The sequence below is a fragment of the Lathyrus oleraceus genome, chromosome 6 (genome assembly GCF_024323335.1).
Source record: "Lathyrus oleraceus cultivar Zhongwan6 chromosome 6, CAAS_Psat_ZW6_1.0, whole genome shotgun sequence".
Classification (NCBI taxonomy): Eukaryota; Viridiplantae; Streptophyta; class Magnoliopsida; order Fabales; family Fabaceae; genus Lathyrus; species Lathyrus oleraceus.
This window is the reverse complement of record NC_066584.1, coordinates 14,264,715-14,336,803: the sequence shown is the minus strand read 5'-3', so window position 1 is coordinate 14,336,803 and position 72,089 is coordinate 14,264,715. Positions and strand designations below refer to the sequence as shown.

The following is a 72,089-nucleotide window of genomic DNA, read 5'->3' as shown; positions in this document are numbered from 1 at the left end:
AAATTGAAAAACCAATACATATGGATGAAGTTTTTAATCACTGGAAAAGGCTCCATTTTGATGATGATAATGTGATGAAGGATGATAAATCTGAAGGAGAAGAGCGATCCAAAACACAGCAGAATTTAAAATTTCTCCTTTAGTGATCCTTACGAATAGGCATGATCAGTGATAGAATCGTTACCTCTTGTGGCGATTGAAACCTTTGATGCAGATCTACGGAGCGATCACGAATGTTGAATGGTGACAACGCCTCTACTCAGTCCACACGAACGGATTCCTTCAATCTCAGTGCTAGCTGCTACGAATGAAGACTTTGAGTGAGTGTGAGAGAGAGAGAGAGAGAGAGAGAGAAACGAAATTGCAACTGCACAAATGCTTTTACACAAGGGTTTTATTTATAGAACCACTTGTGTGGGATGCAAGCTAAAAAAAGCCCACTCAAGTGTATATGGCCCATATCTTATAATATGCCAAAATCACTTAAGCGCGTGGTACCTTACCATATTTCGTATTCTACTTAAGTACATCGTACCTTACGATGTTCTACAATTCACTTAAGTGCACCGTACATTACAGTATTCCTTAGTTACTCTATCTCTCATCAATCCGTCCTTTTGTGTGTGACCCTGTAGGTTTTCGCGGCATTGACAATTATATTAAATCACATATTTAACATAATAAACAGTGAGCGGTATCTAGCAACACATCACTGCTATCCAAGACACGAAAATATCATGTGATCTGACAAATCCTTTTGTGATAATACTTATGTGTACAATTACCCTTTTGCCCTTATGTCTATATTGAACACAAGGCATACCCCGTTACGCAGGATGGGCAAATTCCATCTAGGTCACTCATGTCCCTTAGCATGCTTCGTGGAGTACCCGTCAACTGCCTTTATGGTCATCCAATTACGGACAATGTTTGATCAGCAATAAGGCACTCGACTCTACATCTAGGGTCCATAGTGGTTTCATGTCGAAGGATGGTATACACCATTATCACCATGAGAATAACTTATGACACTTTGCATAACATTCTATATAGTATTCTTATAGCGGGTCAATCCAGTATAAATATTACTCTTAATATTCATACCTATGTTTAGGACTTGGTAACTCCTTATCCATGATCCATGAGATGTGATCATCAGTCTATATACATAATAATCTTAATGCTTTAATATTATCCCACTTCACAATAAAGCTCGACTACAGATACTTTAAGAATAATGTCCTTATGTTTAATGTAATCTCATGATTAAGTCACACTTGATACATTAAACGGACTATCTATTCTAGGGACTTTATTAGACAAACATAATAAAGAAAAAGCCTTTTATTATTAATAAATAATTCGATACAAGTACCAAAAGTATTGGCCTCTAGGGCTTACACCAATAAAATCAAACATATCTATCATGACCGAGTGAGAAGTGATCTAAGAGAGATTCATGAAAGCTGATGAAATCATGAAATTACACATCAAAGAGAAACTGAGGAAGACCGCCTATCCAGAAGCAACAAATTTGAAACCACCTTAGAAATTAGTTAAAACAAAGGATTCACCTAAAAAGGTCAAACCAACACAAAGTGACAACTCCATAAAACGATATCTTTCATACTTTGAACATGTTGACTCACATTTTTCAGATTCTCCAACTCCAAAATCCCAAAATGTGTTTTCAAGGGTGCTAGCATTTGCAAACCATCTCCTCCACCGCCATTAAAAAAAACCCACATTGAAGAGATGTCGCTTTTTATGCATAAATACACTGAGCGGATTGTAGATGTTGAAGTGATGACAATTATGGTTTTTTAGTTGTTTCGGGTTTGTTGGGTAAAGGGGATGAGGACCACCAACTAGTCCGCCTTCAGCTTATACAAGATATCACAATGCATCGAGAATCATACACAAAGTTATATGGGAGAAAATAAATTTTTGATGCAATTCTTAATGCTCTTGTTCCTTGTCTTAGTGGTCCGACGTCGTTTGACAATTGGATGTGCTTCTGAGAAATAGGACATATTATAAAAAGTGCTTTTGATAAGATGTGTCTTAATTTAACACGATATAGTTTCTTGGAAACATTATTTCTACTTCAGAGTGGGCCTCCTCAAAATCCATTCGGACGCATCATGTGTATACATTGGTTCTGTATGAAAAGTGGTTTAGTTGATTCCGGGAATGCATCTCTAGATAGACCTTTTAAATATTAAAAAAATAAATAATAACCGATAATAGAGATGTGCATCTTCGTAAAGACCATTATTTTTTTTTAAAAATAGGGCATACTCGGAGATGCATTTATGAAATATGTTTTGATGAAAGAATATAATTTCTATGGTCCGACAATAGAGATGTGCATCTTTGTAAAGACCACTATTGAAGAACCCGAAGAGTTGTAGAAAATTTGGGAGATGTATCTCTAGAATTTCTCAATGTTTGGATTCACATTACCCGAAGATGCATCTCCGTAAATTATCAGTCTGCTTAAATTTTTCTTTTTTCTTTTTTCTTTTATTGATTGTATGGTTGCTTGTACCAATTGTTTGGTTTACTTACAGACATTTTGGCTGATAGAGACGATTGACTAAGGAACGAGAGGATTGTATAACATGCATCAATACGGAGGGAAAAGAGTCAGGTTTTAGAGGCTTTTGTTCACTCTAGCCGTGCAGAGGCATCTACTTATAAGTTTCATGCTTCTCCATCTTCTTCTTCCTATAGTGTCGCATCACGCGAAAAACCGGCGGGAAAGGAAGAAACAACAGAGCCGCCACCGTGCGTTATTTATCCCAAAAGGGGGAAAGGAAACGCTCAGAGTAAACCTGGGAAAGAACATGGTCTTGCGACCAAAGAGAATGGGTTCGGGAGTCGGTTATGCGAAGGGAAGGTATTAGCACCCCTACGCATCCGTAGTACTCTACGGGATCCACGCACAAAAGAAAGGAAAATTGGTTGCTAAACACTGCTCAAATACTCACACACACTGGCTGAAAGAAACGCAAGAAACTGACTGAAACTGACTCGGCAGGATATCGCATCCTGGGCCTACTTAGTCTATCAGGCATAGACATCAGAGTCGAAGTAGTTCGGACTGGGGAGACGACACATGCTCGCTAGGATATCGCATCCTATGCATACGTATCTTCTCGGACGAGAGAAGAATCAGAGCATTCGTAGCTCGGCTGACACGCACACAAACAAACAAGACACAGGCAAACGTGGAGCCCGACTGCCAATCACTGGACTTACATCAGCATCCGAACCTAAACACACACACACTGGAACCCAAATGCCACTCGATGGACTTACATCGGCTTCCAAGCACACAACAACACAACAGGTTAATAGGGAGTCGGGGACTCGAGCCTATAACTGTCAAACAACACACAAAAAGAAAAAGGGCGCCCGGAGAGATCAGCTCAATCTCCTGCCTACATACTTCATCTGGTATGAAGATCAGGGCGATGTAGTTCCCCTACGCAGGGATAAAGGACTAGCCTAACCAGATAACAGAGGGAGACACAACTAGGGAGACTACGACTCGAGCCTAGATGTTATCATGCAGATCATCCCTAAGTTAAGGTTTCTAGCTAACTGGCACAGGGAGCCAGACTATCCTAAACATGACTTGCACAGGAAGCAAGCCACACACACACTTAACTTGCACAGGAAGCAAGCCAAGCAAAACCTAACTTGCACAGGAAGCAAGCCTAAACTAACCCTAACTTGCACAGGAAGCAAGTCTAAACAAACATACAAGCACAGATAGCACACACTATACACAAGCAAGTGGCTCACACAAGGGTTAGGCACTGAGGCCAACTGGAATAGGGTCAAAGGTTGCTCTTAACCTTGCCATTGAGAGACTAAGGTGAAGCAGATGAAAGGTGAGTGAAGATAAGACTCCACAGCTCTTATCCCTGGCCTGGGAGAGCTCAAGACAAGAATGTGTGGGTTCAGAAAGTGGGAACCCTTCTACACATTTAAAACTGACTCAACTGTACAATTGTACAAGATCTTGGGTTTTTATCTGTAATGCATCAACACAGTGGTGTGAGCAAAACAGAAGACACACTGAATAGCAGGGGATAGGTTGCATATCCCTTGGGTTCTGCCAATTGCCTCTTCACTTAGGAGGTCTTTGACTCTATGCAAGGACAAAATTAAACATACACAAACATTGCCTCTTAAGGAGGACTTCAGACAGCTGCCTGGCCAAGTAACAGGCCAGGTCTTCCAGACTACATGAAGATTAGAAGCATACCTCAATGCAAATTGCTTATACAAGCAAAGCAAAGCAACAAGTTCACAAGGAACTAAGCAACTAAAAGCACCTGAAACAGTCAAGCAGATGTTAGTATGTAACTTCAAAACAAAGCAAATGAAACAGAGATCAACAGTTAATCAGGAGCAAATGGATGTGCAAGGCACAAAACTTAAGGCATGTGAGCCAAGCCACCTACAAAACAAACAAGTTAGACAATGATATTTGAGCAAGCTCAATCAAAAAGAATTGGTCTCATTGGTCATTTGTTGGTTAATCTGAAGACATGAGCTCAAAAGTGAGTAACAGGACCACTAGGACAAGCCTAGGGTCAAAAGAGAATGAGGAAGTCAAAACAGCAAATGACAAGTGTCCAAAATCATATTCAAACAATCAAGAAACACACCCAATTGGTTTCACATTCATATCAATCATCATCATCATTTCATGAACAAAAGAAGTCAAAGCAAGGCATTCAGAAGTTCATAGGAGTCAACAGCAAGACCTAACTCAAAAGCAATCTTAAACATTTCCAAAAATCACCAAATAAATCATGGTCAACCACAATCCATAGCATGGTGTGCATGTCAAATTTCATCTCATTTGGACAAATGGAAGGCAGTCAATGAAAATCAGAAAGTCAAAGCAATTTTGAACATGCTCAAAGAAATCAACCAAACATGCATCAACTTAGAAAATTCATAAATCAGAGATGGCATATGATAAATGAATGGGACTAAAACCAGGTCAAAGATTAGGATGTCTAGTTATCTCATGTAAAATTTCATGTCCATCCAATAAAGTATGAGAATTTCACAAATGAAATGGGAACATGTGTCACAAAAAGTCAACATTTGACTAAGCAGGGGAGAAAATCTCAAACAATTAGGAAATGCCACAAATAAATCCACAAAAAATCACATGTAAACTAGACATACAAGAGTAGGTTCATGAAAAAAATTCAATCCATTTTGAGGTCAAGAAGCATGGTATCAAAAATCATCAAGTTGGACATCAATGGTGTGACACAAGTTGTCACACCCTAATTCAAAAAATCATAACTCACAAACCAGCAATGATAAATTCACAAACTCTACACCAAAATCACCATGAGTGTGTCTAGTTTAAGCACAAAAAATTTGGGAGCCATTGGATAAAGTATCACCATTTCACAAATGTTTTGGCAAAAGGTACAGAAATATGAGCACATGTGCAAAACCTAATACCAAATAAAATTCGATCATGCAAAAAATCTGGAAAAAATATGACAAAATAATAGAGATCATGATGAAGACAGTGCAGAAAATCCCATTCAAATTGGATTAAAAACAAAGAAGTTATGAATTTTACAAAATGATGTATCAAATTGAAATAAACATTGAAAAAATAATATAAGTTAATGGGTCACATGCCACTGGTGTCTCTATGAAACGGTGCGTTTCGTCTGGAGACCTTCGCTAAGCGAGCCGGAAGCTTCGCTAGGCGAGCACTCATCTTCTTCGCCCTCGCTAGGCGAACAGATCATTCGCTAGGCGAATGCACGATTTCTTCACGAAGAAGACGACAGAACAGCAAACACAAAACACACTCACAAGCAAATTTTCACGAAATCATGCAAAACATATACCAATCGAAACGTCTCACCATGTAGATCATTAAAACAGCAAGCATTCATTCTAAATCGGGCTATCATGGATGAATCATGTGACAACATCAATGGACATCAAACTTTAAAACAGCATAACTCCACAAATACTCAACCATTTTTATGGATTCAAAGCTCAGAATGACCAGCAAAGCAAGCTCTATCATAAGCATAGCATAGTTTAAAGAAACAAGGAGGTCGAAATTTTACCAAGTTGGAAGAGTAGTGTCGAAACAGTTGTTATTTGGCCATGTTAAAGTGAAACAGATGCTCCTTAAGCTCCCTAAGGTTGAATGATGAAGTTAGCTTTGTTCGGAACAGCTTGGAATGGCTTCAACCTTGGACTGCCATTGATGATGCTTGAAAAACCAGTCCAGCAAAACGGCCTTACAGTTGGAGAATGATGGTTGAAACAGGTTCACAATGTTGTATGGATGTTGTTTTAGGCAAGGCAATGTCAAGCTCTTTGAGAGTTTTTGACAGATTTTGAAAAATGCAAAAAATGAAGTTTTAGAGAATGAGAGAACAAGAGCTTGTTTGCTGCAAAAGGGTGGCTGCTACTAGGGTTTGCCAATGACAGAAAATGATCAATATCTCTGCTATTTTGTGGTACAAAATCCAAGTTCATGAAAATATGGGATGGAGTGGTTGAAAATTGTACTTTTGGCCAATTTTCAAGCAAGTAGGGAATGGCTACATGTACTGCATAAAAATGGTCTTGCAACAAGTCATAAACCACATTTCTGAACTTTTTCAATTGGCCAAGTGGTTTAAAAATGAATATTTTGAAAAGTCAAAATTTCACTTCACTTGAAATTAATTAAGGCAAGTTCAAAAATGCCATTTTGATTGGTGAAGTTTTGGTACATGAAAGTTACATTTTTGGAAAGAGGGGATCAAATGTGACTTGTAGGAAAAAACCCCACCCAAATTGGCCAAATGGTTTGAGAGATATGCCCTTTTGAAGTTCAAGAATTTCTGAAAATGATTCGATCGTAACTTGCCAACCATACATGGGAATTGAGTGTTCTTGGACTTTTTGGAAATGGGAGAACAAGATCTTCAACTTTCATGTTGGGAAAAAATTCATTTGAAGCTTGTATCATGATGTAAGTTTGAGGATCAAGACTTTCCATTTTGGGCAGGTTCAATTACAGGTCCAGTTTCCATTTTTGGAAATTTCTGATCTGGCTTCAAATTCTTCCATGATGGTGTTTGACATGATATACGAGGCTTATATGGACATGAATGAGACCTCTCAAACCAATTTCCAACCATCAAAACCATAAAATCAACCACAGTTGACCAAGTTTGACTTTTTAGGGTTTCTGACTGACTGTGCATTGACTGATGACTTCTGAACATCCAATCCTTGACCCAAAACACTTCAAATGGATCCCCAAGTCATGTGAACATGTTGGACCAACCCTAGGGCCTTGGCTCCTTGAGAATTGTGCTTGCTTGCTTGGTTGACGGATCTCCTGATCAGTTTGACCTGATTTCGTGATTGGCTTGCACTTGAGGCAAATGGGACAATGCAATGCTATGCAGTGGACCATGTTATGCTATGACCTAATATGAGAATGTATGTACAATGATAGGTGCAAATTTGAGGTGCTACAGTTGCCCCTATTCAATCAGCTGGGAACCCGAACGGATGATAGCAGCGGCTGTCAGACTTTCAGGGTAAACAGGGATTGAATACCAAAGAACCGTAGAATTTGCACAATACAGGAATCCACCAATGGAAACGTCCACTGGGACTTATACTTATTACTGGGTATTTTTTGTTTTGTTTTCAAAGGGTACGGCCACATCCAGACATCTCAACGATGGTGAACGGGAACAAGAATCACAACTAGATGCCAACGGACAACTAGGAAAAACTCGACGTTTATCGGGACCAACGGAGAGGTAACCAGACATTAATGAAAGACTGGGAGGGATACAACCATACGTCAACGGACGAAAATGGGAAAAAACTCCACGTTTACCAAGACCAACGGAGAGGTAACCAAACATTAATGAATGACTGGACGAGATACAACCATACGTCAACGGACGTAATGGAAAAAACTCAACGTTTACCAAGACCAACGGAGAGGTAAATCCACGTGGGGACAGGTACAACTAGACGTCATAGGACGAAATAGGAAAAACTCGACGTTTATCGACACCAACGGAGAGGAGAATACTTCACTAGGGAAGAAGGACACAACCAAATCATCAACGGATGATCGGGAAAAACTCGACGTTTATCGACACCAACGGAGAGGAGAATACTTCTTCGATTCGAAAAAAATCGGAAATTGGCCTGAACGCCACCTCGGTCTGAATACCGGAAAATTGGCCTGAGTGCCATGAGTACATCGACCTGATCGTCGGAAACTCCTTCGGTCTGAATACCGGAAAATTGGCCTGAGTGCCATGAGTACATCGACCTGATCGTCGGAAACTCCTTCGGTCTGAATACCGGAAAATTGGCCTGAGCGCCATGAGTACATCGACCTGATCGTCGGAAACTCCTTCGGTCTGAATACCGGAAAAACATAAGTACATCGACCTGATCGTCGGAAACTTCTTCGGTCTGAATACCGGAAAATTGGCCTGAGCGCCATGAGTACATCGACCTGATCGTCGGAAACTCCTTCGGTCTGAATACCGGAAAAACATAAGTACATCGACCTGATCGTCGGAAACTTCTTCGGTCTGAATACCGGAAAATTGGCCTGAGCGCCATGAGTACATCGACCTGATCGTCGGAAACTCCTTCGGTCTGAATACCGGAAAAACATAAGACATATTATCTATAGCCGTCAAAACGTAGATAATACACTCGCGTGGAAGATTATCCATAACCGGGTTGTAGGTTGTTAAATGAACAAGCGACCGAAAAGAAAGGCATCTGGGTACCAGACTAAGTATGCAAAGGATGACCAATCAAAAGAGGATAAAGTTGCTTATTCGGAGCAAGTATCCAAAAAGAAGGGGAAGACCCAATGGGGACAATACTGCTTGATCAAGGCAAGTATCCAGAGGGGAAAGAATATCAATATCACAAACCGGATACTGATAACTGCAAAGAGGGGATTACATCTACCGGTTAGTAGGCAGAAAACCACGGAAAAGTAACCAGTCATGCATAGGATGAACACAAAGGGTTAACTCCAACAAGGGGATGAAAGTGGGATTTTACAACTACCAGCTAGTAGGCAGAAAACCACAAAGATAGGACTTACAGCTACCGGTTTGTAGGTAGAAGTCAACAAACGAATCTACTGAGAGACAGAGTGAGAAAAAAGGATTTACAACTACCAGGTAGTGGGTAGGAGACCGTAAAGAGAGGACTTACAGCTACCGGTTCGTAGGTAGAGGCCAACAAACAGAATGAACCACAAAGGTTACCTCTGCCAGGGGGTGAAAGTGGGATTTTACAACTACCGGCCTGTAGGTAGAAAACCACAAGGATAGGACTTACAACTACCGGTTTGTAGGTAGAGGCCAACAAATTCCGCTGAGGATGAAATGAATGAGTGCCGGTTAGCGAGCGACTATTCAGTTATGCCCCAGGGCAGCACAAGAGATAGTCAACAAGAAGCCAATTTAGGATCGATCCAAAAAGGCAGACTGAATCAAGACTCATCCTGATGAGGAAAGAACTCAATAGGGAAAACCCATCCCATTAGGGAGGGAACGGAAGCAACCGTCATCCACGAGGATGTATCTCAGTGGGGAAATGGCAGGAAAAGATTGACACTTTCTGCTTAAGGGGTAGACTCTACATGGAGAGATCAGACACACCCATATCTGCTTAAGGAAAAAAGACCCAAGCTGGCAAGACGCTAACAATTGGGGAGTAGCACTGCTGGGGATACCCACTCGACTGAGGAATCACTTGTTGGGAAAACACCAACCTCTCAACCATGCTGATGAACCCAATCCTGAAGCCGATCCAATGGCGCGATGCTAAACTCTTTCCAACAACCCGAGCTCGGCTGGTCACCACGGCCTAGGGCTAATGGATATGTTTGCAATGTTGATGCATGAGTTTTTTTTTGTTTTTGTTTTACACAATGCCCCATGATCATGGAAATGCTATGCACTAATGATGCGATATGCTATGCTTATCTAAATGACAAATGCGTAAACACACATCTCCTCCAGAGACAACACCGGGGAACTCCAGGAACTGTGCTGGGGATCCTATGACCATGTCAACTTCCATCCTGCTGGGGAAAGACAAACTTTTGCTGGGGAAAAACCATCAACACAACCTCTGCTGGGAAGACAACAGACTTGGAAAACAATTACAACTCCGCTGGGGATACGGCCACCTTTAGGCTTGCTGAGGAGACACTGATCTCGAATCTTGTTATGGAGGTAACACTCTCACACCTACTGGGGAAATATAGCTTATTAGACACGGAACACCTGTCGAGTCGCCGAACAGCGGCATCTATCGTCCACCCATAGTGTCGGCTTTCCTCTTTTACGAACTCCCAGACGCTTCTGGACTTTTCTGCTCCATCATCTTGTATTCCCAATCTCGTCCGTACTCCACGGGGATCGAACTCCTGATATTCATACAAACTTTCCAATCATCAGACTTTGAAGAGTCTTCTTGATTAACTTTCCAGGACCGTCGTCGTAATCCTTCACTGTCTTTTCACCGTTCAACTATCCCTTGCCCCTGATTTGGCTCTGCAGGGATCTCTTGTCATAAAGGCTCATATTACCACTGGCAAGTGAATGAAGATATCTAACAGCACCTGCACCAGAGATCGTCAGATAAAAACGTGCCCCAGGTATGCCCCAGGTGTTCTGATATTTCAACACTTAGGTCACTCAGACTTCCAAGTAAGATTTCCAGATTTCAATCTCACGAGCATGCATCAGAAGGGACCTCTATGTTTCAAAAATGCAAATATTCTTATCAAAATGAATAGATGTTTTCGTAATCAAAACAGTAATGACACAAAAACAAAATTTATTTGACCGAACACACGCTTTATTTGACTGGAATAAAAGATGGCTCACAATTGAGCAACACACAGGAAGCAAACCCTGGAAAGAGGTGATTGCACATAAAAGAAAAAATCTATCCTAATGGCAACGTGAAACTGTGATCTCATCGGGTTCCAACTCAGTTACACCTCGTATGTCCTCAGGACTTTCCGCACCTTCTGTCTTCTGAACAAGACGCTTCCGATCGGTCTCTGTCGGAGATTATCCAAGTCATCATGAGCACAAATGATCATGCTAGACGCAGTTGTTCGTTTCATTCCCTCTTTTGCCTGGACCGCCCTTTCGGGTTTCAGTCCACCGGGATACCCTTTTTTGCCCAAGTCGCCCTTGCGGGTTTTCAACTTGCCGGGTGTACAGTTCTTTTCTTTTATTTTTATCCCTAACTTTTGCCCGAACCTTTCTCTTTTTCTTGGTTCGCCGGGATGCCCCTTTTTGCCTGGACTCTTTATTCCCTTTTTTTTGTCCAGCGGGTTTCTTTCACGAAGTATTTTCTAACTGCGTCCGCATTCACAGGGAATGGAAAATCGTCGTCATCCGTGGTCATAAACAACAAGGTTCTGTCAGATGGGACCCTCTTGACCACGAATGGACATTCATAACTGTTTGTCCATTTGCCCCACAATCGTCTTGAGGAGGAAGGATCCTTTTCAACCAATTCTTCCACGTGGTACGCGCGAGGTCATACTTCTTGGTTAACAACATGCTTCGTTCACTGGGTACAAATGCCCCATGCCAGGTAACTGTCAGCCCTTTCCTTCAGCTGGGCTCAACGTGTCATTCCGAGTCTTTATCCATTCAGTTTTCTCTGATTTCTCATATTTCTGTGAGGAAGACACTGCCCCAGGTAGATACACATCCCTAGGTTCAATATCCAGGATACAGACTTTATGTTCAGCTACCATTGTTGGTGCAACCAACTGTGATCCGGGAAGCACTACCTTATTCACCTCATCTCTTTCCCCCTCAGACATCGGAATCCGTTCGGATTCGGGGTCAGACCCCTCCTCCGGGATCAGTCACTCTCAATCTTTCGATTTGAGTACCTCGAGATGTCCTCATCAGGGACCTCAAACTTCCTTGGTTGATAACCTTTCCATGGGTTGCTACTAGCTTCTCAAACACATATTTGATCAGATCCATTATGGACATCCACAAAGTGGTATGAATCAGCATATACTGTCTCAGTCGGCGAGCAGCCTATGCCAAAGTACATCAAGTTTTTCCGAACAGTGAGTGTATTGTTTCACAGTCGATAAACTTTTTGCTTAGGTAAATTGCATACTCTTTTCGACAAGACTAGTCATGCTGACTCAATACGCACCTCGTAGACCCCTCGAGGGTTATCAAGTACCGGATTAACAGTTATTTCTTTCATTGAGGTATCGGAATCAGAGGTACCTACAACTTACCCCCCCCTTTTTTTTTTTTTTTTTTTTTTAGCAGGATCGACCTCGATTCCTCTGATTCGCTCACAACAAGCCTTGGTAGCTTGATGGACAACACTCCATAAGTGCACTGATTCAGACTCAAAAGTATGAGTTATCTCAAACCGGTCAAACAACTTGCCCCAAGTCTACCGGATGCCCCTGTTCTGCTTGGGACTTTGCCATCATGTCATCAACATGGCATTTGCTTTCACGATGAATCATATCACGAAACAAAGCCACCGTAGACCTCTGATACGTGGCACCGGCCTCATGTGACGGAACGACATCAACTTAGAACAAGAAGGTGCCCCTTGTGTGATGGACTTGGTGTACTTCATACCATCTGGCAACAATTCAATCTGGTCTGGGCCAAGAAGCCATCCATGAAGATAAACACTGAGACCTGAGCCATATGATCAACCAATACCTCGTTGTGATGTACCGGGAATCCATCTTTTGGATTAGCTTTGCTCGCATTTGATAGTCTATTCACACCTTCTCTCTTTCTCATCCTTTGTCGGCCTCAGCTTTTGCTTTCTAACCTCGGCGGAGCTTGGAGTAACAATCTTGAATCGCTCCTCGTGCGGTTGAATCACCTTCTCCTCTTGTTTCAATGACCTGGCTAATTTCAACAAATCACAATCTTCTTTGCCTTTTTCTCTGGCATGATAGATCGAATTGTCGAAGTCATACAGAGGTGTAACCAAATCGTTATCGGTGAGATCAGGAGGGTAATCACTTTGGAACGAGACGAAATCAAAAGGAAAGAGAATGAAAAAACGTTGCCATTTTTATTTGTTTTTTTTTCCTTTTTTAAATTGCAAAATTAAATGAAAAACAGGGAACACCGCTTTTAACTACAAAAACATCCATTCATTACTGATGCAAAATGTTGCATAATGAAACACATGAGATGGCCCTTACAATGGACCATTACGTTTCGGGCAAAACGTATGGCTTTCATGCAAACAAAAATTTGAAAAACAGAAATACTACTCTTCAGAATGAGTGACAGTGATGCTTTTGGAGTCCTTCCAGTTTCCTGGTACACACGACTTTATCCATGACTCGAGTTCGCGGTCGCTGTCAAGATCTTCACCCACTGAACGGGCATGACCAGGATCCAACATTCCTGCACTGACGAAGGTGTACGGTGGACGACATCTTCTGTCCGGTCTAGACGACTCTAAATCCGGCTGATAACCGACTCCAAACATGTCTGCTTTTACCACGATGTCAATGATCCTCCCCCAGCCTTGGGCCTCTTTGTTCTTCACCACCTCCAGAGCTTGTTTATAAGAAGAAATGGACAACTTCTTCTCTTTCTCAGCAGCAAAGGCATTCTCTACCTGGATGGTTTCAACTGCCAGACTGGGTGCTTTGCATTTTACATTATCCATTTCTACCTTCTTCATCTTCTGGGTCGGGTCCTCCATCAATACATTTCCCTCTATGGTGACGATCGCACAAGAATTATCACTAACAGGGAAAACTCCATCCTGTTCCAGAGGTTTTGGGACCACAACCATTGGAACCTTTAGCTGATCCTCCTCAGTCATCTCCAATCCTTTCTTGGCCTTCTTCACCATCTTGACTTTTACAGGACCCCTTATGGGCGCAGGGTTGACATCCCCCTTCATAATCTGGGCCAAGTTAATGGTCTTGGAGTCCACCATGTCCTGGACGACATGCTTAAAAGCTCTACAGCCCTCAATGTTGTGTCCGGGTGCCCCAGAGTGAAACTCGCACTTGGCATTCTCATCATAGTTTGGTGGCCTCTTCTGCCGTTCTATGGGAATCAATATCCTTGGCCGTACTAAAGCAAGATCCATCAACCTTTGGAACAGATGGGCGTAAGTCACGGGTGGTTCCTCAAACTGACGATCCTCTTTCTTCTTCTTCACCTGGCTTTCAGCTCTCGGTGTCTTCTGTTGAGGTGGCAGTTGTTGCTGTTGAGCAGGTGGATTGCTGACAGGAGTGGTTACAGTGGCAGCATAAGGATGATAACGATCTTTACTACGTTCTTTCTTTGCAGGCACACCAACTGGCTCAACTTCCCTCTTGAATGGACCACTGTCGGAGGATTTCCTTGCTACAGTACCAGAAGGTTTGTTCACTTCGGAGGACGGAGCCTTCCCCTGGACTTTCTCCACTATCAGCCATTTCTCGATCCTTTCCAATCTTTCAGACATGGCTTTCTGTCCCAAGGCAAGTCCTTGCATAACACTGAACAACTCCCTCATCATTTCTTTCAGTTCAAGGATGTCGGCGTTGGGAAGATCCATCGGCTTGAATTTGTTGACCCCCAGCAGGTTATCTGAACAGACGAGCTATGCGCACCTGGTTGAATACTGAAACCTACAAAACAGCAAATGGGTTAGTATGACTCACACATGCAATGTTTGTCCGTACTAGGAATAATCAGTCCTGTTTTTTTTTTTTTGGGTTTCATTGAGACAGATAAAGTTTTATCAACAATATTTTGACATCTGGATGTCTCTCAACCGGGGTTTTAATTTAAAAATAATGGGCCCTGAGTACGGACAGACATGAGTTGAATGCAGATGAATGCGAGATGATATGATGCGAATGCATGAATGCAGGTCCTTGTGCCACCAAGTCATCTTAAAGCCCAATACTTCTCTGAACCAGTCATATCTGTGGGATCAAGTCACCAATAAATCCGACTTGGGGGAGTTCCGAAATAAACGGAACCGGAGATTATATCACTATCTTCACAAGAACAACCACTGAACGGGTGACAAACGGATCCTCTGAACAAGTACTCTCACCTCAGCCCGGGGATCCGAAATAAACGGAACCCGCTGATAAACCACGGACAGAACTCTGGCGTCCCAGAAATAAATGCCCCATAATTCACAGTCACCATTAGTACCAAGAGTCACCAACAAATCACCAACCAATCAGCAACTGTACCTGTAATGATCAAACCCTTCCCACTCACGGGTGTTATCTAGGCCAGGGTAAAGTCGAAGAGAAACGCAACATAAATAACCTTTCGCAGAATACCATCATATACACACCTGAAGTATGTAACGACAATATCCCACCAGGGTCTGAACTGCTCGTGATATCAATGTTCCGCTAAGTGGCGCAATACCACCCGCTTCCCATGAATCACTCTATTCCTAGGTTTCCTAGATTTCACTCATAGCCTGGGTATTGGGCCTTTTACCTCATGTAACTCCCACCCCAACAGAGAGAAACAGACAACCAGCCAGGTGAACAGATGAATATGAATGCAAACATAATTACAAACATAAATGCAAACAAATAGACAATGAATGCGAACAGTAAATAATGAATGCAATAAATAAACACAGCACAAAGCAACCAAACCCTAACCTAGAGAGCGCTAGGAGAGACTCACTTAGGGAAGACGGACCAGCACAGGTCAACTTCTCCGTATCCCCAGCAGAGTCGCCAGCTGTCGCATCACGCGAAAAACCGGCGGGAAAGGAAGAAACAACAGAGCCGCCACCGTGCATTATTTATCCCAAAAGGGGGAAAAGAAACGCTCAGAGTAAACCTGGGAAAGAACATGGTCTTGCGACCAAAGAGAATGGGTTCGGGAGTCGGTTATGCGAAGGGAAGGTATTAGCACCCCTACGCATCCGTAGTACTCTACGGGATCCACGCACAAAAGAAAGGAAAATTGGTTGCTAAACACTGCTCAAATACTCACACACACTGGCTGAAAGAAACGCAAGAAACTGACTGAAACTGACTCGGCAGGATATCGCATCCTGGGCCTACTTAGTCTATCAGGCATAGACATCAGAGTCGAAGTAGTTCGGACTGGGGAGACGACACATGCTCGCTAGGATATCGCATCCTATGCATACGTATCTTCTCGGACGAGAGAAGAATCAGAGCATTCGTAGCTCAGCTGACACGCACACAAACAAACAAGACACAGGCAAACGTGGAGCCCGACTGCCAATCACTAGACTTACATCAGCATCCGAACCTAAACACACACACACTGGAACCCAAATGCCACTCGATGGACTTACATCGGCTTCCAAGCACACAACAACACAACAGGTTAATAGGGAGTCGGGGACTCGAGCCTATAACTGTCAAACAACACACAAAAAGAAAAAGGGCGCCCGGAGAGATCAGCTCAATCTCCTGCCTACATACTTCATCTGGTATGAAGATCAGGGCGATGTAGTTCCCCTACGCAGGGATAAAGGACTAGCCTAACCAGATAACAGAGGGAGACACAACTAGGGAGACTACAACTCGAGCCTAGATGTTATCATGCAGATCATCCCTAAGTTAAGGTTTCTAGCTAACTGGCACAGGGAGCCAGACTATCCTAAACATGACTTGCACAGGAAGCAAGCCACACACACACTTAACTTGCACAGGAAGCAAGCCAAGCAAAACCTAACTTGCACAGGAAGCAAGCCTAAACTAACCCTAACTTGCACAGGAAGCAAGTCTAAACAAACATACAAGCACAGATAGCACACACTATACACAAGCAAGTGGCTCACACAAGGGTTAGGCACTGAGGCCAACTGGAATAGGGTCAAAGGTTGCTCTTAACCTTGCCATTGAGAGACTAAGGTGAAGCAGATGAAAGGTGAGTGAAGATAAGACTCCACAGCTCTTATCCCTGGCCTGGGAGAGCTCAAGACAAGAATGTGTGGGTTCAGAAAGTGGGAACCCTTCTACACATTTAAAACTGACTCAACTGTACAATTGTACAAGATCTTGGGTTTTTATCTGTAATGCATCAACACAGTGGTGTGAGCAAAACAGAAGACACACTGAATAGCAGGGGATAGGTTGCATATCCCTTGGGTTCTGCCAATTGCCTCTTCACTTAGGAGGTCTTTGACTCTATGCAAGGACAAAATTAAACATACACAAACATTGCCTCTTAAGGAGGACTTCAGACAGCTGCCTGGCCAAGTAACAGGCCAGGTCTTCCAGACTACATGAAGATTAGAAGCATACCTCAATGCAAATTGCTTATACAAGCAAAGCAAAGCAACAAGTTCACAAGGAACTAAGCAACTAAAAGCACCTGAAACAGTCAAGCAGATGTTAGTATGTAACTTCAAAACAAAGCAAATGAAACAGAGATCAACAGTTAATCAGGAGCAAATGGATGTGCAAGGCACAAAACTTAAGGCATGTGAGCCAAGCCACCTACAAAACAAACAAGTTAGACAATGATATTTGAGCAAGCTCAATCAAAAAGAATTGGTCTCATTGGTCATTTGTTGGTTAATCTGAAGACATGAGCTCAAAAGTGAGTAACAGGACCACTAGGACAAGCCTAGGGTCAAAAGAGAATGAGGAAGTCAAAACAGCAAATGACAAGTGTCCAAAATCATATTCAAACAATCAAGAAACACACCCAATTGGTTTCACATTCATATCAATCATCATCATCATTTCATGAACAAAAGAAGTCAAAGCAAGGCATTCAGAAGTTCATAGGAGTCAACAGCAAGACCTAACTCAAAAGCAATCTTAAACATTTCCAAAAATCACCAAATAAATCATGGTCAACCACAATCCATAGCATGGTGTGCATGTCAAATTTCATCTCATTTGGACAAATGGAAGGCAGTCAATGAAAATCAGAAAGTCAAAGCAATTTTGAACATGCTCAAAGAAATCAACCAAACATGCATCAACTTAGAAAATTCATAAATCAGAGATGGCATATGATAAATGAATGGGACTAAAACCAGGTCAAAGATTAGGATGTCTAGTTATCTCATGTAAAATTTCATGTCCATCCAATAAAGTATGAGAATTTCACAAATGAAATGGGAACATGTGTCACAAAAAGTCAACATTTGACTAAGCAGGGGAGAAAATCTCAAACAATTAGGAAATGCCACAAATAAATCCACAAAAAATCACATGTAAACTAGACATACAAGAGTAGGTTCATGAAAAAAATTCAATCCATTTTGAGGTCAAGAAGCATGGTATCAAAAATCATCAAGTTGGACATCAATGGTGTGACACAAGTTGTCACACCCTAATTCAAAAAATCATAACTCACAAACCAGCAATGATAAATTCACAAACTCTACACCAAAATCACCATGAGTGTGTCTAGTTTAAGCACAAAAAATTTGGGAGCCATTGGATAAAGTATCACCATTTCACAAATGTTTTGGCAAAAGGTACAGAAATATGAGCACATGTGCAAAACCTAATACCAAATAAAATTCGATCATGCAAAAAATCTGGAAAAAATATGACAAAATAATAGAGATCATGATGAAGACAGTGCAGAAAATCCCATTCAAATTGGATTAAAAACAAAGAAGTTATGAATTTTACAAAATGATGTATCAAATTGAAATAAACATTGAAAAAATAATATAAGTTAATGGGTCACATGCCACTGGTGTCTCTATGAAACGGTGCGTTTCGTCTGGAGACCTTCGCTAAGCGAGCCGGAAGCTTCGCTAGGCGAGCACTCATCTTCTTCGCCCTCGCTAGGCGAACAGATCATTCGCTAGGCGAATGCACGATTTCTTCACGAAGAAGACGACAGAACAGCAAACACAAAACACACTCACAAGCAAATTTTCACGAAATCATGCAAAACATATACCAATCGAAACGTCTCACCATGTAGATCATTAAAACAGCAAGCATTCATTCTAAATCGGGCTATCATGGATGAATCATGTGACAACATCAATGGACATCAAACTTTAAAACAGCATAACTCCACAAATACTCAACCATTTTTATGGATTCAAAGCTCAGAATGACCAGCAAAGCAAGCTCTATCATAAGCATAGCATAGTTTAAAGAAACAAGGAGGTCGAAATTTTACCAAGTTGGAAGAGTAGTGTCGAAACAGTTGTTATTTGGCCATGTTAAAGTGAAACAGATGCTCCTTAAGCTCCCTAAGGTTGAATGATGAAGTTAGCTTTGTTCGGAACAGCTTGGAATGGCTTCAACCTTGGACTGCCATTGATGATGCTTGAAAAACCAGTCCAGCAAAACGGCCTTACAGTTGGAGAATGATGGTTGAAACAGGTTCACAATGTTGTATGGATGTTGTTTTAGGCAAGGCAATGTCAAGCTCTTTGAGAGTTTTTGACAGATTTTGAAAAATGCAAAAAATGAAGTTTTAGAGAATGAGAGAACAAGAGCTTGTTTGCTGCAAAAGGGTGGCTGCTACTAGGGTTTGCCAATGACAGAAAATGATCAATATCTCTGCTGTTTTGTGGTACAAAATCCAAGTTCATGAAAATATGGGATGGAGTGGTTGAAAATTGTACTTTTGGCCAATTTTCAAGCAAGTAGGGAATGGCTACATGTACTGCATAAAAATGGTCTTGCAACAAGTCATAAACCACATTTCTGAACTTTTTCAATTGGCCAAGTGGTTTAAAAATGAATATTTTGAAAAGTCAAAATTTCACTTCACTTGAAATTAATTAAGGCAAGTTCAAAAATGCCATTTTGATTGGTGAAGTTTTGGTACATGAAAGTTACATTTTTGGAAAGAGGGGATCAAATGTGACTTGTAGGAAAAAACCCCACCCAAATTGGCCAAATGGTTTGAGAGATATGCCCTTTTGAAGTTCAAGAATTTCTGAAAATGATTCGATCGTAACTTGCCAACCATACATGGGAATTGAGTGTTCTTGGACTTTTTGGAAATGGGAGAACAAGATCTTCAACTTTCATGTTGGGAAAAAATTCATTTGAAGCTTGTATCATGATGTAAGTTTGAGGATCAAGACTTTCCATTTTGGGCAGGTTCAATTACAGGTCCAGTTTCCATTTTTGGAAATTTCTGATCTGGCTTCAAATTCTTCCATGATGGTGTTTGACATGATATACGAGGCTTATATGGACATGAACGAGACCTCTCAAACCAATTTCCAACCATCAAAACCATAAAATCAACCACAGTTGACCAAGTTTGACTTTTTAGGGTTTCTGACTGACTGTGCATTGACTGATGACTTCTGAACATCCAATCCTTGACCCAAAACACTTCAAATGGATCCCCAAGTCATGTGAACATGTTGGACCAACCCTAGGGCCTTGGCTCCTTGAGAATTGTGCTTGCTTGCTTGGTTGACGGATCTCCTGATCAGTTTGACCTGATTTCGTGATTGGCTTGCACTTGAGGCAAATGGGACAATGCAATGCTATGCAGTGGACCATGTTATGCTATGACCTAATATGAGAATGTATGTACAATGATAGGTGCAAATTTGAGGTGCTACATATAGGAGACTATTTTTACCTACCGACGTATCATTGCCCCCATCCTCCCGCAGGCGACAGGTTTCACCTATTCAGGCGCCAGAGGTACCTGAGTCACTGGTGGTACTTAAGCCATCAATCCCACCTCCGATTGATGAGGCTTCTGAGACAGTGCCACCTTCGACTAATGAGATTGTTGAGTCAGTTCCACCTCCAACTGATGAGGTTGTTGAGGATGATGAGCCACCTCAGGCATTTGGAGGAGGCCCTATAGAGTTGTCATTACTACTTCTGTACTTAAACCATAATGCCAAACATATATGGAAGGAGACATAACAGTAGTTATATTCATTCTTTTTAAATTATGTTTATTATATTACAAGTTTCTGACATTGATTTATTTTTCTACAGGGCCGTGATCAGTTGGAGTTTATTAACCATGGGCGAAAGATTGTTGGCTTGCCACATGCAAATGAGGAGTGGTTTCAGGCTGTTTTGTCCTTATTTGGGATGAAGGACTTGTGCATGATCGATTATGTTACGGTCAACCACAAGATGCTTAATGCATTCATGGAGAGATAACACACCTAGACCTCGTTATTTCATCTCTCACTTGGTGAGATGTCTATCAGACTCGACAATGTGTCGTGTTTGCTGCTTCTTTCAATTTGGGGGAAAATTTTAAATCATAAGAGGATTACCAGAGACAAGACACTCAAGATGATGGTAGACTATATGAGAGTTGACCTAGAGGATGTCATTAGTGAGTTTGAAAAAATAAGAGGATGCCATGCTAGGTTTGAATTCTTGAAAAAATGTATATACAAATGAGATCCTTAGAGCTCAAGAGGCTAGAGGCGATGACGAGCAGGTGGGGCTTCATAAAGCGTATGTTATGAGAGCATACCTGCTATATTTGGTTGACACTGCAATTTTTGTAGACAAGAGTGTCACTTATACAAATATCGTCTATCTATAGTGCTTCGAGGACTTTGAGCGGATCCACGAGTACAACTGGAGAGCCGCTTGTTTGATCTACTTGTACTCGAAGTTATCGCATAGTTGTAGTTGGAAGCCGAAGTAGGTCACAAGCAATATCACACTACTTACGGTATTATTTATTGGTCTTTTAATATTTATGTGTCATTTTCATTGATTTTTGCAACACCATTACTGATGATTCGTGTGTTCCAACACTTTTCAGGCTTGGATCCTCTAACATTTCCCGCACATCTCCAGTTTGGTATGTGTACAGACTTACACTGAGGATATACTGTGTGCTTCTGCATTTGCCCCGATCATAGAGAACTGGACGATAGAGTCGTTCAGGGTGTATCTTGGCTGCTTGGTTGCCGAGGATATGCACTTCAACAGTTATGCCGATCACCGTGAGACACGACCATTTGAAGAAATAATGTTATATTCATGATGGTTGGCTTAGGGCTCACGTCTCACATTTTCTCATTTGTTTGAGTGCATCATGCGGCAGTTCGATTACACTCAGACTATTTTGAAGATGTATCTCCGAATTAGTTAACGTTTTGATTTAAGACAAGATACGTCTGAAGATGCATCTCTGAAATTTAAGACATTTTTAATTTTTCATATGATGGGATAAAAAATTCATTTTTCTAAATCTTTAGGTAAACGGGTCTAGCTCGCATTTTTGGACCAAATCAAAGGAGCAGCCAATGGGCCTCACCTGTATTCATCGTTTACAGTTTACACCTTACACGATTCAACAACAACATCGAAACGCAAGCAGGTTCAATGAAACATCCCGCGTTTTGCATTCACTGTGTTGTTTCAATGCAACTCTCATTTCAGTGAATTTCCGAAAGAGAATGATTCCATAGCATCGAAGAATCTTCCAAATCCACTCATCGAATCAAATCTATCTATTAATCCCAATTTTCAATCATTCAATTCAATTCAATGGCGAACAATCTCAATGAATCATCTTCTTCATCTTCAATTTCATTCAGCGATTTTCCCGAAGATGTTCAGCTCTGCATCCTCTCGTTTCTCGGCCCCACCGAGATTGCTTCGTTCGCATGCACCTCAAAACAATTCGGTTCACTCTGTTCCAACGATGGTAAGCTATGGTTCACGCTTTGCGATCGAAGATGGGGTTCGAAAACCCTAATCACGAAATGGGGAGAAGGGAAAATTCCGTATAAAGTTCTTTACAATACTCTTCATGAATGGGAAAATCTCATTGGTTTCTGGCGTCGAAGCGGTCCAGGAAGCGCTGTGATTTCGTCGCCTTCGTTGGTTTTCTTCGAGTGGGGGACGTCGTTCATTTCGGCTTTTAGGGTTTCGCCTGTTCAATCGCAATCCGAAATTTGTGATTATCAGGTTAAAAAGGTACCTTTTTTAAAAATGGGTATTTCTGAAGAGGGACAAATTGTGAATCTTTTGGATCCTGATGGTAGAGCTGATTTGAATTTGGATTTGAATTTTGGTGATGGTAATCAATTGAATGATTTGATTCCTGTGAATGTTTGTTTTATGGGCAAAACTCATTTTGTTTTGGAGGAGAATGTGTTTGGGAGAAATTCGAGTCCGGTACATGTTAGTGGTGAGGATTGTGGTTTTGGCGGAGAGGATGGGATTGGTATTGGAGTTGGGAGTGGATCTCCGCCGGATCTGTTGATGTTGGAGATTTATCAGCATTTGGCGAACCGGACTAGTCCGGGAAGCGACAGATCGAGGAGGCAGAGGAGGAAGGAAAAGGGAAGGATGGCAAGGAGGAGATGGGAGCCTCAGCATTTTGTCAAGATTGTGAATTGCTCGCCGACGGAGTTGCGACCTTTGCAAGGTCTTTGGAAGGTGTTTCTTAACTGTTCCTTGCTGTTATTTATGCTCAATTATGTTTTGAGTGTTGATGATAATTATAGCATCGTAACTTGGGGCTTTGGTATCTGCCTTTGAATGATTGGTTTGATATTATTATCTAGTTGAGCTGCTATTGCATTTTTTTGTTTGATTCATAGTAATCAAACTGCAAAATACAAAAAAGCCAAAGAATCATGATCATTGATTTCCATTTTATGGTCTCATAATTAGATGATGTTGGGTTTTGTGGTGATGCTGATGCGCACCCTTTGATAGAAGTCATGTTGATATAGATCATTGGTATAGTGTAAATTTCTATATATTTTTTTAATCTTCATGATTTTGAAGGTGAATGATAGTGGAGCTTTGGCTTATTGAAATTGTCAATGATGCAGGGAATTTGTGCAGACATGAGTTTAGCATTTTACCTCGTGGCTTATGATGACATTGGTGGCATTGCTTGCCGCCGCCTTGGAGATCCTCCCGAACGTTTCTCGAGCTATGCCCCGGTTTTCTGGACGTCCAATGCTACATTTATGGAATCTCCCTTTCCTCTAGAAGAAGAATCTCTGTATGGCAGCCGCATTCATCTACAACCGGTTCAACCACACAATGAAAATCATGAGCAGTTCCCTATGTCGGACATTGAAGGGGCAAATCACATTCAGCAGTTCCATTTGTCAGAGAATGAAGTGGTAAATCGAATTCTTCTCATAAACGCAAGTTATGATTTAGTTATTCCTGACCTTGCTGCTGCACCAATAAATCCAAGGAGTGCTGAGGGAAGGATTTGGCAGTACCGAGATGGTACTTTTGGATTTGGATTCGTTCGGGACAATTTTGTCATAGACATGAAAAATATTGTCTGTGATGGTTGTATCATTGATGCAGTAAACCTTTCTGTTGATTAATTTCCTTAATTTGATTGTGTAGCTGGATGTCACCTGTACATTGTGACATACTGTATCTTTAGCTGTGAAATTATGACAGTTTCCCTTAGATGGTATCTTAGACAATCGGTTTCAAGGAACATGCACATTCCTCACCTGTGAGTCACCTTTTATATGTGACTTCCTTTGGTTTGGAATTTGGACTTCCTTTTTTCATAATTTATGTAAGCGAAATAATGGGAATTGACATCTTGTCAGTCCATTCTTTTACATTTCATCCATTGTAAATTGTAATGATCCAGTCATTAGTCCCTTAATGTTATAAAATAACTTTTATTGGCTTAGATTATTCACTTCTGTTACTGCTTACAGGACTGGTGCAATAACTGAAATTTGATTGAATTGATGCAGATTGAAGTTAGTTGATAAAAATTATTTGATGTTTTAGATGAAGTTTATTGCAGGTTTATTGATGCGTAATTGCCATTAGTGCTGCCTACTTCCATGATAGAAGCTTCAATCTTTATCACCAAAGTTTACTAAGTAAAGTGGCCATTGAAGCCTTCAGCTGCCCAAACCTTTTGATACTGTCCTTGAGTTGTTATGTGAGTGGTCGGAACCAGTTGTCAAATCTTTTGATACATTCTTCTATAATCTAGACACTTGATTTGCTTATATCATTCAACAAGAGCTTGGCAATGTGATCTGTAAGGTCGAAAACGACACTTGCAGATGCATAGCCGTATTTGTTTGAGTTTGACATGAGTATTTTTTAATTAGGTTAAGTTAAACGCATTGATCACTGTATTGTTTTGTAATACATATCTGGTTGAAACTACAAGCCAACTCTACAGTGAAAGGTTTTAAACATAAGGGTGAAAGTGATGGGTTAGAAAGATGTTCCTAGAGTTCAATGAGAAGCGGATTCCATGACTTATTTGTGCGTTCTACACTCTGTCGCTCACGTTATGCCACATCGCAACTTTGGTTATTTTGAAAGAGAAAAAGAGCAAAATGAGTATGCCAGTAAGCGATCATGATGCTCAATGATTGTTGATTGTGATTGTCAACAGGTGGTGACGACGGTGGCAAGCAGTGGAAGATGTTGGAACGAGCACAACAAAGGTCGGAGATAAGGGGCATTGTGGTGAGACGGCCAGATGGGTATGTTGGAACGAGCACAACAAAGGTCGGAGATAAGGGGCATTGTGGTGAGACGGCCAGATGGGTAACACAAAAATGGGTTCTGGTTCGGTTCTTTTACTAATGACGTGTTTCAGAGTAGTCACGAAAGTCAGAGTGCAGTTGGCGCACAAAAGTTAGAGAATCTGGATCCATTTCAATGGCTTATAGCTAATGGTGATTGTTTGATTTTGGCCTTCAAAAAAAGTATATGGTTATGATTTGTGTGATAAAATTGGTTGGATATTGAAAGAAATATCATAAACAGGTGGAAACCAAAGTCTTCCAATTTCTTACAACAACACTCTTCTGCCGTGAGAAGTTCTCCATTAAGTTGCTATCATTTTGACGATGGAAACAAGAATTTGCAGGATGAACAACATTTTCTGTTGCCATGAGGATCATGGCTTCAATTAAGCAGAAATTGTTGCATGACTTTATTTCAAGTTCTGATGACACTGGTCAATGTAAGACAGAGGAAAGGATTAAAAATAGCATAGAATCTACAATGCGCCTTTATTCCAAAAAGATGTATCAGACTCCAAAAAAACCAAACTCCATAAACCAGGTTGGAGTTACATTCAGTTTCCTTCAAAATCAAATTAAAACACAGAAAACAAAACAAAAAAACTAACAAGCAGAGCAATTATGTCTCATAGATCCACACACTTGCAAACAGATATCGAATACCGTGGTAATATCAAAAGCATGAGAGATAGCAGAAACATGTAGTTCATAAAATGAAACATGAGAACTGGAAAATTTCTGAGACTTAAAAGACTCTTTCATCATGTTTCAGCCGCAACTTATTCGCCGTTGATTTTTGCATTTCTGTCATGATCACCTTCAAGCTGGCTTAAATTCCCCTTTTCCTTGATCAGTTGAACATGGTGATGTTTGCAGTAAAGTTTTCCCTCATGTGCTATGTAATTGGAAGGACTAATAACACACCCTCCATGGCAGCATTTGAAACAACTCTTATGGTAAGGAGTTCCATTCACTGTAACCTACATAAATCCAAAATATCAATTCCATTAACACAAAAATAAGTTCTGTACTCATCATAGATATAGCTTTTGCCAAAATCACCGCCGTGCACTGAGATTCTGTCAAATTCATCGCCAATTCAAACACAACAATGTTCGGATTTGTGGTGAACTTAGCAAAATATCAGTGTATCGTGATTCCAAACATGCACTATTTACCTTCTCAGTTGGATAAACTGTTTTCTGACAACCAGAACATTTGTCTCTTGTTCCACCAAACATACTTGAGGCTTTAACCGCCGCAGGTTTCTGATAAAAACAACTCAAAAATCATATAAACACTAAAAAAACAAAATTTCACTATTGTTCATTACAAGCACCTAGATTCACAACTCATTACCTCATTATCACTACTTCTTTCTGGTTTTGCAATTTTTGGTGTCCCTAATTAGCCAAAAAACAAAAGAACATTTGAGACACTAACAAGAAAAAGTACAATAACAAATTCAATTATTGATAATCCTTTTTGTTATACCTTCAAAGCTTTTTTCAAGACTTCCAGTTCTCTTGAACAGTTGATCAAAGTGTGGCTTACAGTAAAGAACTCCCTCAAAAGAATTATAGTTGCTCAACTGTATATACATTAATTCATCAGCAAAAATCAACAATTTTACATGCTTTTTCTTGAAATAAGAAATTGCAAACCTCAGATCCAATAGTAAAAGTGTACTATAAACCAAAAGAGAATTGTAAGAGACATAAGATAACAAAACCTTGAGGGTTCCTTTGCAGTGATGACATCTGAAACAAGCTTTGTGAAAGATTCTATTATCAGCAGTCAATTTATCAACAAGATAAACAGTTTTGGTACAAGCCATACATTTCTGAGTTGTTCCTGCAAATGCCATTCTTTTTTCTTCTTACCTCACCAACTTGGAACAAGTCTAAGAAGATGAGAGAATGAAAAAAGTGAAGGAGAAATTGTATTCAATAAAGCAATTATATTGTAAGTTACAATCATTTTTTTGATGAAATGTTAAGCACCTAACTAAAGTTTTTTTATTTAATTATAATAAAGTGTAATTTATTAGGTCATTAAAGAATTGGATATTCTGGTTGAATAAATAGGATGTTTATTAGAAAGCTACTTTGTTAAATGTGGGGTAGAATGGATTGAAAATCACAACTGCCAACCAGACAGCAGCTTATCATTCAACATCCAGCTGGCTAGCTTTCATTCTTGGATCTCATTTTTCAAACACAAATGAAATGAATACATTCTCTCACTCTTTTCTTGAATTACAAGTATTGGTATGCATGTTACTGACCGACCAAACTAAAACATCTTTTGTAAGACTAACAACTTTGTGAAGTTGTGATGTCCTTTTTCTTATTTCATCACATGATATCTCTTTTAGTACTCTTTCTTGTCCATGTTATAATTTTTTTAAAATTTATTATTTATTTAATCAAACTAATAAAAAAAATATGATAAGAATCGAGAGTATTAATTTATATTGAATTATGTTGAAATGCGAATTTGATTCAGTTTTTTTTATAATTATTTTTATAATTTTATGTATTTTTTATAAAAACATAATTATGTAGCTACTAAAAGTACAATAGTGAAAGAAGGAGAATTTGCTTAAGTGATGGTTGTGAGAAATTATGTATATTTCTCTCTCAAATTTGTAGATGTCTGGCTTCTCTGAAATGAATGAATTTATAGAGAATCCATGGGTCTAACTAGGAAGCGGATCCCAAGTTTCCTCAAGAGGAACATGGGAGCGGGGAATACTATCTCTTCTTTGAATCGTGGAAAAAATGGTTTCCCTCGTTGACTGACATCCATCGACTGTTATTGCTCCAACATCTTATAAACCATGTGTGACGAGTGAGGCAGATCATGAATGTCGAATACAAGCCCTACCGGGAGAATCTCCTTGCCCTTTGAGCAACGATATCACTTCAGGTGCATTGACCCATTTCAGGCGACTAGCTCAGCCTTCTTGCACTTAGTTCGCTTATGACATGTGTTATTTTATCACTGACCATCCCTTTTTCAGGCCCAAATAAATTATCTTAATCTAGAGTCCCTCAAACACAAGGATTTGGAAAGGGGGAAATGATTTATTCAAGCATATTACGCTTTTCCAGAGTTTCTTACTCTAGCAGGTCAAGTCGCTTTGAAACCTTCTCTAGTTTAAATTTACATTCACCCTTCGCAAACAAGTACGACCTCTCCCTTTGTTACTTCAACCTTCTTTTTTTCTAGAAATGACGATTATTAAGGAGTTAGACGAGAAAGGTAATGTGATTCAACCTTTCAACAATAAGAACTTATGAAACTGTATGAACGATGCACGAACAACGCCAAGAGAGTCGATGGAACAATCGACTATAGGATCCATGAAACATGAATGTTTGGGATTTACGTGAGCATCCCTGATTCTAGTAGTGATAATGACTCTCTTTCTTTTTTCTTAAAAAATCTAGAGTTGCCAATAACAATGAAGTCATCCAAGCATTTAGAGTGGAGCATTTTGAGACACATTACACCTTTGAGAAGAGAGTGGTCTCCTTCAGGAAACATCTAAACCTATCTAGAATGGGTGATGATAGGGAAGTGATCCTCGAGCCTTGCGACTTAGCAGAGCATACTAACATGGGAACTCCAAGGTTGTGAATGACTGTAAGGTACATAGGCAGGACCCAAAAATAGTTTGGTGACTATAGACTCTCTATTTGGAAAAATCTTGTTCACCCCCACTCTAACCATTATAAAAACTAGAAACCTTAGTTTGTGAGAGTGAGGGGTGAGATGCGGCATCCATGGTCACCACTATGGAATACGGTGCCTGTCACTTTCCCCTATATTGGACAAAGAATCCCTTGGCCATAAATGGCTTTGATTTTGAGTTCTTAACCACCACAAAGAGAGAGGTGGTCAATATCTTGGACGAGTTTAATATCATGAACTCTAGAGAGATTATAGAGCTTGATCGAGGCGGGGATTACAAAATTGATGAGTACTTGTGTAGGTTTAATTTCCCTGTGTTTTATCAATTAGAGTTTCTTATTGTTTAATAATGATTTTTTCTCTTCTTTTTCTAGAAAGAATGTCCCCCATGAATGTCGCTGAGAGAAAAGCACGCTCGGCGAAGAAGAAAGCCTCTCGGAACAAGCAATGAACTAACATCCCTAAAAGCCATTCGGGAGGAATCATGATTAAGGGATGCAAAAGAGGTGCTAAAGATGTCATTGTGAGTATGAGATATCTTGAGATCATCAAACCTAAGGGGCTTAAATGGAGTTCCTCTTCTTCCCTAGATCAGAAGAACAATAGTTAAATGGCTACGAATATTGTCGTCTTAGAGGACAAGGCTACGAGCGATAACCATAATGTGTCAACCATTAAGAAAGAGACCTATAAGAACAATCCTAAAAGTGGTATAGTGTCTTCCTTGTGGAACAATCACTATGATGTTAAGAGCTATGATAACACTCGTCTCCCCTTTGCTAAGGACTTTCCTAAGAACTTCAAAGTGGTAAGTTGGATGTGGATCAAATGTTTGTCCAACATGGTAGAGAGCATAATGAATCAAAGCATCTGAGATAAAGTTGAAAAACATCCTAGACAATACGGAGAGAGCTGCCAAGGAAGTCAGTGAGAAACTTTCCCAAACATATAATAAAGCTGAAGAAGGCCAACCTTTCTCTCAAATGAAAAGTTGGAAGGAAAATTGTTAGAGTGTAAAGACTAATTAGTTGAGACCTATGACAAATATTTTTGAATATGCTAAAGAGCAGGTGGCCTTTTTCCATCCTAGTATAGATTAAAGCCAACTTGATTTATACAAGGTGATTATGATGGTCGGCTATTAGATGAGGAAGACAAAGCTCCAATATCTCCAATAGTTCCTGCTTAGGAAGTGAAGGATTCCTCTAAGAATAAGAATAAGGGTTCCTCTGCTTTGGAAGAGGGGCACGCTGATGAGAAAGAGGGTCATTAGGTTCATTGTAATGCTTTGTTCTAATTTTGTTTATGTTTTGCAATTTTCCCCTTTGTGGGCTTCTTACAATCATACCGGTCAAGGGGTTTTTATAAACACGCCCTTAGAGGCTTTATTATTAATGCACTCCATTTTGATCCTTTAATAAGCTCCTTCAGTTTCTTTTACTACTTGTATGGCATGAAATTTGAGCACACTATTGGGCGAGTGAATCCCTAAATGAAGGTCCAACTTTTATGCTCTCTCATGTGCAAAAAGGATACTTCGTTGAAGGATCAGAGTGAAATTTCCTCTTAGGGCAGCAAGGATCCTTCAATAATGTCCAATGTAATATTGTCTCGCTGGGTAGCGATGATCCTTCAATGAAGGTACAACATATAATTATCTCTTAGGGAGGCAAAGATTCTTTAATAAAGGTCCAACATAAAGTTGCCTCTTGGGGCGACAAGGAATATTCATTATGGGTCCAACATGAAATTGGTTTTTAGGGCGGCAGAGGATCCTTCAATGAATTTCCAACATAGTATTGCCTTATAGGGTGACAAGGATCCTTCAATGAAGATCTAACATAGAATTGCCTCTTAGGGTAGCAAGGATCCTTCAATGAAGGTCTAGCATAGAGTTACCTCTTAGGGTAGAAAAGATCCTTCATTGAAGGTCAAACAAAAAATTTCCTCTTAGGGAGGCAAGGATCCTTCAATTAAGATCCAACGTGGTATTGTCTTCTAGGACAACAAGGATCCTTCAATAAATATCCAACATAGAATTTTCATACACAACCTGTAAAGGTCAAATAGTTAAAAAAAATATGGAGCCTCATTAAAAACCTTGCCTCTGTAGGGAAACGAGCACTACCCTCATTAACTTAAAACTCATTTTGGGAAAAGTTTCATACAAATTACACGCTCGAGAGCCTCACCTTATTCAACAAAAACATCAAAATAACTAGTTAACATAATACATCAGATTATTAAGCTCTCAGGTCTTTAGATTTCGTTCGACGTTATTACTTGATAAATCCATGTTCCTCATAAATAGGGCGACCATATCCTCTCCCGTTAGGGAGGTATCTTGCTTGATAGCACAGAGCTCTTAGGGTGTAGCCTGGACATCCTCAATCAATTTAGTAGTGGGTTTCCTTTCCATCGCGGTTACATTATGAGGCTCATGTCCGTATAGTTTACTCCCTATATCCTGTGGCAGAGTGTTGAATATAGGCATTGTTGTAACACCCAAGGCCAAATAGGGCGGAGAGTGGATGTAATACTCGAGGTAGAAAATGGCAGAGGATGGTCTTTAAATTCACATTAAAATGAAGGGATCCTGAGAATGTGTAGGGATGAAACTACATGGTTGAAGGAAGGCTTATAAGGATTTATTGGTACTACATATACCAACAATGTGAATCTTCTTTTTGGTAGCCTAACAAATAAGAACTCCATAGTTAAGGAGGTTTGACTTGGAGTAGTATTTGGATGGGTAACCTTCTAGGAAGTTTTCCAGAAAGCGCGTGACGGAGGATAAAGCATGCTGAAAAGACCTGTGTTGGTTTGTGGGGTCAGTCGGTAAACCTAAAAGAAGTCTGAGGCATTACAAATGATATCATAGTCAGACCTTTCCCAATACGATGTGGTTCGGGGACGAACCAAGCGGAAGCTAGTGGGCATGTAACACCTAAGGACAAAGAGGGAAGACAATGGATGTAACAATCGAGGCCAAAGAATGGTCGCCGAATTCGCATCAGAATTAGAGGGATCATGAGGGTTATAAGAATTTATTGATACTACCTATATCAATATGATGCATCTTTTTTTTGGTAGACTAATAAATAAGAACTCCATAGTTAAGGAGGTTTGACTTGGAGTAGTATTTTGATGGATGACATTTTAGGAAGTTTCCCAAAAAACGTGTGAGTGAGGATAAAGTATGCTGAAAAGACTCGTATTAGTATGTTGGGTCAGTCAGTAATCCTGAAAGTAGTCTAGGGCGTTACAATTGTTGCCTTTCTTACTCTTAAATTATCTTGATAACACCTTTGGGCGGTCTCCTGGTCTCTTTAATCATCCAAACGCACCCATTTAGTAGAGGATATCTAATGTATAGGTACATGGTCAATAGTGAGACACCCAAAAAATTGAAATCAGACTTTCTTATAATTCTACTATACGAGGAAGGGGTCTCTATCACAAGGTACCTAGATTTGATCATTTTTTGCATTTTCCTTTAGCCCAAGCATTGTCTTAAGGGTGATGCAACCCTTCATTTATAGGTTCTTTCTCAAGAAGATGACTAGCGAACCCTTGAATGCAAGAATATCATATGAATTCAACTCAAGCCTTTCGGATGCATCCTAGTAGAGAATATTTGCAAAAGTCTCATGATCAATAAACATTTGCTTTATCTCATAGTAATCACACCGTACCATTATGACCATAAGATCATTGTCGCAAGGACAAATCCCGGTGGTGTCCTTGTCGGAGAAGGTGGTCTCAAGTTTTGGAGAACTTTTTAGGCCCGATTTAGAACTTGTGTAAGAAACTTCTACGGTCATAACATGTTAGGCGTATCTTCTTAGAGAGGAGGTGGATTCACCACGATGACGAACCCTCAAGATATGGTGGCGAACGTGTGGAGGAATGGCAATTTTCCTTTCTTCCCCCATGTTCCTTCCCCTTTCAGGATTTGGGTCTCTCTGGTGGATCTCACCCTAAGGTTTAGATCTGCCTCCTGACTGGTGGGACCCCCCCCCCCATACTTAGTTCTTCATAGGACCCTATTGAATAAGCCACTCAATCTCCTTCTTCGGCTAATATCAATCCTCTATGTGGTGACCCTTCACCTTATGATATTTCTACCATACAGTAGGATTAAACCCTATTGTGTTATACTTGGGGGCTAGTGGATGTGGGGTGTTATGAGTATGGAATACTTCACACGATATTAGTTCTCAACAATTTTTCAATGGTGTAAAGTTCTCAGTGGGTCTCCCACAACGTTTGAAGGTCATCCAATCTCTTACTAGCGAGGTGTGGTGACCCATGCATTATTCTTGCGTTGCATCAAATGTGCCAGATGTTTGTGCCTTGGCATCCTCACCTTTTCATCTGTGTTACTCTCCTCTCCCTTAATATAGTATTTGCTCGCACAATGATTTCTTCCATGGAAGTCGTCGGCCTCTGTGCGAGGGACTCATTAAAGTCTTCGACCCTTAAACCATTTGGAACGCCCCAACGAACAATTCTTGTTTTTGATGTATGAATTTGATGGTTACTTTGCTAAAATGGACGAGAGACTCCCGCAAAGACTTAGAGGACCCCTGGTGGATGTTGAAGAGGTTTGTGCTTGATATTTTCCGGTGCTTGCTTGCATAGAACTGTTTGCTTAATTTCTCCACCTGGTCTTTATAATTAGCAATTGGAAGGTGTTGTAAGTTCATGTACCATCTCAGCACGAAGTCCTTGAAAGCGATAGAGAATAGCTTCCAATATAACAATTTGTTGGTGCCGATGATAACCATCTGGGTGTTGATTTAGGCAACATGCTCTTAAGGGTAGCTCATTCGGTCAAACTATGTCAGTGAGAGTGGTTTGAAATTATTTGGCACAAGGCCCCCAATTTTTCATCAAAAAGAGGCGGGGGGTCCAGGTCTCTATTTCCTCAAACGGATCGACCTCTTGGTGGAGATGTTGGTGGTTGAAGATGTTGTTTTCCAAAGCTTGATTGTGGCAGTGCAAATATTTCATAGCAACTTGCACTTTTATTATGGCCTAGTGCTCACTATCAGAACAATTATCGACTAATGTGTCACCTCGTGTTTGTACCATCTAAAGGGTGACAATCGAGGTTGGGCACCAAAAATACTTACTAAAAGTACAATAGTGAGAGAAGGGGAATTTTCTCATGTGATGGTTGTGAGAGACTCTTTGTTTATCTCCCTTGAATTTGTAGATGCTAGAGTTTTTCTAAAATGATTGGATTCATAGAGATTCCATGGACCTGGCTAGGAAGTGGTTTCCCAATTTTCCTCAACAAAAATGTGGGAGTTAGGAATATTGGCTCTTACTTGAATCATGGAGAAAATGGTTTCCCTCATTGATTGACCTCGTTCAACCATTATTCTTCAAATACCTCATAAACTACATGTGATAAGTGAGGCAAATCATGGATGTCAGATCCAAGCCCTTTCAGGTGGATTGCCTTATCCTTCGAGCACGTCGGCCCACTTCGGACGACTAGCTCAGCAACTCACCCTTCTTGCACTTAGTTCGCTTCTTCCATGGGTTATTTTATCACAGATCATCTCTTTTCCAGCCCTAAATAAATTATTCTAGTCTAAATTATAAAAAATTCCTTAAAAATACTTTAAATAAAAAATTAATTTAAATGATTTTTTATAAATTATTACTTTACATTTTTATCATTTTATTATACCTTTTTTAAGTATTAATTTTTAAAAAATTATTTGATTTTAAATTTATTTTTAATATTTTTTATAAAAAATATTTTTAAATATATTTTTAAAAAATTATGTGATTATAAATATGTTTTAATTTTTCAAATATAAAAATTAAGTCTAAAATATTTTTTACTATTTTAATTATTTTTCATAAAAATGTTATTTAAAAAATATAAAATGAGTTGAACCAATTAAGTTACCATACATACCCATGATTTTTATACACTTAATTTATTAAAATATTGCTCATAGAACACACATTATAATTTGAAACAAAATACTATATTAAGAGAAAGATAAAAGTATTAAAAAGAAGCAAAACATTAGGTGTGTGAAAGAAGTTATGGGGCCTTCGGAAGGGAAGCCTTCAAGGCCAAACAAGAGAGTGTTAGGCTTAGTTGATCCAATGGTCTCAACTTCAAAGCTTGATAGGATTGAATCTCTTTCTATACGTTCTTTCCTTGATATCTTGAAGAAGCATAAACCTATTCCTTTTTCTTCCTCTTTCGTGCTTATTACCCCTAAACCTGACATTTAGGAGGGTGCAGGTAGTTACTCTACAGGGACCATTTTATGTTGTGAACCAACTTCGAATTCTGATGTCTTCCACCGTAACTTCAGATTTTGGGAAATTTTGGAATCGAATGTCAAAGACAAGGTGTAGAAGGCGATATCTAATCTTGGTGTTGTAGCAAAGGATAATAAGAAGGACTATTTGAAGAAAATCGCGGATATAAAGGCAAAACATAAGGAAATAAAAAAGGGCAATAAGGAGTTTAACAATTATGCATCATGATAATCAGATCATTGAACATTAGAGGAGGAGGAAACATGTTTATGAGAAAGAGAATTACTCATATTATTTCTTCAGGTAATGTAGAGATCTTCTTTACCTAGGAATCTAAACTCAAAATTATGGACTCAATTACAATCGGTAGCTTATGGAGAAACCAAGAGGTTTGGTGGTTTAGTAACAATGTTAATGGTCAATCGGGAGGTATAATCACTTTATGGGAAAATGGCTCTATTAATCCTATTTATTCTTTCAAAGAGGATTGTTTTTTAGAATTGAAGATGAGATGGAAGAAAAATATGTATTATGTGATAAATGTATATTCTGCTTGTAGTATTAGATTGAAAAGGAAAATATGGAATGAGCTTTTGGATATGAAGAAGAAGATGGTAGATGGAGTATGGATTCTTGTTGGTGATTTCAACTTAATATCTAACTCTTTTGAAAGAAAGGGGAGCCTTTTTGTGAATAAAAAATCTGAGCATATGGAATTTAAATCTTTCATTAAGGAATGGAATCTCGTGGACTTGCCTTGTTATGGAAATTCCTTTAGCTGGTTTAGTGGGGACGGGAAATCTATGAGCAGAATTGACAAATTCTTTCTATTTGATTCACTTATTGAGAGGTGGGAAGTGGTGGATCAATTTATAAGGAAAATAGGTATTTCTTATCATTGTCCTGTTTGGTTGAAGATCAATATTGTTGACTAGGGTCCCAAACTGTTCAAAACCAATCATAGCTAGTTTGATAACAAGGATTTCTTGAAATTTATAGAAAATGAGTGGAATGAGATCAAAGTGGAAGGAATGAGTGACTACATCATCAAAGAAAAACTCAAAATCCTGAAAGTTAGCTTAAGGAGATGGAATAAAGAGGTGTTTGGGTGGTATGATTTGAAAGTAGAAGAGGGAGTGAGAGAGATCAATAATATGGATAAGGTATTGCTTAGTTTTGATGAAAATGAAGTGGAGGAGTTGGTCGACAGACGAAGCAAAGCTATTTACTCTATATGGAGGGATCATCTATTAAAGACAACATGTTGATTTAAAAATCTAGGGTGAAGTGGAACCAAGTTGGTGACTCAAATACTAAATATTTTAATAACTTGGTTAAGGGGAGGGTTTTTGGGAAAATTCATTGGGGTTGTCAACATGAAAAGAGGGAGTGTTGAATCGGTCGATGATGTCAAGGAATCTATTAGGGATTTTTTCAATAAGAAGTACACCAAACCCGAATGAGTTATACCTTTACTAGAAGGTTTATCCTTTAGAACTCTTAATCAGGTGGATGTCATTTACTTGGAGGCCCCTTTTTCAGTAGATGAGATCAAAGATGCGGTTTGGAATCGTGATGGATCTAAGAGCCTGAGTCCATACGGTTACAAGTTTTTTTTATAAAGAAGTGTTGGAATATTTTGAAGGAGGATATCATTAATTTTGTGAAGGGCTTTCATAGTAAGGCAATTTTATCAAAGGTTATCACTTCATCTTTTCCTACTCTCATTCCTAAGATTCCTCATCCAATTAATCTTGAATACTATAGACCTATATGTCTTGTTGGTTGCATATACATGATTGTAGCTAAACTTCTTGCTGCTAGGTTGAAGAATGTCTTATGTGGTTTGATTTCTCAGTATCAATCGGCTTTTGTTCCTGCCAGGCAACATCTGGATGGCATTTTAGTTACTAATGAGATAGTGGATAAAGCAATTAGAGATAAGAATAATTTCATGCTTTTCAAAGTGGATTTTGAAAAGTCCTATGAATGCGTTAATTAGGATTTTTAAGATTTATGATGCAGAGTATGAGGTTAGGTAGTATTTTAATGGGTTGGATGGAGGCTTGCATTTTCAATAGTAATTTGTCTATTATGGTTAATGGTAGTCCGACTCAGGATTTCAAGGTGGGCAAAGGATTAGGGAAGGGAGACCCTTTATCTCCCTTCCTTTTTGTGATTAGGTCTTGTCAGAAAAGCTTCTGAGAAAGGTGATTTCAAAGGGTTTAATATGAAGGAGGGAATTTTGGTTGACATTATTCAATTTGTGGACGATACCCTTATCATTGAAGGAGATGGTTGGAAGAACTCGTGGGGCATTAAAGCTATCTTAAAAGGTTTTGAACTTGTCTAAGGATTGGGAGTCAATTATCACAAGAGTAGGTTGATAGATATTAACATGAGCAATCACTTTCTTCTAGCAGCTTTAAATTTCTTGGATTGCAAGTTGCAGGATTCAAATTTCACTTTTCTTGGGATCCCTATTGGATCCAACTCAAGGAGGATTAAGATGTGGTCTCCTATCATTGAGAAGTTAAATCAAAGTTGGCTTTGTGGAGAGGGAAATTTCTTTCGTTTGGAGGTAGAATAACTCTCATCATTTTGGTCTTGAGTAACCTTCTCATCTTCATCTTTTTATTTCTATAAAGCTCTTGTAAAAGTGTGGAGAGAAATTGATAAAATTCAGCAGAGATTTCTTTGGGGTGGCTCGGATGAGAAATCAAAGATTCATTGGGTTAGATGGAATCTAGTGTGAATACCTAAAGAATCAGGTGGTCTTGGAATTAAGATCATTGAAGAATTTAATTGAGCTCTTTTAACTAAATAAAAATGGAGATTTTTAGTTGAAAATGAGGTCATTTATAACAAGTTCTCGAGGCTAGATACGAGGAATGTGAACATCAAATCCTTACGGATCAAAGCTATAGCAGCAGAATTTCGACATCAACATGGTGGAAGGATTTGGCTAAAATTTGAGCCTTTTCTACTAACTTGGGTTTTGATTTTGCAGGTTTGATTTTTTTACAAACTTGGAGAGGGATCACACATTCCTTTTTGGTCAGCTAAATGGTGTGGCGATAATCCTCTTTCGAATAACTTCCCAGATTTGTATTGTCTTGGCAAGGCAAAAGAAAATTTTGTTGATAAAATGGGTTGTTGGCACAATGGTGTTTGGAGTTGGGGTGACCTTGCCATTCATCATCAGCAACAAGCTACTTTTATTCAAAGATTGCATAAGTTGCAGATTTTTCGATTTATTATAAATTCTGTGGCCGGAGCAGTGGACAAAGGTTTTTGGAGCAATGTCGAGAATTCTCTTTATTCTGCAAAACAAGGTTATGAATGCATCATGGACGCCAAGGTTTAAGATCATTTGGATGAGGATCAGTGTCGAGCTTTCCGTTACATTTGGAAGATATCGATTCCGACTAGGATAAAAACTTTTGGTTTGAGGGCTTTCTTGAACAGGTTAGCCACAAAAGATCAATTGAAAAAAGAGTTTTGTGTCTTTCGATTCATGGAGGGGTTTGTGTTTTCTATTTTCAATCGGATGAAGATTTAAACCATTTTTTTGTTTGATTGTTCTTTGTCTAAGAAAGTTTGGGATCTTGTGGGAAGTTGGATTGCTTTTTCTGAGTATTTCGTAGGGCCACGTTAGAAGCGATTTTTATCTTGGTGCAAGTTTTTAAAAAAAAAATAAAAAAAAAGTTAGAATAATTTGATTGGTGGTTGTTTGGTGTATGTGAAAAACTAAAAATAATATTTTCTGTAAGTGTATTGTTGTGTTGTTAGCAATCTGAATGATATCTTTTAATTTATCAAATTGTTAATTTAAAAATGGTCAATAATAAAATAAATTTCGTTTAAAAATTTTCCTTGTTTTCAACTAGCTTGTATATGGTAAGAGTGGTTAAAGGATCAAAATATGAAAGTATTATTTCAGAAATTGTATATTTATAATTATTTTTTTAATAACCTTAGTATATAGTCCTACATTGTAAGTGTAAGTATGAACGCAACAACAAGTATGAGATTGAGATGATTAAATAAAGTTGAGAGGAAAGTAAAGGTGAGAGAAACATGATGCAATGATGAGTTGGGTGGGGTGTAATTTTTACGTATGCTATGGTTTATTGTCGGATCTAGATTGTTCAGCATAAAATAGAAGAAATTGTATTTTGATTTTACTACAAATTTGAATTAAGTCTTAAAAGATGAGCCATGTTGCCTAGCCTTAGCCCAACCATTCCATTATGATGACAGCTCGTATTAATCAATTATCATTACTGTACCACTACAACAACCTTTAATTCATGCCTTCTATTAGTTGATTGTTTTGTTATGTAAACTTAGTAGGAAGATTTAAAATCAAACAGGGCATTTGGTCTAGTGGTATGATTCTCGCTTTGGGTGCGAGAGGTCCGGAGTTCGATTCTCCGAATGCCCCTTTTTACATTTCCAACTTCTTTTTAACTTTTCTCCAAAATGCCAATTTGATGAATGCTTTCATTTTGACCTCTTCATTCTTTATAACTTGCTTTCACGTTCAGCTACTTCTTTTGACAAAACCCTCGTGTAATTTCTTTTTGGGCACAACGCTCGTGTAATTATTAATTATTCACAAGTTAAATGAAGTTCAGCTAATATATTCACCATTGACTTCTGAAAATTTTCCTTTTCTTTATTTGTTGGGCTGATTCTTTTTGTTTTGGCCAATTTATATGGCCCAATAATCTATTGACTATTTTTTCTTTTACAAAATTATGATGCATCTATATATAAATGAATGTCGTTCACATATCATACGAAATCTATATATAAATGAATGTCGTTCACATATCATACGAAAATTCTAAAATTATATTCCTATACTCTAAATTTTAAAATACAGACACACTCATTATATAATAAAATCACTTTATGAATGAAGCATCTATTTTTTTGTCAAAAGTTAGTTTGGATTCCAATCTTCATATCATTGGTGTGAACTATGATTTTCGGATTAACCTTGTGACAGTATTATACACATTTTGTCAATAAATTAGAAAAAATAATTGACTTTTTTTTAATAAAGAGTTATTCATAATTTCATCCCACAATAAATCTTATATATTTGTCATTCAATAGTTAAATCAAAATAAAAGAATTATGGTGTATATTTGAATGTCAAGATCTTAAAATGTCAAATAAAAAATGTTAAAATGTCATAATCAATCCCACAACAAACCATAATACAAAATCGTCAAAATATACAAAGTAAAAGACAACTATAGTGTATATTTGACATTGATGTTTCTTCCATGCCTTTGGTACTGCAACGTATATCGTGTCTCTGCTAAGATGACATGTAAAGTGATCATCTGAGGAGTGCCTTCCTAAAACTCATCCATAGTTATGGTGTCTCTCTGAATAGTCACAATGCAGTGACATATCGGTAACACATCAACGACATGGTCCACCTTTTCTCGCTCATCCTCTAAGATTTCCTTTTGTATCATGTGTCATGTAAGGATGTGACGCTCTATAAAACCATTGGATGTAGATGATCATAATACCCATTAACATCCATGTGAAGGATAGTTGTAGGAACAACAATAATGGAATCTCTTGGTATACCATGGATATACAAAACAACTACAAGACTCGATCAGGTAGATCATACATCAGTTAAGACCCACAAGCTAACCATGCAGAGTACAAGTTATAAGTCAAGACCTCCAAGGGTTGTGTCTCACGCTGATCGGTGTACGACATCCAACAAATATCATCCTGCACGGTGCGATAAAGAGCAACTCTGAACGATTCAGTTACATGATTTTCTCTAAGCGGGATGATCAAGCACGCACGTGGAAAATATTCATAATAGTTTTGTCATGGTTTTAAATTATGTTTGCGGTCGCGGATGTGATTGCGGTTGAAGATATTGCAATTGTGGTCATAGTAGTTGTTCGGATGCGTATTGCGATCATTGGGGCATTAATTTTTATTTAGTGATGCTTCAAATTCAACTTTTGAAAACACTTAATGTTAAGATTTTTCATTACATTCGAAGTAAATTGAGTTTTAGAATTCTAAAATAACAAGATTTAATAAAAATATTGAAAAAAACAAGGGTGAAATTATGTGATGTGGTTTTTAATGCGTAGGGCACATGATGTTAAATCACATAGCAATTGGGGTCTGATGTGGTTGTTGAGGCTACCACTTCCACAATATTGTGACCACTGTGATTACTGTGATTTTTCGACACGCTTAGAAGGCAAAAGGGCTTATGTGACCAGGGTTGGCAGTTTTGAGAAGATTTTTAACGAAGAGATATTGCAAGGCTGTAAAATTATTGCTAAGAATTTCTCTAATATGAGTAGATAAGTTACTTTTGATTAAGTCTTATAAGATGAACATGTATTAATCTTTTGAGACATATGATTGGTATTTTTATTGTTTGCGTGAATTGATATTTCAGTTTTTTATTAACCATAGGTTTGTAAGGATTATTGACCTTAACCCTGTAAACCTGAACTAGGTTAATTTTTCAACTTATTAATTTATTTATGGATAAATAATTATAAGATGTGATTAGGGATTAACGAACCAAATTTCCCTATTTTAGTTTTGAATTGGCCTAAGGGATTATGGAGTTGTAGTGTAAAATAGTGAATTATACACTAAGAAATTGATTATTATGGCTTTGTTAATTTGTCGTAATTATGAGAAATCAATTTTGAGCAAATAGACACATTCATCAATAGTGATATAAAGGGGATTCAAAATAAGTCCTAATTATCTTTGTCATCTGATAATTTTCAATATTTTATTTATTTTTCTATTCAACCTAAATCTTGTGAAACCCACAAATTTTACTAATTTCTTACACTTTACAATTTCTTTGTTAAAATAAAACGATTCTCGTGTAGACAAATGTTTTATTACTTGAGACATTTTTAGTTCACTTGCTAAAAGTCTAAAAGTCGGCTATGTTCGCCTCCCCGACACACATATTAAGGGTTATGACGGAGGTTATAGAATTATTTAGTATCACTTCTTGTACTATAAGAGCTTTGTAGATGTCTACTTTGATCACAACGGGTTTTCTAGACTCGTCGTGGTAATTCAACTTCAAAATGGGAGAAGCTTTGATATCTAAGGTTCTTAAGAACTAACAGTCGAGGATGGAATTCTATAGTCTTTCGCCTGGAATCACGAAAAAGCGAATGTTCGTCGTCCATCTCCTACTCCTTTCTCCGGGTGTGACCGATAGGTGTATTTATCTGCATGGACTTTTAGATGAATTGTTAAAAGCAAATAGATTTTGGTCTTTGTGAGGCTTTAGTTCTTATCCCTTAAAACCAAGTTTAGAATTATTTTTTTGAAATAAAACAAATTGCAGGAACTTCCTTCATCCATCTGAACTCTAGAGACGAAACCATTAGCAATGATGGCAGTGATGACCAGTGGAAGGGCAGAATTGGAAATTCCATCCATTTTTCTTGATCAAAAAACCCTATGATTGGTCTATCTTTTTCTCATTCCTTGCACGTGGATGTACATCTACCAAATGTTGGAGGAAGATATTTGGTTTGTATAAGCGGATCTTCTCCAATTGTATTGATGGTAAAAGTTAAAGAACAACTCGATCTAGAAAACTTTGGGATTACGTCCATATGATCATGATCATCGAATTGGTAGAGATTTGGAATGTGAAGATATAATTGAGTTAATGAAAGTACTACCAAATCAAATTGATGATTAGATCGAAGATCTAATCATGGAAATTCGTAGGAATCAATATTTTATTCCCACAAATAGCATTATTGTTTAATGCGGAACCATAATTGTTGTTGTAGTTCCATGATAAGATAATGCATGTTGCTTTAGTGCAGTGGTGCGGGTTGACTTGTAAGGTTATCACTCCAACGCCCAAGTCAATTCCTTGAATAGTAAAGTGAGTTATGAGTTAGAATACTCGTACATATTTATGTGCCAATAGTGCTATTTATGAGATGGTTTGAACTATGCCTTCCTTAACTTTGGGCTTAGGTGCGACCCGAAACAATTTTACTTATATTTTTATTAGTTTGATATTTAATTAGAAAAGTCATTTTGAATAAATTTTTTGTTTTACGGTTCTTGAATTAATTAGTTGTCAATATTTTTAATTTCTTCCCTAATCGAATATTTTATTTTATTTTTGTTTTAGTTTACTTATCCAGATAAGCAGACTAATCATTTGAGAAGAACACTACCATCGAAATTGTGAAATTATTAATGTATTGGTTGATCAACAAAATAATATAAATAATATATTTGTAAAAGTTGTCGATTTATAAATATCATTGATTTGTTTACATTAATACATAAACATAAGTAAATATTATTGTCAAAGATTTGTCTCTATACCGTTAGTTTACACACATTTAACTCAACCGACACATATCAATTAAATTATCCTACCCACCCAAATAATGTTATTTTTACCTTTTAAATTGATTTATGAGGAATAAGTCTCAAGCCTCGTCGAGTTTACTAACTACATCTCATATATTAGAGGAATGAGTCATCCACCACGTTTCTTAGTGGGTCAGAGTCAAGTTGCACGCGACTAAAATTATAAGAAAATAGCACAACATCCTTTGGGAGGGACAGAGTTTGGGTGACTTTGCCATTTGGTGACGTTGTCTCTATCTCTCTCTAAACCAAACATTATCTTTTATCAAAATAATTTGTTTAATCATTCACATACTTTCTATTTATACTAAAGTCACCAAAGTCATAAAATAATAAAGTCATTCAATCTATTCCCCCTTCGGGAGAGGGTTGAAGTTATAAATATATATTTAGAGGTTTAGGTCAAGGTATCACTAGTTCACATATTAGAAACCTAAATACGCATTGTTTGACCTATCGATGATGAGGCCACCTTTAGTATAGTTGACGCCAAACGTGAGGTCCAATAAAACAAACATGTATCATACATCTTTTTGAAAAAATTCTCAATAAACCCAACATTTGTTCCACAATGATGTCCACAAGGGTTACATCCAGTATTGGCGACCAAAAGACCTTAGCGAAAATCTAGGTCGCCATATAAGAGATGTGTCGCCCGAACCAAACCTTGCAAATTAATGTTCACAACATTCAATAACAACAAGATGAAAATGAATAGGAATGCATAAAGGTGTTTGATCCCCAACCCTTTCTTTAGAGATTTGAGACGCCTTAGTTCTAGATAATTTCAAACTTCCCTCTTTAGTGATGTTTGACAACAACAACAAAAATGATCCCAGTGAGCATATTACCACCATCATGATCACACAAATGGTGATAATAGGTGTGACAGGTTCTCTCAAATGAAAACTCCTTTCTAAAAGAATGAAGTAGACGACATGTGTAACACCCTTCTACCCCAAACGACATAATTAAATAGATTATCAGAGTACAACATGTAGAAGAGTTTACATTTCTTACAACATAACACTTTTATCATATCACAACATAAAACATATTATTTATTAAAATAAAAACTTCGCAGCGGACAACAACACAATTATAATCTTTCAACATATAACAATTCATAATAATGTTTCATTATCGTCTCGACAAACATCTCAACATAATAGTCATCATAAACAACGTAATAATAATCAATTCTCTATCGAATCCCATAACCCCGGTGTCACATGACCAGAGCATTTGACTCGACTCTGTAGAATAACTCTACACTTATTCTTCAAACCTCAACAATAGCTACTCCTCTTTATCTGCACATTGCTCATCATAGATGAACATAAACACATGCAGAAGGGGTGAGAATTACATTATTAAATAATAATATAACGACAGAAATATAAACATAATATATTCCCCTTATGCCAACACAGCTCATCATAATCATCATAATCAACATACTCATGAACATCAGCAAAACAACATATCAAATGCAATGCACACACCCATGCATGACTCAACACGACTCGGTATACCCATTTTGTGACCACTACAGGATCACCACTCCCAGATTCACCACCATAGAATCTGAGTTCCCCGCAAGGAACCAAGCCTCTCAACAAGCCCGGAGTCAACATCATCATTGGAACTCAGTCCGTTCATCACTAGGCATCGGCCTTTTATGAATGCATGCACACCAAACATGCATCATCATCAACATAGCAACAACAGCATCATATAGTCAGGTTATCATCATCATTAATAGCATGACATACAACTCAACAAAACAACAACAACATTACAACAATATCATATCGTTACATAACATATTTATAACTAAACACGTAAATTCAACATCTCATCATCATAAACACCTCATACACAATCATATAATCACTATTAATTGTTTATAATACAAATACAGCGACTTACTAAGAGTCTCGCAACTCAACGTACCCAAAACTCGCCAACATCAACTTCTGCACAGCACAGTTCGCGCCGCGCAGCAGGGTTCGCGCCGCGAACGGTGCGTTACAGAACTCCTCTGGATTCTGCCCAGTTCGCGCCGCGAACTGGGCTTCGCGCCGCGAATCGCGCGCGACAGAAGCCCTCTGCTACAGAACCCAACGCAGCTCTGCTTCTCTACTCGCTATAATTCATACCCCACGGCTAACAACCCAATATCAACATTTAACAGTCATATATACACAACATACTTCGATTATAATGCCTATAACTCAACCAGACTCACAGATCGGAGAATTTCCATCAAAACCCCAACTTTCCCAATCTCCCTAAAATCCCCAAATTCATCAACAATTCAACATATATCATGAATTTGCTCGCATATTATCATTTAATAAGGTTCAGACCCCTTACCTCTTTGGATTGAAGGAAGCTCTGAGCAATCTTTGGCCTTTTCCTCTTCCTTCTCTTTCTCTTCAGCGGTTCCTCTCTTTTTCTGACTCTGAGGCAAAATACGTGACAAAACTTCTGAGTTCTCACTTTGGCCTCTTATATCCAATTCCACTTTTACCCTTCCACTCTTCATATTCCATTTATTTTATTTATTTAATTAATATTAAAATAAATAACATCAATAATAATATTTCCCAATATTATTTAATAATTCCTTTTTCCTTCCAATAATCTTATTAAAATAATATTTAAATTAATCCAAAATATTCGGGGTGTTACAACTCTCCCCCACTTTAGAAGTTTTCGTCCTCGAAAACATACCTCAAGCAAATAGAGCCGGATACGACTCCTTCATCTGATCTTCACGCTCCCAAGTCAAGCTCTCACCAGCTGGACCTTCCCAAACAACTTTCACTAGAGCAATCTTCTTACCTCTCAGGGTCTTCTCTTCTCGGTCATCTATCCGAATTGGCAACACCTCAACGGTCAAATTATCTCTCACCTGGATATCATCCAACTGAACAACATGCGAAGGATCCGCAATATATTTTCTCAACTGAGATACATGAAACACATCATGCAGATTAGAAAGCGACGGCGGTAAAGCTATCCGATACGCCACTTCCCCAACCCTCTTCAAAATCTGATACGGACCCACGAACCTCGGAGTAAGCTTTCTAGACTTTAAAGCTCTACCCACACCTGTCGTCGGAGTAACTCTCAAGAACACATGATCTCCCTCTTGGAACTCAAGTGCCTTTCTCCTCTTATCATGATAACTCTTCTGACGACTCTGAGAAATCTTCATCTTCTCCTGAATCATCTTAACCCTTTCAGTCGTCTGCTGCACAATCTCAGGTCCGAGTACAACACTCTCACCTGACTCATACCAACACAATGGAGTTCTACACCTCCTACCATACAATGCTTCATATGGAGCCATACCGATACTAGCATGAAAACTATTATTATAAGTAAACTCCACCAACGGCAAATAACTATCCCAAGAACCACTCTGCTCCAACACACAAGCTCTCAACAAATCCTCCAAGGATTGGATAGTTCTTTCAGTCTGACCATCAGTCTGAGGATGATAAGCTGAACTCAACCTCAACTTAGTCCCCAACGCTTTCTGCAAACTTTCCCAAAATCTAGAAGTAAATCTGGGATCTCTATCAGACACAATACTGGATGGAATACCATGCAGCCTCACTATCTCCTCAATATACAACTCTGCCAACTTCTCTAAAGAGTGATTAATCTTCATCGGCAAGAAATGCGCCGACTTAGTCAATCGATCCACAATCACCCAAATAGAATCATTACCTTTCACCGTCCTCGGCAGTCCCGTCACAAAATCCATGGAAATGCTATCCCACTTCCATTCAGGAATCTTCAAAGGTTGCATCATACCTGTCGGTTTCTGATGTTCAATCTTTGACTTCTGACAAGTCAAACAGGCATACACAAACTTAGCAACATCTCTTTTCATACCAGCCCACCAAAATAATTTCTTCAAATCTTGATACATTTTAGTTGCACCTGGATGGATACTCAATCCACTCCTATGGCCCTCTTCAAGAATACTCTTTTTCAATTCCGACACCTCAGGAACACAAACTCTACCTTTAAATCGCAGGATGCCATTCTCATCGATCTCAAAATTACCACCGTTACCCTGGTTAACCATAGTAATATGATCAACTAGAGCGACATCAACTTGCTGACCATCCCGAATATCTTCCAGAATTCCACTAGTCAACTTCAGCATACCCAACTTTACGCTATCAGCGGAAACTTCACAACCCAAACTCATATCACGGAACTGTTCAATTAACTCAAGCTCCCGAACCATCATCATAGACATATGTAGAGACTTTCTACTCAGTGCATCTGCAACTACATTAGCCTTACCGGGATGATAACTCAATTCAAAGTCAAAATCCTTCAGTAATTCTAACCACCTTCTCTGCCTCATATTCAACTCTTTCTGATCAAACAGATACTTCAGACTCTTGTGATCACTGAACACTTCGAATCTGGAACCATACAAATAATGCCTCCACATTTTCAACACAAATACAACAGCTGCAAGTTCTAGGTCATGCGTAGGATAATTCCTCTCATGAACTTTCAACTGTCTAGAAGCATAAGCTACAACTTTACCATTCTGCATCAAAACACCACCAAGACCCATCAAAGAAGCATCACAATAAACAACGAAGGACTCACCAGGATTAGGCAAGATCAACACTGGAGCACTGGTCAACCGCCTCTTCAACTCAACAAAACTCGCTTCACAAGCTGTATCCCACACATACACTTGACCCTTCTTAGTTAACTGCGTCAACGGCAATGCCAACTTAGAGAAGCCCTCAATAAATCTGCGATAATAACCAGCTAACCCCAGAAAACTACGTATCTCAGTAGCAGACTTCGGAGTCTCCCACTGTGATACAGCATCAACTTTAGCAGGATCAACAGAAATCCCACCACCCGAAATCACATGGCCAAGGAAACTCACTTCCTTCAACCAGAACTCACATTTAGATAACTTTGCATATAATTTCTTTTCCCTTAACACCTGCAAAACAATTCTCATATGTCCTGCATGCTCTTCTTCCGTCTTAGAATATATCAATATATCATCTATGAACACCACAACAAAATTATCAAGGTACGGATGAAATATACGATTCATATATTCCATAAACACACCTGGAGCATTAGACACACCGAACGGCATCACAGTGTATTCATAATGACCATACCTCGTACGGAAAGCAGTCTTCGCAATATCCCCTGACTTCACTCGGATCTGATGATAACCCGACCGCAAATCAATCTTACTGAAAACATGAGCTCCAACCAACTGGTCCATCAAATCATCAATCCTCGGCAATGGATACCGATTCTTGATAGTCACCTTATTCAACTGCCGATAATCGACACACAACCTCATCGTACCTTCTTTCTTCTTCACTAACAATACTGGTGCACCCCAAGGAGAAACACTTGGACGCACAAACTTCTTCTTCAGCAATTCCTCAAGTTGCTTCTTCAGTTCAACTAATTCAGTTGCCGACATTCTATAAGGAGACATCGACACTGGACTCGTACCTGGTACTAAGTCAATGGCAAATTCGACTTCACGTTCTGGAGGTAAATCACTTACATCCTCCGGAAACACATCCTGAAATTCACAGACAACAGGCAAATCTACACTCACTACTTTCTTATCCGCTTGCAGAGACGCAAATAAAGCGAATACCTGAGCTTCATCTTTCACAAAATCCCCCACCTGCCTAGCAGATAGAAATCTTGCCTCATCATTCTCACCAACTTCAGAAAACCGCACCGTCTTCCTATAGCAGTTGATAAACACGCCATAGAATTCTAGCCAATTCATTCCCAGAATAATGTCAATTTGGTGCAAGGGTAAGCACACCAAATCAACCACGAACTCTCTCTCAAAGATCGTCAAATGACAACCTCGACAGACAACAGAAGTCTTCACAGAACCATTAGCAGGAGTATCTATCACCATACTTCCGCCTAGGGACGACATAATCACACCAATCCTGGTCGCACACTCATACGAAATGAACGAATGAGTAGCACCAGTGTCAACAATAGCAAGCAATTCAACATTATTAATCAAGCAAGTACCTTTAATCAGATTATCTTCTTTAGGAGCTTCAGCCCCACTCAGAGCAAACACCCTACCAGTAGTATGAGCTGCAGTAGCCGCCTTCTTCGGTTTCGAGCACTGCGAACTGATATGGCCTTTCTCGCCACAATTAAAACACGTCGGACCAGCATCCTTACATTCAGTAACTCTATGACCAGCCTGACCGCATCGGAAACATCTCAGCACTCTCTTGGTACAGCTATCAGCACGGTGGCCTGGCTCGCCACACTTGAAACATTTACCAGCTATGGAAGATCCTCCCCCACTTGGCTTCTTCTCATCTACCACTTTCTGCTTACCTTTACCATTCGGAGATGCATAAGGACTACCACGATCCTTATTCTTCTTCTCACTAAGACTCTTGTAATGAGCAGTCCTAGCCTTGCTATCTTCATCAAATATCCTGCACTTATTAACCAGTGTAGGAAACCTACGAATCTCCTGGTAACCAATGCCTTGTTTGATCTCGGGACGCAACCCGTTCTCAAACTTGACACACTTGGATCCCTCAGCACCAGCATCATTATAATGAGGACAATACTGCACCAGCTCCTCAAACTTCGAAGCGTAATCAGCAACAGACATGTTACCCTGTTTCAGTTCTAGAAATTCCATCTCCTTCTTACATCGCACATCAGCAGGAAAATATTTCTCCAGAAAGACCGTCTTGAACCTTTCCCAAGTCATCTCAGCACCTGGTACTGAAATTCTCTGGCGAGTGTTATCCCACCAGTTTTCAGCCTCTTCAGATAACATATGCGTACCAAACTGCACTTTCTGTGCTTCAGTACACGTCATCACCCGGAAGATCTTCTCAATTTCCCTCAGCCAAATCTGAGCACCATCTGGATCATAGCGCCCTTTGAATGTAGGAGGGTTATTCTTCAGAAACCTTCCCAAATTCTTAAACTCGTCGACCGGCGGATTCTGCTGCGCCTGCATAGCCTGCGCTATAGCAGCCAAAGCCTCAGCAATCGCACAGTCATTTTCTCCAGCCATACTCTACACAACACAACCACAACCGTTAAATATCGACAGTGTCATTTACACTAATCGACCAACAGGGAAAACATCACATTATGACTCGACTGGACTGACCATGCTCTGATACCACTAATGTAACACCCTTCTACCCCAAACGACATAATTAAATAGATTATCAGAGTACAACATGTAGAAGAGTTTACATTTCTTACAACATAACACTTTTATCATATCACAACATAAAACATATTATTTATTAAAATAAAAACTTCGCAGCGGACAACAACACAATTATAATCTTTCAACATATAACAATTCATAATAATGTTTCATTATCGTCTCGACAAACATCTCAACATAATAGTCATCATAAACAACGTAATAATAATCAATTCTCTATCGAATCCCATAACCCCGGTGTCACATGACCAGAGCATTTGACTCGACTCTGTAGAATAACTCTACACTTATTCTTCAAACCTCAACAATAGCTACTCCTCTTTATCTGCACATTGCTCATCATAGATGAACATAAACACATGCAGAAGGGGTGAGAATTACATTATTAAATAATAATATAACGACAGAAATATAAACATAATATATTCCCCTTATGCCAACACAGCTCATCATAATCATCATAATCAACATACTCATGAACATCAGCAAAACAACATATCAAATGCAATGCACACACCCATGCATGACTCAACACGACTCGGTATACCCATTTTGTGACCACTACAGGATCACCACTCCCAGATTCAACACCATAGAATCTGAGTTCCCCGCAAGGAACCAAGCCTCTCAACAAGCCCGGAGTCAACATCATCATTGGAACTCAGTCCGTTCATCACTAGGCATCGGCCTTTCATGAATGCATGCACACCAAACATGCATCATCATCAACATAGCAACAACAGCATCATATAGTCAGGTTATCATCATCATTAATAGCATGACATACAACTCAACAAAACAACAACAACATTACAACAATATCATATCGTTACATAACACATTTATAACTAAACACGTAAATTCAACATCTCATCATCATAAACACCTCATACACAATCATATAATCACTATTAATTGTTTATAATACAAATACAGCGACTTACTAAGAGTCTCGCAACTCAACGTACCCAAAACTCGCCAACATCAACTTCTGCACAGCACAGTTCGCGCCGCGCAGCAGGGTTCGCGCCGCGAACGGTGCGTTACAGAACTCCTCTGGATTCTGCCCAGTTCGCGCCGCGAACTAGGCTTCGCGCCGCGAATCGCGCGCGACAGAAGCCCTCTGCTACAGAACCCAACGCAGCTCTGCTTCTCTACTCGCTATAATTCATACCCCACGGCTAACAACCCAATATCAACATTTAACAGTCATATATACACAACATACTTCGATTATAATGCCTATAACTCAACCAGACTCACAGATCGGAGAATTTCCATCAAAACCCCAACTTTCCCAATCTCCCTAAAATCCCCAAATTCATCAACAATTCAACATATATCATGAATTTGCTCGCATATTATCATTTAATAAGGTTCAGACCCCTTACCTCTTTGGATTGAAGGAAGCTCTGAGCAATCTTTGGCCTTTTCCTCTTCCTTCTCTTTCTCTTCAGCGGTTCCTCTCTTTTTCTGACTCTGAGGCAAAATACGTGACAAAACTTCTGAGTTCTCACTTTGGCCTCTTATATCCAATTCCACTTTTACCCTTCCACTCTTCATATTCCATTTATTTTATTTATTTAATTAATATTAAAATAAATAACATCAATAATAATATTTCCCAATATTATTTAATAATTCCTTTTTCCTTCCAATAATCTTATTAAAATAATATTTAAATTAATCCAAAATATTCGGGATGTTACAACATGCATTGATACATAAATCTCACTGAGTTCTCTATGACTACCTATCAAGACCTTATAGAAAGATTATCCATCAACTTTCAACAAGCAAACACTATAAGGTTTTCAATACAAGCTTATTCAACGTGCGTCAGGGAAATTTTAAGTTTTTACTAGAATACTTTACGTGTTTCAAGAAGCCACCATGAAGGTGATAAATCCCAACAATGGGAGTCTTCTAGAAGAAGCTCAAATTTAAACATTTCAACTAATCTTTGTCCAAAAATTCAGAGACTCAATGAAAAAATAACATGAAGCGCATATTATTATATCAAAGGTGAAAAAAGTTATATCAAGAAGAGAGTCAGAGACGCGAAATAACACAATAGTGGAGGACCTGACCCCTCTAATCAATATAAAAAGAAACGCGAAATAACACAATAATGGAGGACCTGACCCCTCTAATCAATATAAAAACAATTTCTTTTATCTGATCAGAGAATCTTTCAACCTTTAAAAAGTCTCCAACAAGAACTAAGTGAAAAAATAAACCTTTTTAAAAAAACCATAAAAAAATACACCAATTATCGTCTAAACAAATGAAAAAAAACACAATAATTCTAATGGTGGTCGGAGCTTCGGAAAAGGCGGCCGAACCGCCGTAGGTGGCATTGTCACATACGGTCTCCTTTCGTACGGTTAATCACAATTAATTAATTAAATAGGAAATTACATACCAAAGTTCTGGAATTACATAAATGTACACAGAGTCAAAACACATAGTATATCTCTTCTAGTTTTTGATAACTTTCAATAGGTGGACAATGGACATAGAATATTTTAAGATAAGATAAGATATGAGGCAATTTATTCCACATATATTTATCTATCGAAGTTTTCCTTTCATTGACTATCATACAAATATATAATACATTGGAGAGCATTCTTGTATGTTTCATCTCATAATTGCTTACAAACAAAACACATGCATGGAATTTCCACTAAGCATCTCATCAATCAAAATATGATAAATTTAATATCGACAACCCAAATCATCAAAATTCTGACATCATGGCTTCGTTCACAACCAGAAATTTTACTCAATATGTATGACCCTCTAAGGATATTTAATTCAAAAAATGAAGAAAAAAATTATCTCTTCAGATATGTTAAATGGCATTTTTTAATAATTATGCAATCGCACTTATAGCTTACATGAATGTGTTAATACAATCCAACAATAACAACACAAAATTAGAAAGAATGAATAAAATTAAAAAAATCTAGTAAATCTGCTAAATAAAAATAATACATCGTGGCCTTTGATTTATTTTGTTTTTAAAATAAATAAATAAATACTTAGAGGAGAGAAATTGAGATAAGTAACTGCGGGCAATTAAAATTCATTTGAGGCTATTTTTAGTTGAAATAAACGTTATTATGTAAAAAAAAATATATCAGCAATCAATTGCTTGGGTGACATTTGTTGTAGTGGATTTTGAACAGTAGTTATTTAAATGTTTTGAATTTCGAAGTCATTATATTAAAACAAATTATTAGTGGTTAATTGTAAATAACATCTTTGTCAGAATTTGAATACTCGACCTCCAACTAACTTTTTAACTTGTTTCCACACATTGATATTTTAACGGGTATCTAGTAGTTTATCATAGATGAAAAATATTAAGCTTTTTTCGAAAGAAAAAAAATAAATCTAATTTCATTAAATACGATCAAGATAATTGATATGGGTGAGAACTTTTCTTCAAATATTGTTGTGATAGTGGATCTCATGTTAAACTTGATATTGAACTCTAATAATCTTCTAATTTCATCCATGACTAGAAATGTACTTGCAAACATTATGACTCTCAAGGTAATGTGTATACGATACTGATTTGCATATCGTCTTTAATAGTGGGCTTCTAGGGTTTGTAGGTCTTATAACCTTCTATTGATCATAATGCTCCCATAAAACATGTTTGTAGATCACTTGGAGTATAATAGGATGATCTCCTAGGTCCTGTCAATTCTGATTAGGTGTACTTCTAAAGTAGATTCATCCTAAGCTGGAACTACTAGACCCTTTTTTTAAGAATAACTACCCAAGGGGGTGGGATTAGTGATTTTATCGATCTATTTGATCCAATGGTTCATGGGTACTTGGTCGGCCTCGATCTCGATCTCGTACGATATTAAGGTGTAAGCATTATATGGACCCAAGGCTCTTGAGTCGTTCTTCATATATGGATGACATCATCTATCTCATACGACCATTGGATATACTTGACAGTCCAAATAGATGGATTTCTTCTAGGTGTCATGTGATGCTAGATTGACCATTTGTCCATACCAAAACAATAGCCCCTATTATGTTCCTCCTCTAATATCTCCTAATGAATTGGCATAGGTGGATCACATAGAGCATTTGATGTCATATAAGGATGTGACATCCTAAAATTCCACTGGATGTAGTGTATGCAGCGCTCTAGTCGCTAGGAGTTAGGGCACCACGTGTCTCATCTGGTACCGGATGACTAAAGTAATCATCATACATGGCACGCTCAGGCAGGTGATGAAACATCATATGTGAGATGTAAGCCAACCATCAAGAGTAGAAGGTCATGTCGTCCAATGGACGCATCTGACGATGATATGTGCAAGCATGGAAATGTATATCTTCTACTACCAAGTGTTTAAGATATAGGCTATGTCGTATGATTAACTCCTCGAAATATATGACCAGTCGGATATGTGTGGGAAGTGTTGGAGGATCCAAGCCTGAAAATCGTACATATGAATTATTAGTAATGGTGTAGCACAAGTTTTATGACATGATACACAAACCCTAAAAAATGTAAATATATTATCGTCAATAGTGTGCAGCTACCTGTCATCTGTTTGGTCTTTCACATACAATCTTTAGTTAACTTGGAATACATGTATACAAAACAAGAGGTAACAACTACCTCCTACAGGAAGACGAATGAGGAGATGCATGAGCCCTAAAAGTTGACGCCTCCGCATCAACCGAACTAGAACTGATTGGTGCCTACGATGATTGAGCTCTTTTCCTCCGAATTGATGCATGTTGCGTAACTCTATCATACCTCTATCTATCTTGGTTATCATCAAGTATTATACAAATGAAACACAATGAAATGAAGTCAAACAATGCAAACAGAAAAAAATTGAAAATGCATATCTGATTTCTGGAAAATAAGCATTGAACAAATTTGAATATGCATCTATGTATTGTTCTGCAAGTCAAAAAGGACGAAAAGTGGCAAAAATGCAGTCCAATCCAACATCCAAAAAAATGCATTGATCATTTAAACTACCTATTAAACACAATGCTCATTTAAATAGAATATTCATACTACTTATAACATAACCTAATACTCAATTTTTACAAATGTATATTGAAATAAAAAAGTTTAGAGAAATAAAAAACTTATTAAATGTGAGTTTGATGTTGAGCTCTTTAATTGATTAGATGTTGATGATAGAAACTTGAAAGTGTGTTGAATGAGTTTGAGAGTTTGTGAATTGAAAGAGTTTGAGAGTTGAGAGGTTTGGAGAGTTTGAAAAGTTTGTGAGTTTTGAGAGTATTTTAAGAAGTTGGGAATGAAAAGAGATTCTGACCTGTATTTTATTAAAGTAACTTTCGAAGATGCATCTTCGTAAATTACACGAAGATGTATTTCCATAACTTTTTTTAACATAACCTTATTATTTGACTAAAAAAATGTGAATAAAATTCATCAAAAAATACATTTTTAAATTTTACGAATTTTTCACTAAAGTGAAAAATAAACTCTCTTCAAATATGCTAAGTCAATCCATCATTTATTGTACTATACTACTATGTATCTTGACCATATAAAACATATCATAGGCATACTTATTAACAAATTTATAATCCCATTATTTTATCCATTGACAACTACACCCCCATATCATTAATTTCTTAACTATTCAAATCATATACTACCTTCTAGAAAACATTAGAGATTGATATATAGAACATATGTGCCACCTTAAAACCTGTTTACATTTATAACTCAAAGACTAGATCTACACCCTTTTCCACAAGTAACATGTTCTATGTACTCTTTTCTATCATCCCATAGCTCAATTCTCACGGCACTATAGTCTACTATTAATCACAAAGAATTCATTCATATTAGAGTAGTATATGGTCAAAAACAGACTAAAATATACATAAAAACACAAAATTTCCTCCATCTCCTACTAGTGAAATGTCAATAATACCCTTAGGAAACTTCTATAGGATCAACACTTACATTTAAATCTTTTTTTTTATTTGATTTGACTTTTAAGTAGGCCCATATTAGTCTAGTCTCTAGTTTAGACCCATATCTATAGCTACCATAATATAACTTCCAATTCTCATGATTTCTCAAACCAAACAAAAACCTAGTACCTTAAAAAGCAAAATTTTCATTAACATGTTGAACCCTTTTGTTTGTGGAACATTCAATCCAATAGATGATGATGAACTATTTGCAAATCCAGATTCAAGCCCAAGAAGATACAAAAGAAAAAATAGCAAAAACAACCCTTATTCTACACGTGGCTTAGATAAATTTTCAGCACTTTTATCTGATTTAAACGATAAAAGGCAGAAAATTTATTCACAAATGAACCCTCATGATATTTCTTACATTCGTTTTGTTCACTCAAATAAAGACGATTTTGTCCCTATTATTGTTAAGGTGAAAAACAAGAGCCAAGAGATAAAAGTAGTGAAAGCAAGAAACTTGACGAATTCTTCAACTGATCAATCATCAAGTGTTGTTACTATGGAAAAAAGAAACCAACCCAAGAAGAGAATCTCTATGAATGTGAAGAAAATTGAAATGGATAAGCCTATGCTGTATTTGGCATTTGTTGTGATTATGATTTTGCTTATGTTGACTGTTTTTGGAAGAACGGTTACAACAATTTTCACCTGTGTTTTGTGGTATGCTAATCCAACTATGAAAGATGGTTCTTTGAGTTCAAGAACTTCTATGAAGAAAGATTTTGGTAGAGGCTTGAGTGAGAAGAAAATGGTTGTGACGAGTGATGAAGGGGTGAAGAAAAAAGATTATGAGAGATGGTTTAGTGAAAGGAAAATGGCGATTAATGAAGGGGTTAATGAGAAGAAGAAAGATTATGTTAGAAGATGGAGTGAGAAGAAAATGGTTAGTGGTACTAATGATGGATTAGTTTCTCCAAGAAGTGGTGGTGATTCTGATGAAGCTTCTTCCAAGAACAAGATTCATGGAAAACGTTCACACAGGAAAAGTTAGTGATCATTGTGTATTTTTTTGTTCACTCCCTTTGAATTGTTCTTTCTTCTTTTTTCATGTTTCCATTTTCTTAATTAGGATTAGAATTTTAGCTTTGTGAAATGTGAATATGTGTACATTTTTTTTCTTTGAAAACTTCTTGAAAAGAGTTGACTATTCAACCTTTCTTGTTAAATGTTCGTTGGATCATGATAGTGGAATTTCAATTTACAAGTTTAGTGTAGATTTTGGTGGATTAGGCTTAATTAATGCAATCCATGTTAGTGATTAGTTAATTAATTCAATCAAATTTCATTGTTCTAAGCAATCTAATTATTTCTCTTTTTATTAAGCATGATGATTCTTTCAAGATACCTGAATTGAATTAAAGATTAGAAGTTTGAATAGTTTGTATTATATTATAAATTAATACTCATTGATATCGTCATTGTTGATGTATTCTTTTTAATAAAAAAGTTATCTACTATACTGGTTCTGAAGGAATTACTATAACACAAACCTACCACACTCAATTAAGATATACATCGAGTTACACAAATACATTTTTAATTGTGATGATTAACTATTAATTAATGTTGTCTCAAAATTTCATTAGTTTCTACACTCAATTTCACCAATACATGTTGGTCAAGTTTGAGGTGTTTAGTTTCTCTTAAGCAATTATTTGATTTCAAAACCGTGGATGAAAAAATAAAAGCATGCGCTGAGAGAACTTTTTCTAAAATGAAAGAGGGTTCTAAAAATTAGATGTACTTAGTCCAAAATTTAAACTAAATATATTCAACTTTTGACAATTTTTTTACTTATATTTCATTTGGGAAGGTATATCTCTTATTATGAATTTATTCTGCTAGAATTAGATCAAGTTGAGTATCTAAAATCCAAAAAACTACACTCAATTCTAAGCAATAATTTCACAGTTGGAGAGCTCTATTTTCTTTGTATTACACTATGATTGTAGACAAATGGACATTGATAGTTTGAAATTTGGTTGAAAAGGCAAAGATTGTTCCATCCAATGTTAGAACTAAGATATTCTCAGGTCCATTCTTATCGTTGAGATGTAATAATACATGCATACTTCTCACTTCTCACCCTGTCATTTTACAGCACAACTCAATGATAATAAATTAATTTCGCCAAATAATGTGGGAAACCGATTTTCTTTTTGGAACAGATAACATGAACAAGGGCTATTTCGCTTTTTAAATTGGAAAAATGAGATTGTAAATGTTATTACAGGTGATCTCTGAAAATAACCCCACTATCCAACCTCATGAGCTTGAGTCAGCGAACATTTTACGAGTCTAAATTTGAGTTCAGTCCATAACAGCAATATTGAGTTTGTATCCAAAATAAAACAAAAAGTTGAATCCTCATTCCTGCATCAAATAAAGGGACTCCTTGTCAACACTAATATACCTGTCATCAATTAGAGATGGTCCAACTAGGAAAGTAAAGGACACGGCTAAAAATATACCCCTTGACATATCAAAATCTTACCCTGAATCTCCTTGAGCGAACTTTATCTGGACTGTGGCGAGAGTTGTAGACCTGGCGCCGAGGAGCTTCACTTCTATAATGATCGGATGCAGTTGTGGATATCGCGTTGTTTTTCTCTTGAGTTTGATTCCTTGAATTACGAAAAAATTCATCTTTGTCCCAAGTAACCACATAATCAGCCTTTAATCTTGATCCTTGCTGCTCAAAGATGATTCATAAATTATCACAAAAAAATCAAAAACATGAATCATGAATGTAATGCAAGCCTGCAACTGCTTGCGTATTATCTGTTTCAACAACCGCTCGTAACACTTTCTTTTACTCATAAATAAGGGCTTTTCAAATGTAGAAACCCATTACTTAGTTGAAAAAACTCAAGAGTCATAAGCTATAAGCTAAACCAAATTGAACCTAAATCAATACCTTTTGCAAAGAGCGGCCACTGAGAACTCTCAATGCATCATGGAAGTCTCTATATTTCTCAAACTGAACCACAATCTTGCAGTAAAGCCCCGAAACTAGGTCTACACTGTCTTCATTTGCATCCTTACCTGAATCGTCCTCAGCAACATTAAGATTCCTATTAAATGCAAGTTAAGGAGCAAAAGAATTAGGTACAATCACATTATTGAGTATTGACAGCTATAATTCTCACATAGTCAACACAAACAAATTTCTTTCCACTTCTTAACAAGGAGAAGTAAATTCGGGTCTTCATCCAAAACACATTCCTTCATATAAATATCTATACTAAAAACACACAAATAAAAGTGATTCATACTTCTATTCTATCAATCACATTATGTCTAAATCTAGTTTGAGTAAACTCTGTAAACATTCACACAGAAAAAGAAACACTAAAAGAATCTCATAATACAAGTCTCTTAGGTAATAATAACTTCATAGATAAGTTGAAATCAACTTCTGCATTTCAGTTTTTCAAAAACCCTCTCATTCAACCTCTATATAAACACTATTAAAAACAGTTCCATAAGTGAAGAATTTAAAATTTATAAGCACACAAAAGCCATAACTCATAAGCTAATCCAAATGCTCCTAATGCCTTAGTTATCTACCTATGCTTATCATGTTGGACATCAAAGGAAGTAAAACAGTAAGCTTGCAAGCTTGAACACTATAGGTGAAATCTCATCAGGAATCATAATGAAAAGATGCATACAAGAAGCTCGCAGTGTTTCAAAAACTAAACCGAGTCATTCAACCAGTAGAATTGTGAACTGCACGGTTTACACTTCGACTATTTGAGTGGATCAATCACACTTTCACCTAAGCTCAAGCTATTCAAAACCATGACCCAAAGATCTCACCCATTCAAAAACATCTATATATATAAAGCTTATTGAAGAATTAACTAACTAGCTATTAACAAGTTCAAACATACTAACTAAGCAAATTAATGCCTATTTGGATAAACAGTTAAATTAAGTGCTTATATCATAGAAGTTGTTTAGCTATTAGCTATTTTTATAAGAAATGATAATACAAATCAAACAGTTTCCACATAAAAGCTATAAATTGTATTCAAAACAAACCTTATCTTGCCAAACTTTGAAAAAATGGTATGAGTAACAAGCATAGAAGGTTTAGAAGAAACCCTAGTCTCCGCAAACCACCGAGACGGCACACCACTAACAACAATCGTATCCGGTTCGCGCCTGGAACTCCGATTGACATCCCGAAAAGCATAAAACTCTTCCCAATTCTTCTTCATCCCATCAAAATCATCACACTCGGGAACATCAACCTCAAGCCTAAACCTAACCCCTTGAAGATTCAACTCAACGCCGTTCAATTTCTCAACAAGACCATTCCTCCATTTCACAACGTCGTTTTCATTCTTCTCGCTCAAAAACGACAGGTCCCAGATGTGGAGTGTACCGTAAACGACGGGATCTTCGCGTTTACGCTTTTTGAGGTCTTTGTTGAAGCGTTTGAATTGAAGATCTTCTTCGGGGAGAGGAAAGGGAAGAGAATGAGAGGTTTGGAGAAAATCGAGTAAGGCTCGTTTGGTTTTCCATTCGTCGATTTGGTTTGTTATGGAGGATGAAGGTGTGGAAGGGTGTACGGTGAGGTTGAGTTTGATGCGTGGTAGGAGAGTGAGGTCTTTGTCTATTTCTAGGGTTGCTGTTGGGGGGATTAGGCTTAGATTTTCTTGCTCCTCCATTTTCATCTTCATGCTCATCACTCAGTCACTCGCTGACTAAACTGGTGTTATTTTCTTCAGCTACTTTTCTCTTACATCGTTAAAAATTAAAATCGGTTTATTAAGAGAATAAAAAACTTGTCCTTAATACTTACCGGTATTCCCTCCGTTCCTATTTAAATGTTATTTTTTGATTTTTCACATATATTAAAAAAAATTAATCATTATTACTATTTTTTTAATAACAATTCTTCTTTTACTTATAATACTCTTAATTAATAATATCTTGAACTTTGTAAATGACAATTAAAAAGAAACAAAACTTTTTCAAAAAAAAGACACTTAAAAATGAACAAAGGGAATAATAATTTAGGAAAGTTTTGGATATTTTGGTTGAATTTCAATTTTATAAATTTATTTATATTAATATAAATAAAAATAAAAATATGTTTTGAGCCACGGAACATCATCGGTTGATTGATAATCAGTCGATGATCCAAAGGGGACAATGATGGGTTTAATATTGTTCGTAACTCAAGGGAAACTGCCATAAGAGAATAGCATTCAATGGCTCTCCGCATACACGTATACATAATAGCATGTTGTAATAACCATTTTATTATATAAATAACATGCGCGAAGAATCTCAGGTATACAAATTCAAATTTAATTCACTTTTCTTTTTTACATATTGATTTGAGCGTTGGATGGTTAACCTTGCAGGTGGGTCTCTCATCTTCTGTATCTGAGGTTCAGATCCACGGTTGTCTATCATAACCACCGATTATTCGATCAATCATGGTTTCATAACAAAACAGTGACGTCGTCTGTGGAATTCGACTTCTGATCCATGTGTTTTCCACACTCACATATTCTTATTCGATCCATTGATTTAAAGCTTCCTCAATTTATCAAATCAAAGTTCTCAAAATCAAACACCAGATTCATCGCGTTCGACCTATTCGAATAGAGGATAAACCTTCATTTAAAAAAAACGAATTTCTGACTTTCAAACCTCTCAACCATTTTTTGATATAAAGTTACTTGTTATGTCGGCTTATGCGAAGTAGTTGTCATTGTCGTTCAAGTGGTAAGATCCCAATTGCCTCTTCCTCTTCTACAAGGTATTGCATATCAAGTTATTGTAGACACTGTCTTGCATCCATATTTATTTCAACATTCTCATATCGCAAGATCTACTCCAGTATCTTCGTTCATACCATCAATATAACCACCAGCCTCACCACCTGAAACCTTGCCTGGTTTCCAACTACTATGGACTAATCTTGGAGTATAAAGTGCTAATAGTTATTGAATAATATGTACAACATGATTCAAAAACAAAACTCACAAGCGTTAAAAGAAAGATTGCTTCGCCTTGAAGAAAGCTTGCACAACGCACCTCTGAAGATAAACGTCGTTCAAAAAGTCGTTTCAAAGAGAAGCTAAATTATCATTCTTAATCCAATTGCGTCATGGATAGACGAAGCTCTAAAATACCATCAGAAAAGCAAGAAGCTTCAAACTCCTCCTCAAAGCCCCGGGGAAGACAAAGGTAGCCATGCTCCTCCTCAAAAGCATGTAGAAAAGTCATTGAAAAAGAATCTTCAAAATCACCCCATCTACGCCTGCATCCTATACAGTCAAATATCGATGGCACTGGACAAGCCTCATGAGTTGAATTAGTACAACGAGAAAGAAGATCTCGACGAGCACGTGCAACTCGTAGATAAGTGTTTGAACTACTTCCACATTGATGAAGTTTCCAAGTACAAATTATTTTCACTAACGTTGAAGGGATCTCCCAGGCTATGATTTAAAGCTCTGCGCACGAGAGCATTGAGTCATTGACTAAACTATGTGAGAGCTTCATGACTCACTTCACGGCCTGAAAAAGGAGGTCAGTGGAAATAGCTTCCCTAAACGGGATAACACATGGAAAGAAATAGAGTATGCGGTCTTACATCGACCTTTTCACGCAAGTGGTCGTGGAAGTAGAAGGTCTTGAGGGGGGTCTAAGGTGTTAGTTCTTTGATAAGGACATGTTATGAGTTAGCTCCTTCAACCAGAAGTTGTGGCGAATAGAGGCTCTTATAGTGAAAGAGTTGTTGAACATGGAACAACCTTTCACCAACCTTGAAGAAAAGCTTAACACCTTGTTTTGATAACCCAAGAAAAGCAGATGCAAACCCCGATCGCTCATCCAAGAAAGACTCTCGCAGGAAAAGAGATTAATATGACTGCGACACTTATGGTCAATATGATAAGTATACTCCTATGAATGCCTCACGAGAGAAGATTTATCAGGAGTGCGCCAACACGAAGTTCCAAAAAGGAGTAGTCATAAACCCTTTATGCATCAGAGATTCGTTCTGAACATATAAGACAAAATATTTCCACTTCAACGAGAGTTATGACTACAGCACTGATGATTGTATCCAACTGAAAGACGTCGTCGAAGGATTGATAAAGACAGGTTATTTGTCTGAATATGTAAAAAGAGAAAAAAAGAGATGGAAAAGAAAAGAGTCGCCCAAGAACAAGTCCTTCTCAAAAGAGGTGGATGTCGTGACCAATGGAAAGGAGAACCAATGGCGAAGATAAGGGTGAAGGCAGAGGAAAACACCAACACATTATTGTTATCACCGAAGAGGCACCTTGGGCAAATATCTCGTACAAGGGGATGACGGAGAGGAAAATTGTTGAAGATGATCATTCATAAGTAGTATAGGGGCACATCAACCAAGATCCATGACAGGTCAATGATCGAGTTTCGAGATTGCGAGAAAATTGGGGGCACCCCGAAAGAGATCACCCCCTTAGTCATAATTGTTATGGTTAGGTATTCCGATGTTTTATGAATTATGATTGACGGAGGTTCCCCCTTTATCATATAATTTGCAAGTCAAATTCAAAATTTTATTTGATGGTAACAATTATATTTGAATCAAATCTAAAATTTGTGATATATATCACAATTTCTTTATTTAATTTCAAATAATAAAAAACTTTATTTCTAATATATATATATATATATATATATATATATATATATATATATATATATATATATATATATATATATATATGTGTGTGTGTGTGTGTTTTTATTTTATATAAAATCATGATCAAAACAAATATTTAAGATTATAATACAATTAAGGACCAAATAATTGCAGTTATCCATGAAGAAATATTTATATATAGAGGATGTATAGTTCTTTATTTGAAAGACATGCGTACATATTAAGTTATATGGAAGAACTTAAACCATACAAATCATTTCAAAACAAATATACACACAATCATAAATTTTGTACTATCACAATGGTTTAACAAATAAAAGAAAACATCTCTAATAATCACTTCCTAGTGACTGCACTTCAAAGGAATCACAAGCATTTGAATGCTCTATCTCCAATTTATGATGCGACTTGTAATTTGGGGAACTAAAAATTGTATTTGAGGAGGGATTTGAAGGATTTGGGAAGATTTATTCTATGTCCAAATATATTTTATGTTGTTACAGTATTCTAAAAAGTAAAAACATATTTATGATAATCACTCTTTTATCATTCTATACAAAATCTTTTTTTTCAAAAAATATTAAAAATTTATGTATATTTAAAAAAAAAATCCTTTTTGAAGCTCCCATTTCATTCCCTTTCAAACTCCCAAACAAAACCTTATAATCTCTATACCCAATATTTTTTTGACAACTCTTAAGTTTTTTGTCTCAAACTATTTATCGAGTTGAGCTTTTAATATCACCATCATTAGGAATCATATATATTTCATCAAATGTAAATCTCTACAAATTACAAACTTATATCTTTTACACTCCAAAGGCCTTTGATATCTTTTGCATATCCTAAAAAGATAACGTTATTTGTTATATTATTAAGCTTGTTATTCTCACGTTATAATATGATGTGCATCCAAAAAAAATCAGTATGTCATAATCAACATGTTGATCGGAAAAACACCTCATAAGGTGTATCTCTATCTAAACTAGAATGTGGGAAACAATTTACTACATAACAAGATATAGCAACCACTATGCCCACCATTCTCGACATAACCTATAATTAAAGAGCATACATATTACTTTCTCAAAAAGTGTATGATGCAATCTTTTCAGCGATTCTATTCTATTACGGTGTGTCTTTGTCTGTATCACGAAACTTCTTGAAAGCTCCGTCCATATATTATGTATCATTTTGAACCTTATAGTTTTCAACTTTCTACCTGTTATGTTTTTAACCACTGTTTTTCAACACTTATAATACCTCATTTTTATGCTTAAAAAATGTAAACCCAAACATTCATATCATGATCGACAATAAATATAACAAAGTACCATGAAACCCTTCAAAATAATTTTAGCCATACCTTAAACATTAATATGCACATAGTTTAACATCCATGTGTTTTTGTGCTTGCTTGTAGAAAACTTCAAGCGATGTGTTTTTCCATATACACAATGTTCACAAAATTCCATGCATGTTTTCTTCATCCTCTTTAACAAACATCTACCACTAAGCAATGATAAACCATTTTCTGACATATGCCATGATAAATTCCTTTCATCACAACCAACAAGCCACATACAACTTTTAAAAATCCGTTTTCCATAGCTATTTTGTAACCATTTTCCTCTAGAACACTGAGAAAGATATAATTTTTCTTCAAATTTAGAACAAGGCTCACACTCACCATAGTTATCATTGTTCGATCATGCATCTTGATTCTTATTGTACCACACCCCATAATTTTACAAGCATGATTATTTTCTATTAAATATATTCCACCATTTATACTTTTAGTGGGTAGTAAACCACTTTCTATTTGGACACACATGGTGTGAGAATCCTGAATCAAGCATCCGCTTACTGAAAATATCATGGTGTTTATTTAAGACCGAAAAACAAGACATAAATCGCCTCAAACAAATCTTGTTGTTGTCTTTGGATTTGTTGTTACTGGTGGGTTACTTCTTAATAATACCCATTTATTTGAACATTTTTCTTTAAAGTGCTCAAACTCACCACATTTAAAGTATATTATTTCTGGTGAAGCTCTAGATTTTCATTTATACTTCATTCCTCTTCCTTTTTCTCTTTAATCAGTCTTCTCTCTAGTAGAAAATAATTTGTGAGCTTGTTTCCTATCTTTTCTTCCACTACTAGACATCTCACTTGTAGCAACATTTTAAAGACCATATGTTAAAAGTGATGTTATAGTCTCGTCCATGATTAGAGTATCACTAACAAATTTCAATGTTTGAATTTGATTTTCATATGACTCCTGTAGTGAAAGCACTAACATGAATGTTTGGTCGTATTCATCAATCTCAACTCCAATATTCTTCAAATATGATATAATTCTATCAAATTCGTTGACAAAACTCTTGATTGAGGCTTATTCCTCTAACTCTTGCTTCTACGTTTACCAAGAACACGACATCTCCTTCATACTCACATATTTGTGTTCTTTTCCTACTAATGCACAATGCATCTTTTATGAGATAAGTGGATTTTCATTTGCATTCTCCAATAAATAAATAAAAATTATATTGATTTTTTTTTCATGTTTATTAACCTTGAATAATCTACTAGTAGAAATCATTATATTCAATAAAAAAATATTTTATCACTCAAAAAATTTATCGATGATGACAATAGAAGAATTTTCTACGCATACAATGAAAAGGCAAGACAATAACAATTCTTTTTGACAAAACCCATAAAAAAGCTTGAAAATCGACATTTTTATTTCCACTTCACAAAATAGACAAAAATGAAAAAGTAATATTGAGAAAAACTAAAATACAACCAGAAGTGTTTGAAAAACTCCCCATTAAAGTCAAAAGCCTTTTTTCATATAAACTTTGCATATAAGTGAATAATTTCTTACAAAATAATAATTTCGTCAATAAGACTCTTTGAGAAGAAATTGCTTTAATAGAAGACAATAAACATATTGAGAAGTGGGCGGAAAATGTTGAGCAAAACTTATAAAAAAACATAATTAAAATTAATGGTTATTAATGTTAAATATAAAATCTTTGTATATTCAATAAAATATCAATTAAATCATAAATAGTATACAAAATAAAAAGGTTCAATTTATATAAAAATAAAATAAAATAAAAAGGTCAACCGAAAATATAAAAGAATAATAATTAAAAATATTTTGTCAAAATAAAAGTTGGCAGAGACAAATAAGTTGAGAATCAGATCAGATAGAGATACAGTTTAGAGAGAGAAAGCTTAGAGAGAGAAAGATCGAAAATGGGTATATGCTTTGGTTGCTTCGGTGGCGGTGACAAGCGCATGACCAAAGAAGAAGAAAGATTGGCTTCTGAAGAAGCGCGTGCTAGAGCTGCTGAAGCCGCACAGAAAAGGTTCATCTCTAAATTCCCTCTTTTCTTCTTAATTCTTAGTATTCTTGAATATTCTATTAACTTTATCATTCAATTTCTGCAAAACTGAAAAAGACAAAGAATTTACGTTTTTCATTTCAATACCCAAATGGTTATTTAGAAGCTTTATGATCACACACTGGTGTTGGTGTAGATCAATCTGTTATCATTTATGCATGAACTGTTACTTTTAAAGAATCCCTTAATTTTATAAAAGTGTTTTGGTAATGATAACTACTGTATCATGTATGTGTCGTCGATTGTAGGCAAGAGCAATTTGATAATTCTGCGGCAGGACGAGCTGCACGTGCACATCAAAAGGGACTGGCAAAACAAGCTGCAAACACAAATACCGGCGAACCAACTCTAAAGGTTTGATCATCCTAGATGGCATTTTTTTGTTGTGGCAATTCTTAGTTGATGCTGTGAGAAAATCTACTATGTCATATTGTATCTTCTAGACATAGGTTTAGAACTATATCATTGCCACTCACCCCAAAAATGAGATAGCGGGGTAGAGTTATCCATTATGTGGATAGCGGTGCTATCGTGGGAGAGCAGTGCGGCACGGAGGGTGACCGCTATTCGAACTGCCATCATGGTGCAGTTTGTCATTGCGGACACTCTTTGTCCGTTGGAAGGTTCTAAATAATGAGAAAAATGTGACATGTGATTTCTGTAATATCACTATTAGTAGAGGGATAAGTAGAGTAAAAAAACATCATTTGTCAATAAAGGGTGATGTAGCTCCTTACTTTAAAACACCACCGAATGTTCAAACACTATTGTAGGCTGATTTGGATGAAAAAGAAAGAATTAAAAAAGGAGTACAAGAGATGCATGTGTAAATGGATGAAAAATGTTAATGACGACATTGAGGAAATAAGGAGAATTCGAATTGGAAAGAGGCTAGCTGAGACCTCTCCAAAGATCCGCGAATGGACGAAGAGCAGCTGCGATGGAAAACTGTGCTGCCATGGCTGTTCGAATAGCGGCCTGCCTCCGTGCACATTTCTAGCACATTTGTTTTTTGACTAGCAATCTTCAAATAAATTTATACCTCACTAATGTTGTGGTTTGGCTATTCTGTTTGTGGATGCAGTGGCAGATGGGTTGAAGTTAGGCGATACATTTGTCTGTGGCATTACATGTAAGGTGAATGATCTATCTGATAATTTATAGTTGTCATGTTCATTTGGTTATGCAACTTTGTTTAGCTTGAACAAAGTTTGATAACAAAGTTGATAACAAAGCCGTGCCTACTGTATTGAACACATCAATGTACTTGGTACTCACAGATCGATTTGCCTGATTGGTTTCTTTTCTCGTGTTACAGTATTAATAATAGGTCCAGGCAGATTGTGCTTCCCTTGTTCTGAAGATCAGCTAAAAAGACTCGAGTACAGTTGTTTCATATTTATGTACAATTTGCTGTATACTAGACAATGAAACGTTGGTTTGGTTTTAAAGAATCTGTGGTGAAAGAAAATGGGTATACAAATTGTGAAGGTAGTTTTTTTTGCTAGACAAGTTGTGAAGGTAGTTTGACACTCTTTCTTTCTCTTTGCATGATATTTATTTCAATAAAATCATATTCTTTCTGTAGAAACTCAGCTCATCAACCTGTTACCGATTCTAGCTTGGTGCGCCTGAGGTGTAGCAAGTTAAAATGGCACGAATTTGGGTAATTTGTTTTTGTGAGAATAATACTTGTTGGTTACAATTAAGTGAAGAAAATTGTTAGGAACCAGTCTGTAAAATATAGCAAGAAATAATCAAAAGAGAAGCAGTATTATTATTAATGAATACGATAGAATTAATTGCAAAAAGGAAGACACAAATCTGCCATAGAGCTAGTCTCCTGCACAACACGACATGCTAGGATGGTCTGAGGTTCGCAAACTGCAGGATTATCTACTGTCATATGCTTTGTTAGCCCCCACACACTCACTCTCACGCACGCCAAGGGATACATAAAACACCAAATGAACCTTAGAATACAGAATCAAACTACTTGGGCATTACTTAATCAAACTTAGTTTATGGGCCCACCAAAATGCAACCAAAGTCAAATCTCAAACAAATCTCAAACGCAGGCTACAAATGAAATAAAGTTTCTTAATTTTTTTGGAAGTTGTCTTTCAGAATCCTCCTTATTATCTCACACCATAAACAATTGCATAAATGCTAAGAACAACATAAATTAACAAAAATCTTGGCTAAGAGATACATAAAATACACAACATTATATTTCATCATTAAGAGATGGTTGTGGACATTTCAACATTTTTAGAATATCGTCGGTCGATCTAGGAACCGTTGCATCCACCTTAGTTGAATATTTTATTTTGTAAAGGTGAAATGTACTCCTCGTAACTATTAAATCTTTATCAGTATTCAATTTAAACTTGTTGAAGTATATTTTTCCTTTGTTGTCAATTGAGGGTGAATCATAATGGAGCTTCACAACTATTCGATTATTTGGGTATCACAAGAGATTTTCTAGTGTGGATTTCAGATCGACAAGATGAGTGATTTCTATGAACATAAATTCAAGAGGGGCGGTCCCTCCTTTGGCTTTTGTTATATAAAAACTAAAATAGATCAAAACATGTGTCATCACCTAAATATATTTATATGGGTGATTTTGCCTTTAACTTTTGCTTATTTAATTCTCTTTCAATCTCGTTCAACTTGGTGAATTCTTCCCTTATATCCAAAAAATTATTTAGTCAAGTTTCAATTTCTTTTATGGAATGAGTTGTCCATTCTGGTATAAGACGTCCATGTTTTGGATAAACTTGAACACAATGTAGTGGTTTTGAAAACCACACAATAATTATCATGTGTCCGGTTGGATTTTGAGGTGAGTCACTTTGAAATGGAAAAAATGTTTCTGAGAAGTCATGTCTTGTTAGATTATACGCATCATATTATATGCAGTTGCTATAAGATCACTCATTTCAGGGAAGCACATCCATTTTTCTTCAGTGTCGGACCACTAATACAAGGAATAAGAGATTCATGAAATGCATCGAAATGTTCATTTTTTTTCGTATAACATTACGTATGATTTTTTACGCGCCTTCAATTCTTTGAGAAGTTGTTGAAAAACAAGTATATACTTTTCCTTTCCTCTATCGAGCACATCTGAAACAGCGGGATAACCGTAGTTACCGTCACCCTTAACATCTATATTTCGTTCAATATATTTGTGCATAAAAGCAAGCATCTCTTCATTGTGTTTTTTTTTGGCAAAGGTGGTGAAGAACATGGTTTGCTAATACGAGCATATTTGAAAATAATTTTTTGAGATTTTGAAGTTGATGAATCTAAAAAATGTGTTAACATGTTCAGAATAGTAAGGTGATTGTTTTGTTAAATTGACACTCTATGTTCAAAATAGTAAGGTGACTGCTTTGTTTTTACCAGTTCCGAGGGTGGTTTCAAATATGTAGTTTCAAGACAAGGAATCTTCCTAATCTGATCTTTTATGTGCACTTTCTTGTTGTCATCAGCTTTAAAAAATATCTCTTAAATCACTTCTCATCCAGTCAGGACACCATCACCATCAAACTAGGACTTTTCCAGTGCATGTAAACCTCATTTATTCATATGGGTCTATCAAGTTTCATCTTTTTTGAAATTAAACAAGCACTCGGAAGACCGTACGTCTTCCTAAGTGTACAACCACACTTTAAGCTACCTTAACTTACTTTTTCTCCTT

The 72,089-nt window shown here is 37.4% G+C and overlaps 4 protein-coding genes and 1 non-coding gene across 5 annotated transcripts; 3 read left to right on the top strand and 2 right to left on the bottom strand.

The window, feature by feature from the left end:
* The first annotated feature begins 22,292 nt into the window (after nt 1-22,292).
* Nucleotides 22,293-24,686, top strand: LOC127098258 (F-box protein At3g12350). Its single transcript, XM_051036795.1, has 2 exons — nt 22,293-23,446; nt 23,848-24,686. Exons 1-2 carry the CDS (start codon nt 22,550-22,552, stop codon nt 24,361-24,363), a joined length of 1,413 nt encoding a protein of 470 aa, XP_050892752.1. The 5' UTR covers nt 22,293-22,549; the 3' UTR covers nt 24,364-24,686.
* A 1,330-nt stretch (nt 24,687-26,016) lies between these two features.
* On the bottom strand, nt 26,017-27,610 carry LOC127098259 (LIM domain-containing protein WLIM1). The gene is made up of 5 exons (XM_051036796.1): nt 27,284-27,610; nt 27,046-27,142; nt 26,911-26,954; nt 26,730-26,819; nt 26,017-26,531 (listed from the first exon to the last, which is right to left on the bottom strand). Exons 1-5 carry the CDS (start codon nt 27,416-27,418, stop codon nt 26,331-26,333), a joined length of 567 nt encoding a protein of 188 aa, XP_050892753.1. The 5' UTR covers nt 27,419-27,610; the 3' UTR covers nt 26,017-26,330.
* Nucleotides 27,611-39,922: 12,312 nt separating this feature from the next.
* On the top strand, nt 39,923-39,994 carry TRNAP-UGG (transfer RNA proline (anticodon UGG)). The gene has a single exon. It is a non-coding gene; the product is annotated as a tRNA-Pro (tRNA).
* A 17,036-nt stretch (nt 39,995-57,030) lies between these two features.
* LOC127098257 (uncharacterized) lies at nt 57,031-58,484 on the top strand. The gene has a single exon (XM_051036794.1). It carries the CDS (start codon nt 57,369-57,371, stop codon nt 58,269-58,271), a length of 903 nt encoding a protein of 300 aa, XP_050892751.1. The 5' UTR covers nt 57,031-57,368; the 3' UTR covers nt 58,272-58,484.
* Nucleotides 58,485-59,226: 742 nt separating this feature from the next.
* Nucleotides 59,227-62,082, bottom strand: LOC127098256 (uncharacterized). The gene is made up of 4 exons (XM_051036793.1): nt 61,328-62,082; nt 60,198-60,354; nt 59,775-59,972; nt 59,227-59,653 (listed from the first exon to the last, which is right to left on the bottom strand). The coding sequence occupies exons 1-4, from the start codon at nt 61,975-61,977 to the stop codon at nt 59,648-59,650; spliced, it is 1,011 nt and encodes a 336-aa protein (XP_050892750.1). The 5' UTR covers nt 61,978-62,082; the 3' UTR covers nt 59,227-59,647.
* Nucleotides 62,083-72,089: the final 10,007 nt, after the last annotated feature.

Excerpts from the sequence above, each read along its gene's own strand:
- LOC127098258 (XM_051036795.1), top strand. The coding sequence starts at position 22,550 with ATGGCGAACAATCTCAATGAATCATCTTCTTCATCTTCAATTTCATTC. Across the intron at positions 23,447-23,847 it reads CTTTGCAAGGTCTTTGGAAG|GGAATTTGTGCAGACATGAG; the intron begins GTGTTTCTTAAC and ends TCAATGATGCAG.
- LOC127098256 (XM_051036793.1), bottom strand. The coding sequence starts at position 61,977 with ATGAGCATGAAGATGAAAATGGAGGAGCAAGAAAATCTAAGCCTAATC. Across the intron at positions 60,355-61,327 it reads TCAAAGTTTGGCAAGATAAG|GAATCTTAATGTTGCTGAGG; the intron begins GTTTGTTTTGAA and ends TGCATTTAATAG. Across the intron at positions 59,973-60,197 it reads GTGGCCGCTCTTTGCAAAAG|CAAGGATCAAGATTAAAGGC; the intron begins GTATTGATTTAG and ends ATCTTTGAGCAG.
- LOC127098257 (XM_051036794.1), top strand. The coding sequence starts at position 57,369 with ATGATTTCTCAAACCAAACAAAAACCTAGTACCTTAAAAAGCAAAATT.
- LOC127098259 (XM_051036796.1), bottom strand. The coding sequence starts at position 27,418 with ATGGCATTTGCAGGAACAACTCAGAAATGTATGGCTTGTACCAAAACT. Across the intron at positions 26,820-26,910 it reads AAAGAAGTAGTGATAATGAG|AAACCTGCGGCGGTTAAAGC; the intron begins GTAATGAGTTGT and ends TGTTTTTATCAG. Across the intron at positions 26,532-26,729 it reads CAGTTTATCCAACTGAGAAG|GTTACAGTGAATGGAACTCC; the intron begins GTAAATAGTGCA and ends GGATTTATGTAG.